At 36.2% G+C, this 68,829-nt stretch overlaps 2 protein-coding genes and 1 pseudogene across 2 annotated transcripts; all 3 read left to right on the plus strand.

Annotated features, from left to right (window-relative positions):
- The first annotated feature begins 19,431 nt into the window (after positions 1 to 19,431).
- On the plus strand, positions 19,432 to 19,550 carry LOC120349530 (annotated as a pseudogene).
- Positions 19,551 to 55,834: 36,284 nt separating this feature from the next.
- Positions 55,835 to 56,263, plus strand: LOC120350960 (DNA-binding protein HEXBP-like). The gene has a single exon (XM_039426762.1). It carries the CDS (start codon positions 55,835 to 55,837, stop codon positions 56,261 to 56,263), a length of 429 nt encoding a protein of 142 aa, XP_039282696.1.
- Positions 56,264 to 56,319: 56 nt separating this feature from the next.
- Positions 56,320 to 57,444, plus strand: LOC120351144. The gene has a single exon (XM_039427614.1). It carries the CDS (start codon positions 56,320 to 56,322, stop codon positions 57,442 to 57,444), a length of 1,125 nt encoding a protein of 374 aa, XP_039283548.1.
- The last annotated feature ends 11,385 nt before the right edge of the window (positions 57,445 to 68,829 follow it).

Genomic DNA, 68,829 nt, shown 5'->3' on the forward strand with positions numbered 1-68,829 from the left:
CAGGCTACATACTCAAACTAACGAGAAAATTTCACTGATCGAATAAGTGTAACGAATCTTGACACTTTTATTAATCACAGAGCGATTCCTCAACCAACATCTACCTAGTCCATCCAGTTTTGGTTGATAGAATTTTATTGTAGGATTTCAATATTGGTGAACTTGATTCGTGGGGAGAACATTAGAGCAGTAGTCTTGCTAATTTTCAAGATATCCTGGAAGAAGCTGATTTGTATTATCTAACTCAATAATTTGGAACCATTGTAAGGAACAGGTAGAGTTGAAGACACGCTGTAGAATACATCATTTCAACTTTGAAATTATTTTATCCCAGGAAAATAGTTTCCAAGCTCATGAGTAAAAATGCGAAGATCCATGTTATTAGAATAGAGAATTTATAAAATCTTCTAGGAAGGTTTTTGTAGAAAGTTTCATATATTTGAACGTAGTCAGAAGTGGATGATAGCGGAACATGATTCATAGCAGTTGATTTGTAACTGTAGTCGAATTCCAAACGTTTTTACTGTCTATTGCAAGGCTGCATCGAATATCGTTGCCAGGATTTCCAGCAATTCTCCCAGCTTTAAGATGAGGTTCATCTTTCATGGAAATAGGAAACGTCTACAATAGCCGTGGAGCATGAAAAGAATGTACTTTTAATGAGGGATCATTCTCAAACCGAGAATACTGAGATATTTCTCCGAAGAAATAAGGAAACATTTCCTATGCGAATAAGGAATATAATTTCAGAAATTCCCTTGGATTTTGTTCATTTCTAAGCGGAATGCCTACATGAGCTTAAGGCTTATGTGTGCGTGATGAGATGGATAATGATGATAGATGAGTGGACCTTCAGCTTAAAATAAGTTTCAAGTCACCAGGAAGCGATTTTGAAACTCATAAAAATGTTATTTAGAGGAGTTGACTATACAAGTGGTCAGCTTCCAAAGGCGCATTTAAACTCAATTTAAATTATTCATCTAATCGATAGTTTATCAGCTCAACCGCTCCTTAATTCTTATGAAGTAGCTCTTCAAACTTTTATTATAGTTTTTCCATTATATATACTAAATGTGGATCAATAATCATGGTAGTCATTCCAGAAGTGATTCAACTTTTTCAAATTGCTCTAATTACTCTAATTTGATGAACTATTCATTCACGTTGGATTTTTAAATTCATAAAAATTTTATTTAGAAGAGCTGGCTCTACAAGTTAGTCATCTTCCAAAGGCGCATTTTAAACTCAATTTATTCAATCGTTGATTTATCGGTATAACTGCTCAATAATTATGAAGCTGCTTTTTCAACCTTTAATTTATATTTCTTTGATTTAATACCAATTTAATACTAAACGTAATGAATAATCATGGAAGTCATTTCATTATTGATTCAACTTTTTATTTTTAATTGAATTACTCAAATTTGATGGACTATTCATTCACATAAATTGGATTAATTCAACTTATTTGACTCAAGAACTTGAGATTCGATCCATGTTCTGAACATTATCCTGGACTACTCCCGTGACTCAGATGGTCATTTCCAGACTGTAGGCTAGATATTCATACTGAATTACAGACATTGGTGCTGAAATAATTGAGGTGCAACTCGAGAAGAATCACCAGATCTAAACCAGCCATTTATATTTTATTTTCATTCAAAGGAAACGCAGTTACGAAGCGAAAGGGGGGTTTTCAGGTTATAACCCTCCCCCCATGGGGCCCAAAAATCCAAGATAACCCCACCACCGCTCATCACATTCCACTGGCGAAATCTATAGGGAGCCCAGAGTTTTTAGGTGCCCCCCCACCACATTTCAATTCAAAACCCTGGCTATGCTACTGGGAAAACGCATATTTTTGAAACTGACAAAAATTTCAGAAATGATCTTGATGGAAGGCAAATATGTACATGCCAAATATCAATTACATTGTAGCTCGAGTTGAAAGAAAATCATTACATTGACTGTCAATTTATTGAATCTCTGTATCTAGTCTAGCCTTATTGTCTAGTACCATTTTCTAGACCACTTCATTCCGATCCAACATCGAATTTTCGCAGTGATTTTCCCGATAATAAGCTCACAGTATTTGGTTAGCAGTATTGTGACTTTCAACAATCAGCATTATGAAGTGAATTAACCTTGTGAAGAACGAGATAAAGCTATGATAATTTATTCTGTGTGGAATAGCGTTGCTCCTTGTATTTGGAAGAGTTATCAGGTGAATGCGTGTTCTTTGGAAGGCGCAGCACATGAGTTGAGGACGAGGAGAGGCGAGAAGCTGCAATTATACAAGGAGGATGAAGCAGCAAAAGGCCTTGTGCTGCGGATGGGAAAGAGATGTAAGTCTCTGGAGGCTGCTCAAAGGATACCTTGTCAAAAGGGAATGGGGAGCCTCACTTCGTCTTTCTCCTGCCGGCCCTGTGCCCAACTGACCTCTCAAAAGCTTGAAAGAAATTTCACAGCTCGCTAAATTTAGCATTGCTCCCGGTTTGTATTTCTCGGCAACTTCGCATCAAACGTTACTTTTTCTCACAGTGCAAGTCTTCCCCCCCCCGTTCAGTCCGATTTAAGCATTTCTCTCCTGCCACACACACCGTTGCAAAAACCAATAGCCTACTTCTCCAGTTACTGTAGTTCTATTGAATCTCCTCGAATTTCTTCTCGTTTGACTCGAGCTCAAAGAATTCCAGCTATGTCTGATTCGCAACATCATTGTTGTAGATGGTGGGGAACCCACCCAGGCTACATACTCAAACTAACGAGAAAATTTCACTGATCGAATAAGTGTAACGAATCTTGACACTTTTATCAATCACAGAGAGACTTCCTCAACCAACATCTACCTAGTCCATCCAGTTTTGGTTGATAGAATTTTATTGTAGGATTTCGATATTGGTGAACTTGATTCGTGGGGAGAACATGAGAGCAGTAGTCTTGCTAATTTTCAAGATATCCTGGAAGAAGCTGATTTGTATTATCTATCTCAATAATTTGGAACCATTGTAAGGAACAGGTAGAATTGAAGACACGCTGTAGAATACATCATTTCAACTTTGAAATTATTTTATCCCAGGAAAATAGTTTCCAAGCTCATGAGTAAAAATGCGAAGATCCATGTTATTAGAATAGAGAATTTATAAAATCTTCTAGGAAGGTTTTGTAGAAAGATTCATATATTTGAACGTAGTCAGAAGTGGATGATAACGAAACATGATTCATAGCAGTTGATTTGTAATTATAGTCTTTGAAATTAATTCACTGTTGACTATATTATTAATAGGTTTTTCTATCAACAAGAAAATTGAGGAAGCACATAATCCACATTGTGATTCAAAGCTATAAATACACAAAAAATATTCCTAGAACTCCGAAACACAATATTCCTGATATTCACATCTCAGAATAAATCCATTGATTTATCATTAATCTATCATCAAGTCCATCAAATTTCCGGTACTGTAATATTGGAGGGGAAGAGACCTTGATCATAAAATACACAAGTCAACAATGACTGGCTCAGTCCCATTTTTAATGCTGTGGTCGATGGGAAAGAAAGTCATAATATCCAGCCATCGGGGCTCTAAGCTTGAACATTATGATGTCAGGTTAGCAGCGTTGCCTGGACTGCGGAAGTCATTCTGATATTACGACGTCAACATTCAGATCACAAATACATAGAATGCTCTTTATAACAGGGGGTTACAACAATGCTCCATCCAGCCCGTCCGCATGTCAGCCATTCACATATTGCTTCTGCGAGGATGAGAAGAAATATGAACGTCTCTCCCATGCCATCACAATAATGTCTCCTGATACTGATATAATTCCACACGAATTGAGAAATATTGATACTTTCCAAACTACACGTAGATAGTTGTTGGATCCAGAACTGGTACCATTCAGCATGCTTTTGAGGTGAGACCAATGACAGAGATTACTTTTTCTACTCGTTATTTTTGAATTATATCCATGCTATGTTATTGAAAATTAGTAATATCAGGCCCGGGTTGAAAAAGTATGTTAAATTTTAACGGTGGTTGTCACGGTTATATATGCCACAACCTAAATGATGAGAAATGCTCTGAAAATGGTCGAAATAAAACGTACAGTGAGGTTTTGAAGACAGCAACCAAAAATATAGCTGAGGGAAATAAAGATAGGAAAGGGAGAGTTCTGCTACTGACGTCCAGTCATTTTTAGTAAATTGGCTCAAAACAGGGAAAGGGAAATAGCTACAAATGCTAGAGATAGAGTAGCACAAGATGGTAAGGTTTTTAGTATTTATCATCAAAATATTCAGTATCTTCGCAACAAAATTGACAGATTAGAAGTATTTCTTAAACAGGAGGATCCTGACATTGTTATTTTCACAGAGCATGGCTTAAAAATAAAGGAAATAAATCAAGTTAGGATTCCAGGCTATTCACTGAGATCAGAATTTTGTAGAATAGCTCATAGAAGTGGTGGTGTATGTATATTCACTAGCAATGCTAAACATACCCAAACCTTTGAACTGGATTTTGTTAAGAGATTTTCTGTTGAGATGGATTTAGAGGTGACGGGACTAAGGTTAAAAATTGATGATCGATTCGAGGTAGCAGTGTTAGGTATCTATAGGTCACCAAATGGAGACTGGCAAAAATTTTGTGAGCTGCTCCATACACTTTTGGAAATTACAACCTCTCGTTTCACAAATGTTATAGTAGTAGGAGATTTCAATACCGATTTTGCCAGGCAGGATAAAATGACAGAGGATATTAGAGATATTATTAATATGAATAATTTAGAAATTAAGGTCCACGAATATACAAGAGTAACTCGAACTTCACAGACAATTATTGATAATATCCTCACAAATATAGAAGGTTGTAAAGTCAGGTTAGGTAGCTCAGATCTATCAGATCATAACTATCAAATTTTAGATGTTAAGTTGCATGGCCAGAATCCAAGCAGAAAAAAAACTTTTGTGAAAGAAATTCAGCAATATGAGCTAGGAAATATAAATTGTTTGAAGCAGGAACTGCTTCAAGAAAATTGGAGTAGTGTTTATAACAGTTGTAACCTAAATTACAAATATAAGCAATTCATTGATACTCTAAGATTTCACATTAGTGTATGCTGTCCAATAAAAAAAGTCAAAGTAAAAAGTAAATTAAACAAAGTAGATGAATGGATAACTGAAGATATTCTTACTCAAAGAAATATTGTTAGGGAAGCTTATGAGGAATTTAAATTAGTGAGGGATGTTCCGAGTGAAGTCAAATACAAATGTCTAAAGAAAAACTATGCAAAAGAAGTGAGGAAAGCTAAGTGTAAGAAAACAGCTGAAATATTAACAACTAGTACCAATTTTAACTCTGCTGTTTGGGAGGTAATTAATAGAAATAGGAGAGCAGCTCAAAAAGATACAGTTACTAATGTCCCTAGGATAATCGATGAACATGGAAATTATATGGATGATAGTATAGACATTTGTAACTTTTTCAATAAGTATTATCAACAGGTTGCATATAATCTCCAAAAGTCACTGAACACTAATACTTATAATACAACTACATTAAATGCTGAGCCAATTGAAAAGGTATTTAAATTTCATCCACTATCAAGAGATGAGTTGTCAAGAATAATAAAAAATTTGAATAACAAAAAAACAGTAGGATTGGATGGGGTCTCAAGCAAAATTTTAAAAGAATGTGAAAATGAATTACTGAACCCTTTATTGCATCTCCTTAATACTTCACTAGAGCAGGGTATTTTCCCTGATGATCTGAAACAAGGAAAAATTTTGCCAATTTTCAAGAGCGGTGATTCTGAAAGCGTTGAAAATTATAGACCCATTAGTATTTAAAATGTAATAAGTAAAATTTTTGAAAGAGTAGTTTTAAATAGACTATTGATGCACCTGGAAGAAATTAATTTCATATGTGATGAACAGCATGGGTTCCAGAAAGGGAAATCTACTAAGACTGCAATAGTATCCCTTGTTGAAAGACTAATAGATATAATAGATTCAGGTGAGAAGGCAGCCGCAATATTTCTTGATTTATCCAAAGCTTTTGATTGTGTGAACCATAGAATATTATTGGAAATACTAAAAACTGTAGGTGTGAATGGTATAGAACTAAAATGGTTTGAATCATATCTCATAGGTAGAAACCAGTGTGTTGAGCTTACCAAGGTGGATGGGAATGAAATAGTAAAAATTAAATCTCAAAAACTGGAGGTCCAGGCTGGAGTACCTCAAGGCTCAATTCTGGGTCCCTTACTGTTTCTGTTCTATGTGAACCAATTACCAAAAGAGTTAAAAGATCACAGAGCTCTGTTGTTTGCTGATGACACATCGCTTATCTTTGAAAATTATTTATTAGATAGTCTAGAAATAAATGCTTTTACTGGAGTACAGTCAATTGTCCAATTCTTGAAGCAAAGACAATTAACAATAAATAGTAAGAAATGTCAATTCCTACAATTCAAAAGTAAATATAATTCAGTAGAGGATAGAGAAATAAATGTGTTTGTAGAGGAAAATGAATCAGACCAAGAAGAGAAAGTAGCATTCTCGGGAATTTTATTGTACAGGGAATTAACATGGCATCCTTACATTGAGAGGATATGTAATAAGATATCATCTGGGGTATTTGTCCTGCGGCAGCTTGCTAGGCTGAATGATAAAAAACTACTGTTAACTGCTTACCATGGACTTATACTATCTCATATTAGGTATGCTATTTTAGTATGGGGTAATTCATCTCAACAAAATATGGACAGGGTGTTCAAGATTCAAAAGAAAGCACTCAGATGTATAGAGAAAGTGAATAGGTTAGACTCTTGTAGGCCTTTATTTAAAAAGCTTGGTCTATTAACTGTGCCATCTTTGTATGTATATGAAGTTGTAATGCATGTGAAAACGAGTGGTGTGATCCAGAATTCAGATGTTCATGAGTATAATACGCGAAACAGAGCAGATTATCATAAAATGGGTCACAATAGTAGGTTATTTGAACAAAAACCAGATTATATTGGTAGGAAATTTTATAACAAGCTACGGTACCTCAAATCTTGAAAAGTAATGATGATTTGAAGATTTTCAAAAAACAAATTAAATTTAATTTAAGTAAAATATATAATTTTAAATTATATATTTAAGTAGCTTTAATTTAAAGTTTAACATTGAAAATATTTAGTTGATAGAGCTTTTTATAGTGTACAAGAATTCCTTTCAAACCTAAACTAGGTTGAACTACTTAGTGTTAGAATCATTATGTAATAACATGTCTTGTCTTATACTCCATGACTGGAGTCTTTAGGACGTAATCTTAAAAAAAAGAAAAAAAAGAAAAAAAAACAAGCACAAAAACATTCAGAGAAGAGGGTGACGTCATTAGTTGCCTACTTAATCACACTTGAAATTTAACAGATCTTATTGAAGTCAAGTTGCCAAGTTGACGGATTTGTTCAATATGATATACAAGAGTGGAAAACATCCGGAAGATTGGCTAAAATCTACATTTATCACACTTCCCAAAAAACATAATGCAAAGAAATGTGAAGAACACCGCACAATCAGCCTTATGAGCCACATTCTCAAATTATTTCTGAAAATAATCAACACGAAACTGGAAGAGAAGCTATCAAACACACAGTTTGGATTCAGAAGTGGATTTGGAACAAGAGAGGCGCTCTTCGCTTATAATGTGATAATTCAACGATGTCTGGATGTGAATAAGAATGTCTATGCATGCTTCATTGATTCCAATAAAGCATTTGACAAAGTACGTCACAACCCACTGATGGAAATTTTGGAAGAAGCATGCATTGATACTAGGGACATTCAGATAATCAAAAATTTATACTTCCATCAAACAGCAGAAGTTCGAGTCCAATCAAAAACTAGTCGAGAACTTGCAATAAAGCGTGGAGTCCGTCAAGGATGAGTACTCTCCCCACTCTTGTTCGATTTATACTCGGAAAATATCATAGCAAAAGCTCTTGAAGAAGAAGCAGCGGGCATTGTCATCAATGGTACCCATATCAACAACATCCGCTATGCAGATGACACTGTACTCCTGGCTGAAAGCATAGAAGACCTGCAAAGAATGCTAAGCAATTTGATAAGGACAAGTGAGGAATATGGGCTCACATTAAATGCCAAAAAAACAAAGTTTATGGTCATTACAAAGCATGAAATTCCACAAGAGCACCTTTTTGCTGGACAGGATATGATAGAACGGGTAGAGGCATATAACTATCTGGGAACCCGCGTCAGCTGCAATGTAAGTCACATGCCAGAAATAAAAATGAGAATTGAAAAGGCCAGAGCTGCCTTTGTAAAAATGAGAACATTTCTTTCGGCTCGTGACTTGTCTATTGAGGTTAGGACCCGTCTCTTGAGGTGCTATGTGTTCCCTGTTCTCTTGTATGGGTTGGAAGCATGGACACTAAATAGGGAATGTGAGACCAGACTTCAAGCATTTGAAATGTGGAGCTACCGGCGGATACTCCGTATATCGTGGACAGATAGAGTCACGAACGTAGAAGTTCTCAGAAGAGTGGGTAAGCAACTAGATATTGTGCGTGACATTAAAATACGAAAGTTGACTTACCTTGGACACATTATGAGAGGACCCAAGTACATGATTCTGCACCTCATAATCCAAGGTAAAATAGTTGGTAAGCGCTCGGTGGGACGCAGGTGAATGTCTTGGTTGAGAAACCTGAGGGAAGCGTTTAATTGCACAACCAATGACCTATTTAGAGCGGCTGTGAACAAGGTAAAAATCGCCATGATGATTGCCAACCTCCGAAATGGAGACGGTACTTAGAGAAGATTGAAGTCAGGTTTTTGAGTTGTTTTTCATTTTTTCATTTCTGCCAACTCTATATATTTATTGACTGTCTGTGATTTTGTATATATTTGATGAATTGAACTATGTTACATTTTGACTGTTCTAATACTCTTGATGTTTTCAAAAGCCTACTACAATAAAATAATTTGGTTATTTTGATTACTCTTTAGCTTACATTCTGTGAACGATTCCATTCCTCCGATATTTCTAGAAAAAAATGTCTTCTTCTTCTTCTTCTTCTTCTTCTTCTTCTTCTTCTTCTTCTTCTTCTTCTTCTCCTTCTTCATATTCTTTTTCTTTTAGTCACTAGTGTCTATCCGTTAACGAATGTTGGCAATTATGATCTTGTTGACAGCTGCTCTGAATATTCCGGGGTTGGACAATCCAAACCATGTTCTCAATTTTCTTAGTCAAGATATATTATCATTTTCGATCAACGCCTCTCCTTCCAGGAGCTTCCTCTTGCAGTCCAGCAACTTGTATTTCGTTTCATTCCTCATGATAGATTTCCTCCAAATACAGCTTATTTCTTAATGAATTTTATCAAATAATGCACCAACATTTGATTTTGGATCCATTCATGGAATTATTGATATCACGAAATCCATAATAATTCTAAGAACAATACAATTTCACAACTTACCAAATACAATATCCCAATTTTTATAATAATTGTCATCTCATTTAGTGTGCACTTGACTCTGGTCATCGAGTGCAAATTTTCTGCACCACTCCAATTTCAGCGTAATGAATTCGAAACGCGAATAATTACAGCCGACGAGACATAATTAAAGTACAATTGATAGAATTTCATCGATCGTCGATGCATATATCACGTGAATTAATCGACTGTGATGGGCGTCGATAAAGAAATGACCGAACAACACGTATAGTGGCATCGCCTTTCATGGACAGCAATTAATTCCATAACGTTGAATCCATTAGGGCGATTGCAATCTGCGATAGACATTGTTTTGTTGTAGTGCGCTGCGCGCTGCGCCCAACTCAACTCCACATCCCTCAGGTGTATAAATCAGATGATGATAGCCTGTCTGCTCGCCGTGTGATAAATTATACACTTCCCGACACCCTTCTCGACACTCGTTTTCCACGCCAAGATAAACTGGATCTATATGGCTACATTCTTTAACTTGTTACGACAGAAAATAAATAAAATATTATGCAGCATCCCGTCAGGCTGTGGTCGCCAAATTTGAAAATTTGCTTGCTTCTCAGAAAAGATCGGTTTGTCTCAAAAGTGAATTCGTGGCAACTAATGAGACTGGAGGAGAAATACGTATAAAACTCAGATCCTCGGATCCAGAATAGTATATTCTTCTAATGGTTGATTTTATTTTGTAAAATTTTCGAAAAATCCTCCGATCTCCTTCCCGTGAGTGTTTATTTCATGTATGATTGTAGCTATTATAACTGGCGATCTCATGAACTATTTCTCTCATTTTGAAACACGCAGCATGTTATTACTTGTGAAACAATAGAACTCTATAGTTTATTTCCTATAAATAAATTAAAATTGAAATCTTGATCTTTATTAGGATCTAATAATATTTGTTTAAGAACTCATAGTCATGCATGGAATAACTCTTTACTACACAGACACTATGTATATTACAGTCACTATACTCATTACAAATTATTCAAGTAGTGCTTGATTGATTTTTCATAACTACTGAACCCAATAACGTCTAATGAATATTCCAGTGGAGGCAAAGCGTCATACATGAATGTTTGAGATAATATTGCATTAAAATGATAAAATTCCATCTAAGAATCTAATCACACCTGATACTATAACACTGTATTAATAGATGAGAAGGTTATTTTTGAACTCATCAGCATATTGGGATACAAGAGCTAAACGTGAATTCCGGGAATTTCTGGAGGAAAATTCAGTTTCTGATGTTGTTATTGTGTAGTCGTAACATGTTTTCTGAATTATAACGGGAATAATTATTTATAATTATGACAGTCTGGTTCACTAATTCCATTGTTTAGAATATGAGAGGAAACATGGAAAGCATCCACATACAAACTTTGAAAATTAATTATTCAGTGTTTTTGTGTACTCTTTAGACGGCTCAAGACTTTATAGCAGCATCGGCACCGAACGCCAGTGAATAAATGATGAGCAGTAGTTCTGTTCTTAACTTTGCACTTCCCACCTCGGCTCGGCCCATCCGATCTTTTACTACACTTTCCTCACTTTATGGTGGTCGCATATTTTTCATTTCTTCACCACACTGCTCACTCATTTGTCGTTCTCCTCATTCACTCTCCACAATTAAGTTATCTTCTTTCTCTCTTCCCGTCAGCCCGGCAGTGTCATAATTTCCGAACATCGGCGTTCAAATTCATTTTAGTATCGGTGGCTCCTGAAAAACAACGCAAACAAGCATTCTCTTCAAAATAGCTTCATTCAAGGATTTCCTTCTGTTTTGCAACAAAACATTGTGAAATTTTCAATCACGGTGGGGGACAGCACGGATGTATGCAGAATCCAATGTATGGGTGGAGCTATTGAATTTTCTGTTGGAACAGAGATTATTGTATGTTGGTTGTATAAGCACAGCTTATTGGAATGAAGCTCTCCTCATAAGAGTGTACTATCTGTTGAAGGAATGAAATTACTCTTATTCATTCCTAACGTTTTCAATTCTGATGAATTGTAGAACAGTTATGTGTATATCTCCAGTGAAAAATACAGCTTTTTCTCCCTGAGGGGAGAGTTTGATGTCCGAGGCGAAGCCGAGTGCAACAATTTCCCTGATGGAGAAATAGAATTTTTCACTCGTGATATACACAACATATTTTTTCCTCTACCTACATTTTTCATAGAAACTGCAAATCAGATAATTTTAATAAATCATGTTATTGATGATAATGTTTTATTTTACAACATAACCCGAAATGTAAGGACTAAAAAGTAAAAACTGGTCGTCTGGCTGGCACTGCCGATTGTGTTAACTAACGGCGAAAGTTTTTACAATATTATCAACTTGAAAAAATGGCCGACTCTATTTCGCACGTTTCAGATTTGAATCTCTGATGAAAAATATTTGTTGGCTGATATTTTGAATAGAATGAATATTTGTTCTTTTTTATCCTATACTAATATCAACTATGTGATATCATACAAACATAATTATATTTCATGAGTTGAATTTCTGGTTGAGGTATTGAATTCCTCATCTGAGCTTCAATCTTCCAACCTATTTCCAATGTAAGTTTCCAAGATGGAGATGCTCTCCATGTTATTTAAATGGAGCTTTTTTCTCCCCATGTAGTTTTTCTGTTTTTTAGTACCGAGGGCGAAAAAGTGACACTTTAGTATTATGTTTCATTAACGTAAGTAGTTTACAGTAAGTGATAAGTGAGTGAAGTAAGTAATAAGTTTCAGGGTGTGAGAGAGTAGGAGGAGTGCAGTGAATTATATCAGAAGCTATTCCAAATTGCCAATCTATACACATGTTTTTTCTACAAGAATAAATCATTTTAACTGAATTCACTGTGAATTGATATGAGAAGTTCTAAGATATGGTACTAACAGGAACATGAGTGATTGTATGCTTGGTGCATTTAGTGCTTCAGCTAATCATGTGAATCTCAAGAGAAAACTCACCGACGATGATGAGGAAAGCTTCCAATCCTGATGAAATTGAATGCGATAAGTATCAGTGGAGATGAGTGACATAGTTACTATGAGAATAATCAAGTCCATTTTGTATTATTAAAACTCTAACCCGAAATACAATGATTGATGTTCGAGGGGAAGACGTGTCCAATTAGTAGGATAATATGATACAAACCAAAAATATTTCTCTTGTAATCAATATTTCCAAGAAATAAGCTCCCAGCTTTCCTTGTTACGACAGAAAATAAATAAAATATTATGCAGCATCCCGTCAGGCTGTGGTCGCCAAATTTGAAAATTTGCTTGCTTCTCAGAAAAGATCGGTTTGTCTCAAAAGTGAATTCGTGGCAACTACAATGAGACTGGAGGAGAAATACGTATAAAGACTCAGATCCTCGGATCCAGAATAATATATTCTTCTAATGGTTGATTTTATTTTGTAAAATTTTCGAAAAATCCTCCGATCTCCTTCCCGTGAGTGTTTATTTCATGTATGATTGTAGCTATTATAACTGGCGATCTCATGAACTATTTCTCTCATTTTGAAACACGCAGCATGTTATTACTTGTGAAACAATAGAACTCTATAGTTTATTTCCTATAAATAAATTAAAATTGAAATCTTGATCTTTATTAGGATCTAATAATATTTGTTTAAGAACTCATAGTCATGCATGGAATAACTCTTTACTACACAGACACTATGTATATTACAGTCACTATACTCATTACAAATTATTCAAGTAGTGCTTGATTGATTTTCATAACTACTGAACCCAATAACGTCTAATGAATATTCCAGTGGAGGCAAAGCGTCATACATGAATGTTTGAGATAATATTGCATTAAAATGATAAAATTCCATCTAAGAATCTAATCACACCTGATACTATAACACTGTATTAATAGATGAGAAGGTTATTTTGAACTCATCAGCATATTGGGATACAAGAGCTAAACGTGAATTCCGGGAATTTCTGGAGGAAAATTCAGTTTCTGATGTTGTTATTGTGTAGTCGTAACATGTTTTCTGAATTATAACGGGAATAATTATTTATAATTATGACAGTCTGGTTCACTAATTCCATTGTTTAGAATATGAGAGGAAACATGGAAAGCATCCACATACAAACTTTGAAAATTAATTATTCAGTGTTTTTGTGTACTCTTTAGACGGCTCAAGACTTTATAGCAGCATCGGCACCGAACGCCAGTGAATAAATGATGAGCAGTAGTTCTGTTCTTAACTTTGCACTTCCCACCTCGGCTCGGCCCATCCGATCTTTTACTACACTTTCCTCACTTTATGGTGGTCGCATATTTTTCATTTCTTCACCACACTGCTCACTCATTTGTCGTTCTCCTCATTCACTCTCCACAATTAAGTTATCTTCTTTCTCTCTTCCCGTCAGCCCGGCAGTGTCATAATTTCCGAACATCGGCGTTCAAATTCATTTTAGTATCGGTGGCTCCTGAAAAACAACGCAAACAAGCATTCTCTTCAAAATAGCTTCATTCAAGGATTTCCTTCTGTTTTGCAACAAAACATTGTGAAATTTTCAATCACGGTGGGGGACAGCACGGATGTATGCAGAATCCAATGTATGGGTGGAGCTATTGAATTTTCTGTTGGAACAGAGATTATTGTATGTTGGTTGTATAAGCACAGCTTATTGGAATGAAGCTCTCCTCATAAGAGTGTACTATCTGTTGAAGGAATGAAATTACTCTTATTCATTCCTAACGTTTTCAATTCTGATGAATTGTAGAACAGTTATGTGTATATCTCCAGTGAAAAATACAGCTTTTTCTCCCTGAGGGGAGAGTTTGATGTCCGAGGCGAAGCCGAGTGCAACAATTTCCCTGATGGAGAAATAGAATTTTTCACTCGTGATATACACAACATATTTTTTCCTCTACCTACATTTTTCATAGAAACTGCAAATCAGATAATTTTAATAAATCATGTTATTGATGATAATGTTTTATTTTACAACATAACCCGAAATGTAAGGACTAAAAAGTAAAAACTGGTCGTCTGGCTGGCACTGCCGATTGTGTTAACTAACGGCGAAAGTTTTTACAATATTATCAACTTGAAAAAATGGCCGACTCTATTTCGCACGTTTCAGATTTGAATCTCTGATGAAAAATATTTGTTGGCTGATATTTTGAATAGAATGAATATTTATTCTTTTTTATCCTATACTAATATCAACTATGGATATCATACAAACATAATTATATTTCATGAGTTGAATTTCTGGTTGAGGTATTGAATCCTCATCTGAGCTTCAATCTTCCAACCTATTTCCAATGTAAGTTTCCAAGATGGAGATGCTCTCCATGTTATTTAAATGGAGCTTTTTTCTCCCCATGTAGTTTTTCTGTTTTTAGTACCAAGGGCGAAAAAGTGACACTTCAGTATTATGTTTCATTAAAGTAAGTAGGTTACAGTAAGTAATAAGTGAGAGAAGTAGGTAATAAGTTTCAGGGTGTGAGAGAGTAGGAGGAGTGCAGTGAATTATATCAGAAGCTATTCCAAATTGCCAATCTATACACATGCTTTTTCTACAAGAATAAATCATTTTAACTGAACTCACTGTGAAGTGATATGAGAAGTTCTAAGAAATAGTACTAACAGGAACATGAGTGATTGTATGCTTGGTGCATTTAGTGCTTCAGCTAATCATGTGAATCTCAAGAGAAAACTCACCGACGATGATGAGGAAAGCTTCCAATCCTGATGAAATTGAATGCGATAAGTATCAGTGGAGATGAGTGACATAGTTACTATGAGAATAATCAAGTCCATTTTGTATTATTAAAACTCTAACCCGAAATACAATGATTGATGTTCGAGGGGAAGACGTGTCCAATTAGTAGGATAATATGATACAAACCAAAAATATTTCTCTTGTAATCAATATTTCCAAGAAATAAGCTCCCAGCTTTCCTTGTTCCCAGCAGAAATAATGACAGAGCCACAATGGGGATGAGCGCTCTCTCGAAAGAAGTTCTACTTCATCGAGTTTTCTAAGTATGCTAGAGAAATCTCTTTGTCTTTCCGTCACTCATAAATACAGCAAATTGAGAAAGAGATCCATTATTAAGCAGTAAGCAGTATACTGCACTACTTGTATTTGTAAAATCTCGAAATATAACCGAACATCTAGATTGAAATTCAGCTGGGATGATGTCTTCTCACTAACTACTCCACTATCCCTGACATGGAAAAGCTCTCACAGAGTGAAATAAAATTTGGAAGCTGCTTGCGCTTCATATTTGTTTGAAATTATTGCTCTGTAAGTATGAATAAATAACACTGTGTTTTGAAGAATCGACAAATCCTGTACAATTGGAATGATTAATCACCTACCGAGAGACATCTAATATTCAAGTTTCTTTGTCAATTTTCTAAAAACATTCTATCTAATCCTCATTTGAATTTATTGTTTAATCACAGAAATCCCAATATTCTAATCCCTACAATCATTTGCAAAAATGTTATTTCCTCGATTATCTATGTAAGATCATAATAGAGTTTGTGCTACTGGAGCTCTCTTAATTTTTTAGAAACATTTCCCGCTTGTTCCTAATCAGCAGTAACGATCAATGTCTGCATCAACTGCAAGAGAAACTTGTCAATTCCGTGAATGCGACCAGAGCTGTCATCATTGAATCTTATTAAAATCTGATTGCAGTTAATTCAACTTCGCTACGGATAGAAGTTGTGAAGTTCGTTAGGAAACTGCAAATTCCTTCAGAAGGAGAAAGTTTTGTTGGATTAGTCTCACGTGGATCCAACTCTCAGACTTTCAGTTTATGAGGTAGGCCTACCTGCCTTATCAACTGTTAAACTCGAAAATCCAACACTGATTATGATTATAGTATTATTTTAATTACAGTCAAATAGAGTGATTTATAGAAGCTGTTATTTGTTATCAACATAACTGTGTGAGTACAATTCTGATCATAAAAAGAGAGATCAGAAGAATGAGCGAGAAACTACAATAAAAAAAACATTTTTCGAATAAAACCATCCTAATGCTCTTAACTATTATTATAGTAACTGTATTTTTCATATTCACTAATACTTATTCCAACGAATGCCGTTATTTCATATCTGCATGGAATTTTCGCCCATATTTATACGTACATTACCTATGTATAAATAATATGAAATCGAATGAATGAAACCTAGAAGTTGGAAATTTTAAATAGGTTTTTGTGCTATTATCAATACACAAATAGCCCTTATCACATAACTTTGAAACAACAGTACAGATATGCACATGATTTTTGTTGTCAAGCATTTATTATACTTCAATTTAAAGTTTTTAAAACAGGTCTTCAACGGGCCAAGTCAACGAGCTTAAGTCGAACTTAAGCCAAGCTAGTCTCAATTCTATTGCAGTTCGAAACATAGTTGGAAAACCCTATTTTTGTCGTTTCTTATATTGTGCATTTCTTTGTGGAATTTAGTTATGTTGAAGTATTAATCAATCCTGTTTAGTTTCGATATAGTTGACATGTAATAGTTGAGCATGGATAACTCTGGTATGTATCTGAAAAGTAATCACCAAGGATAAATGAATATTTATTATCATTGACAGTATTATCAAGTATTCACAAGTATGTAAAACTCTAGATCATAACTGCAAACATATATTGCTGGCACCGTCAATTCAATTGATGCTGGATGAACTCGACAATAGTTGTTTGAACTGTCTCAGTTACGAAAAGTTTTAAGAATGTCGAATTTTGGTAAAATTGGTGTAGGCCCATTACTGTACTTTTAATTTAGATTTGTGAATCGTTTCAAACTTCATTGTCATTGATTAGATTCCACTTGACAGGCTGATGATAGTTTTCTTTATTGCTGGAATTATAGTATTTGATTGACATGTTTTGAGTTTGTTGAATTTCACGTTTTATGAAACCAAATTTTACGTGCATTAGAAATTGTAGTGCTGGTTCTACTCTACAAAATCATAGTTCACCTAATTTTATTCCAATCACCAAGTACAAATGTCAATTTAAACGGTGACAGCAGCCGCAATACATGAAACACAGCATAGGAAACGTGAATGAAGCTCATTACTAATGCATCTGCTGGGAACGATACACTAATGAGTGAACACAAGCAAATCTAATTTTGTCAACTGTAGTTGGAATGAATCAAACACACACGGTGTTCAGGCTCAGCTCCGACCGACAGCAGCCGTTTCAAACAGGCCTCAATCCTTTTACAGCCTGCTTTGAGTCTGATGTTCAACACAGCGCTGATGCTTCAGATCCCGTGCCTCGGATTCAACGTTTGCTGTGCAAACTGCTTGAACTGCATTCAACCAACCAACCAGAACATACAAGATGATGTCATATCCAATTATTATGACACATGAAGATATTGTATCTCAGTCGATTCCGATCCCAGGTGGAATGTTGATGAAGGGTACTTTGTTAATTGTGTTTTACATAAACATGTAAGAAATCTCAAAAACATACATTATTCTAGGGTAACCTTGTAATTTACCGTACGTGAGAGCACATAATAGAGATGAGTAATCTAAGTCGAAAAGACATTGAGAGATGAATACAAAAATCCAATTCCAAGATTATTGTAATGCCATTCTGCTTCAGTCTCTGAATGAATATTTAAAAATCCTTCTTGTGACGGAAAATTCACAAAGAACACTCCTTCTTCTCCCAGTGTAGAGAAACACTCCAATTAAACATATTCGTGGCAAAGACTAATGGGAGCATCATCAAGTCGAAATCAATTCGATCATGTTTGAGACTCAAGCAAAGTGGAATTTGAAATGGAATAAGAATTATTCAGTACTTTTTTTATTTTATATAGGCTAATAACATGTTCCGCCTCATTGCATCCATTTAGACTAATAAAATATCAAGGGGCACTGGATGATTCTAATTTCATTGATATTAGTAGCCATACAAAGAATGTAAAACTTCAATGAATTCAGGTCATGTCAACCACAATCAGTGGTAGCCAATCAAATTTTTCGGATCAAAAATAGTGGATCGTTGAACAACATTGACACTGGAAATTGTTTGCTGATGGCGGAGTAAGAGCAGAGCAGAGTAAACGTTGAATGGTGCTGTATGTGGAAAGAGGTGCACGTAGGTGGAGATGTAGGTTTTATCAAAGGCCCGTCACGTTGCTAGATTGAAAGCAAGCCGACAATTAAGGGAGCGGCAGCGGGTTTTGTTTGTGTGGTTGATACAGAGAAGGCTGGATGCTGCCAAGCCGAGCCGAGCCGAGCCGAGCAGGGTACGGAGAGCCCCTGGCAATAAGTAATGAATAAACGAATATTGAACCCCCGTTATTGTTCAGACCAGCCGTAGTGGCGCATGCGCAGTCGAGCTCCTTCAAAGCCCTTGCCACTATCGCCTCCTGGGGTAAGAGTATGGAGGATTCCTGAATCCACGCTCTAAATCAATTACTTTTCAATGAGAAAAAACATTCCTACTAGAGCGAAATTATGTCTACTCCCATGCGTGTGCTTTTCCCGTCTCCAACTGACCGTTGCACCATTTCCACGAATTTATGTGACTCTCACCGAGGAAAGGCTGCTTTGATGACACACTGTTGTTCTGAACTGTAATTGAATTGCACTAGAGATTGCATCGTTCTAATAGGAAGTGGTTTGTGAATCGTCATTGGCAAGTATTTTTCACAGAGCTCTTCAAACGTCTGCCGTTGACATTTCCACTTCAGAGAGAATAAATTCACCGCTATCTGAAAATAGTCGAATCAAACTGTCGATCAGTCACCTCTCGTTGATTGGTATCTCACGATAGTAAGGGATGTCTCTTGATCTGTAACGTGAAGGAATAAATCATGAACAATCTAAAATTTCTATTGGATCTTGTAAAACGACCGATGTAGAGAACTGACGTAATGACGTTTCTCGGCCTGTTGGCTAAGATCAAAGTGTAGTATCTGTTCTTATCAGCACGTTATCATATTATTGAATTGATAGTTGAAAAATCAAGCTGTATTTGAATTTTCACAATCATATGAGTTGATGCATGTTGCTAGCCATTATACACAATAGTAGACTACATTCATAATTCACTCGGGAATCTGTGACGATGTTGATATGAAGTGATAAATTGATGTGTTAGGATGTGCATACTGTACCAATGTTTGTGAATGTGAGATTGACTGATATGAATACAATGATTTTATGCACTGAACACTCAAACCCAATAAGTATGTATTCCAACAGAGTTAATTAATCTGTTGGAATACATACTTAATTTTTATGAGGTAGTATTTTTAATACTTACTTTTCATTAATTATGAGGAATGGATTTATTCTCATACTTCATTATCAATTTTCCCAGATTTATAATTAAAGTCTGTGTGACTTTTGAATTTCTTAAGAACTTTCCCGATGAAATCAATTCCAGAGTTTGTATAGTAGTTGAATTTATTTAGCAAAATCTACAAACTTTCATGGAACATTCAATAATTATCTACTATCATGTTTGAGCAGAAGTTGGCATTTCTTTGATTCTTTTGATATGAATATGAAAGAATTCTTCCGAGCATTCCTGAATTTCTTTCAGGTGATTTGACAAATATGGACACTCCTCATTCATATTAATATTTCTATTATTCATCTTCCATATTCATTGATTCTTCCTATCTATACTTTGTCATTACAATTCTCAATGATGTTCATATTGATGATGAAGTATCATCAATGTGGATCAATTATTGTATCATTAGTGTATTCTTTCTCTATGAATGAAAGATAAGATAATAACATTTTGACTGCCTAACGTATTTATAAGATTAATGGTAAATTCCAATTCAGAGTCGGAGGGTCTGAAGTTTAAACATTTCCTGTATTAAAGTGAAATCGAGCAAAACGATAGGCTGATAATATTTACGGCCGGTACATTCTAAATGTCTGGCTTGGAGCCAGAGTTATATCTGGTAAATAACTGTGTTTCCTTACCACGTATTTTTTCCACAAAATAAATTCAGTAAAAACTAGCTCCTCTTGAAGATTATTCTTGTTTTGAAATGAAAACTTTTTTCTCTGGAAATAAGTTTTACAGACACATATTCGTTTCCGCTCTCACTTATTAACAGTCCGTTCATGAGTCGGCATCACATGGAATCTGGAGAGCACAACGAATGGACACGACTGTATTCCTAGGAATAAGCCCCGGCGAGTGCGAGTGCACAGGGTGGAGTAAAAACAGCTTTAAAGTATATTTATGAGGTCGGCTTTTTACCAGCTCACTGGTGGTTTTGCTTCACCTAGAGTTGCGCTCTCTCTCGCACCGTACAACGACCAACTCACCCTGTTTGCTTTCTCGCAATAGATTATGCCTGTATGCTAAGGCGCTGCATTTCACTTGCAACACTGGAAGCGTTTTCGCGTCTAACCTGAAAACTACCTGAATTTATCACATCTATTGTATATTTTGCCCTGTATAATATACAGCCTATAGATTATACCATTCACATGGAGTATCGATTCTTTGAACAGACCACTGATACTATCTTATCTGAAATACCATTTGAATACTAGTATAATATACACTAAATCGAATTGGAAAGCTCCTTTATCTGATTTCAAATTCACACTCTGAGTATGATTCTCAACCTTTTCAATCATTCTAAACAGTGCAGTGTGTCCTTCACCATTGTTTATTGTTAATTTGAATACTCGAGAATCTACGTTAAAATATTATCACCAACATAACAGGAAACTAGTGATACTCTGGTATCATCATGCTGTTATAATAGCTCTTTATAACTTATTGAATCAGGGAAATGTCTTCAAACATAACATTCCTAGGATGGAGATCTTTATTTAAATTAGCTTGCAGCTGTAGAATGAGGATGATGAATGGGACTCCACAATCGGATGGATATGATAATAATAGCTTCTGGGGAATATAACGGTAGAATTTTTAAACCATAGTTGAATGTTTGAAATTCTGCCGCTGCCGTCGCTGTCACGCGTTTTCAACGATGCTGAACGCAAGGCTTCGAGGATATAAGTTACATCAAACGAGGCTACGTGATAATGTTTTATCGTAGTATGTTAAAACGGTACGAACACGCCTCTATAAACGGCCTCGATATGTAGATTTCGCTCGCTATCGATTTTTTATATCTATATCAATGATTCTAAATGTTATATCATTGTGCAGCTTGTCTAGTGGCATCGAACTTCACCGCGACTCGTTCTGTTCGTACCTCTTGAGAGTGATTTCAACAAGTTGAAAGCAGCGATGGGCTTTTGGCCTTAGAATAATAGCATGAATATTAATCTTTTAACAGTAATTTATAAATAAATTTCTCCAATAGAACTCTTCAGATGAGATCTAATTCATCCCTTGCTCAAAAATTGAGTATATCTCCCACGTATATTAATCAATACGATGTTTAAGAACAAACGTTGAACCAACAAATTGTTACAACCAGACTTTATTGGGTAGTGTGGGAATGGAATTGCAGTGAGCTATAAATTGTTTGGACGATTGCTAGCTGGATGCACTCTGTTCTATTAGTTCTATTCTTCTGTGAAATTAATCGTTCACCGGTGGCAAACAACTCGAAATCTAATTCACAGGCTGTCAAAAGCATGCAAGTAATCGTGGAAAGGTTCAGCATACTTCCTTTATCCATTCAAATGAATTTGATATTCTAATATTATGAGAAATTTTCGATTATTATGTTCAACCTAAAAGGTCAAAATATGTGGAAAATATTCGGTGGTATTCTCATTAGAGGTGGAGTATTAATGATGAACATTGTGCTATTTTGAGATGTGAGTGGAATCTCGCATTCAATCATCGCATCATATGCTCACAGAATACGTTATTAGGAGTTACATGAGAGAACTACGAAGATGTGCTAAAGTTGAAAAGTGCTGTAAGGATACTTGAGCCGGGTTGTGTTCCTTGAAAGCCTTCCCCTCCCACGTCTTATCTGTTCACCTTATATCTCCCCGAGTCCAATAAAACTGATATGGAGAATTCCATTCACGAAACATTCCCGGGCTTCAAGCCCCGATGTGTACGTAGTGTTATCTTACATCCTTTTCTCCTGGAAAACAGTCTCAGAATGTTCAGACGTTTTTAAAAGCAGAAAATAGAACGTGAATTCTGAAATCCTCCACGTTCTTGAAACTGTTGTTAGCATGATTCAAGAATAGCATTTTTCGAAACTGCATGTTTCACATTCACTGAGGCATGAAATATTTTGTTCGTTGATTCATTCTTCGAATTAATGAATGCGTAATAATTATGAAATAATTGCATCATAATAAATCTATATTGAGATATGATGATGTGAATGAACAAACCAACAATAAATTCTCGGATCATGCGATTTATTCACATCTGAGCCACTCATAATATTCACAATCAAGTTTATCATTGAATAAAATTAGAATCCCAGTTCATTTGGAAATATTATTGGAGACTGGAATGCAAATGTTCCAATTATGACCATAAGAATAGGAATAACATTTGAAGAAATCAAAAGCCCCATGTATAGTGTTCAAACTGATTGAACTATCAAATCAAACAAATTGATTCAAAAACCTGGGGAAAAACAGTTTTGAGATGTGCCTGTAAGTCTTTCACCAGTCATTTCAACTATTTTTCAGGGGAACTATTGTTGGGTAGAATGTTGAATTGTCGTCGAAAGGTTTTTTTGTGTAGTGATCACATAATTTGTTTTCGAAATGACCGCGAACGGCAAAACCAGAATGAATACCCGTCCAAATCATGTTGCCTACTTTAATTTGGTTGAAAAAAGGAAAAAATTGAGCACTGGCAAAATTTTAACTCTGTCTTTTTTCACAGATGATGTGAATATCGAAGCAAACTGCGTAATCAATTCAATTTCAATTTATTCAAAATGTTATACATTACATAGTATCTAAAAACAAAGTAAACGCAATATATTAGATTGTAACATTAATATGAAAAACAAGTAAAAAGTAGATGAATAACTCCATGCTTGAACGATAAGTCTGGAGGAGTCTTCTGACAATCGATAAGAAAAATAATAACAATACTTTATTGACACTAGATACTATATGAAATCTAGTTACTAAGAAAATTACTATAAAATAAGAAATTGAAAATATAAAGCAAAAATAATACTTTAACAAGTGACTTGAACTAAAACAAAGAATTAAATTAATTCAATTTGCGGCATTTAACATATCATACAATCAATGTATAAATAAAATCGATTCTACCGCACTTTGTATAATCTATAAATGGTCATAAATACACGAATTAGCCCACGTATTCCCATTATGGAAGTTGGCAATGTTTCTCTAAGTACAGTATTCACGATATTGAACTTAAGAAAAATGGTATGAAATGTAGATGTGAGTTTTGACTGAACGTCGTGTGAAATTCATGAAAAACTGTGTTATGAAATGAACTATAAAAGTCAATTATGTTAAATTATCATAATAAAATAGTTGGGGTTGATGGAAAAATCATATCTGAAAGCTGATATTGGATTTGAAAGGGAAACATTGAACGGCTATATTGAAAGAATTGAAATAAAATTGGGAGGATTAAAAATATTACAGATATTATGATTTGATATTAGGAATATCACACTGTATATTGCCATTATCAAAGATTTCTCCGGAATGGAAGCAAGGCACATTCTTTTAAGTTCATTAATATAGATAGAGGAATACGAGATCTTATGATGATGGAATCTTATTAGGGGAGCGAGCCCTATTTACCACAGTGCGTACGGACTCGCTTAATGAGAATCTATACTTGCCGAAAGTGTGTGGGACTACTCAGCGTATATTCATGCCAAGAAGGGTGAGCGTTAATAGAGATGAGAATAAGTTATATGACTAAGTGCAAAGTGTTGTTCGAATAGGAAACATTTGAAAAGCAGAGGGATAATCGCTGTGCCGGTATTAGAGTAGCAAAAACGTGGCCGCCATTTTTGAGGGCCCGGTCAAGTCCATTAGAGCGGCCGCTGATTAGGGCTGCCGGATTAGGCGCGAAAAACTGTGAACGTCTTCATTTTCCGGTGGCGACATAAATCGCTTATCCAACAGGAAGGCTGGCAGGTCACACCTGCTGGGTCCCGTCCGCCACCGCCGCAGCAGTCCTAATTATCGGCCCATCCGTCCGTCCGAGTCCAAATCGCCTCCTAATCGACCGAGCTGCTCTCTCGCTCTATCAAGCGTCAACTCAGATTGCTGAACCCTTCCCCCCCTCCCATGACCATTCCCGTAAGCATACATTACTGTGGCAGCGACGACCCTCTGTTTTTACGCTGGCCCTTGCCGTCCGTTGAATTATTTTACCACCTCCCCCGACCAGAATGGCATTTGGCAGAATTACCCGTTGGCTCCGAACCTCCTCAATAATTCACGTCGAACCGCTGACGTCGGAAGTGAAAGGAACAAGTGATTTTATTTTCAACTTTCCCCCCAAGACTCTCATCATTATTACTTGGATGACAGATCTGACTGTGATAAATCTTTTTCATGAACGATTTCTTCCTGAGTTTCTGACCTGAATTTCCCTACATAGATTCCTTATCGATTCACATTTATTGTATGTATTTAATTTATTGAGAAAGCATACGAATAAATAAACACAGATAAATAGTTTGATCGAATCTCATACTTATGATAGTCATTTGATCTCTCTACACTCTTCATTCCACAATAATTATTATATCGTTCAAACATAGACACTAAGCTCTATGATGCATTTTCTTCACTTTAGCAATACTACTTTCAACTTAATTTCAAAGTGCGGACACGTTCAGGGCGCTGGGCCCCATACAAGGTGGAGCAGACAAGGAGTACCTTGATACTGAAACTTGTGAGTCTTGTTGGGGTTAAGGAATTTAAACTTTGAACGAAGCATATTATTCAATGAATAGACGTGTAGTTTCCCGCCCATCATGATAGTAATTTTGTAACATACACATAAGACACAACACTGAAGTTCGATCATCACAATTTGATGATAAGGGAATAAGGAAACGTAAGTTAGGGTAAGCTGAGACTCATTTCCTGCGTTATTGGGACAGCGAATGGGCTACGATTGATCCATCAATATCGATGAATGTGTCAACTATTCCCTCTGAGAGTGAGCATCAATCTTCCTGTCAAAATATTGTGAGTTGACGCATAGTAGGACCAGGAAACACAAAAACAGGAGTAGATCACAGCTACGACAATAGTTTTGTCTGAAAATGGATGTTTGACACGAAGCGGTAGTTCTAGACAGATTAATTATAACGATGAATGCAGAGCGGAGGAGCTTCATGTCAACACAACAGCCACGGCTTCGTTACTTGAACAATGAAATGCTAACTTTTATTATGATGATGATGTTGCACAGCTGACACCTGGTTGGTGGAACATTTTTAGAGAGGAAACTCGCTCAGTGGGAAACTGAAACTCCCGCGTGACTGCCGGCGAAAAACTTTCAATAATATTAGCGTGCACAAGATAATTATTTTCCGTCGGCCCATCCTCATAACCAGAGAAGAGAGAAGAGGTAGAACAGAGAACGAAGCTGTGAATAGTCGAAAACAGACAGTCGACAGGCACCCCGTGACACTATCTCTCCACACGAGATACGGGTGTTGTGGCGGTGCGGTGCGGTGCGGTGCGGTGCGGTAGGCGTGCGAGCTAAGACAGTGTCTCTCTTCCCTGCAGTGATTCATTCTCAGTGAGTTATTTGCCCCTGAAAATGATCTATAGGCTACTACATTCGTATTTTTCTCTACACGAGAGAAAGGTATGGAAGTGGCTATCGAAAAACACCGCTTTCAATATTGGAATTGTCTTTCCAAACACGAGCCATTTTCAGAGGCGAATGATTTTACAGAAGGAAGTCCTCAGACAACAAGGTGATTTTGATACATGAAGTATGTGAACCTATGAAAAAGCTATTTCACATGACTTTCAATTAGAAAATTGTGAAATAAAAAACAAAAACTGTACATTGTGATCATAATACTTTCAACGGCAACTGGCTACGAAGTTTTATAGTCATAATATTGAAAGTGTGACCGGATGGAGATATTTATAACACTACTTCACACCTGACATCATTTATAACGGTGGGAGGCCTGGGGGACTTTGTTAGCACCCCATTTTGTAACAAGGGAATAATATAATAATTGATTTTGAAATCTCCACTCAACTATTAACCTGTTTAAATTATTTAAATCCTCGGTTGGGAGCTTTGGATGCATTCGTTCATGCAAATGCCAAGATCTTCACTACTGTTTAGCAACACCTGTTTCAGCAACTAAGTAACTTATCACGAGCCAGGAACGTCAAATAGAAGATTTTGTTAGAAATGCTTCTGACATCATTATTAGTTGTATTCAATCATAGAATTATCGGTCATGCTTGAAATTATGTTACATCGAATCATAATCTTCACTGTAACCAATCCGGTTATTTATTCAATTACTTGTTTCAAAATTACAACATTATAAAAAGTTCAAATAATATTTCTCAAATTGAGACTTTATCGCAATGATTCATAACTGATATTTAGACAAGAATTAGCTAACTCACTCTTCAATAAATTTAAGGCCTCGGTCAATATTTATCTGGTCAATCTATTCGAGCTCAATAAAATAATTTTGGAACTCACCATGGAATCCAACATTAAACAAATAAATCGGCACTCACAATCACTCACGTTTACATTTCAACTACTATTTTCCAGACTACATGCTTTTAAATTTTTCAAAATAATAAATAATGAGGATATTTTTCATCTAAATAGGCCGAAGCCTAACTTAGAGGCTGAGACTTTTTCTGTGACTACATTTTCTCGTGGTGACGACTCGTTTAGAACTGCCGCTCTTCCACTCAAATTTCCCGATTTGCAAGAAAACACGTGGAGCGCCCAGCCTAATTTCAGGTTAAAACGTAGTGGGGTCACACGGTTCAAAAATATTTCTAAATACGTTTGCATTATACGTTTTCAAGCCAGTACTATGGAAATGCTAGACTGCAATAATTTGAATGAATAAGAAGCAAGTTAGCAAATATTTTATGGCTACACAATATTTAGGTGCTTACTTTGTGCATGATTCTTTAACAATCAAGAACAAGGTTCACTAGAGTTCATATTGGAAAAATTCAGTTCAATTTTGATCAGTTCAACAACCTGAAAGAAAGGCACAAAAAAACTACAATTCAAACATCTCAATATTCCCCATAATTATTACAAAAGCAAGGAGAATAGAAAGAAGGAAATAGATGATCATTCAAATATTATTTTTTCCAATCGGGAATTCAAGTCTGAACAGTAGCAGGAATCTTCTAAGTAGTTGATATATTTAATATAGATTTGGATCCTCATTCAATAATTATATTGCAGTTATTAGCATTGGAGCAATTGCTATATCGTACGGGAAAATTGACAATAATTAATGATCTGGACAATAATACATGAGGCTACTTGGGGGTGAACATTCTATCATTCATTATTTTATGCTTTGAACTCTGATCCAAATAGGAATTTTATATCAAATTTGTGATGAACTAACTTCCAATAATCTAATAACCAGCTTGCACCCAATATCATAAAACTGATTTGCTACTATTTCTACACATTTACACAATATTACTATTTCTACACAATACTTTTAGGCTTCCCAACATCCAAGAAAAGTCAATTACTAGTAGTTCTGTGAACAGTAGACCTCACGCAGTTTTCTTATCCACAAGTACCTGATGTCACGTGTTCTAGTATTCAGTTGAATCACAATTCACAGTTGAAACATAATTTACTCTTAAAAACTGTTATTTGTTTCCTCCAAGATCAAAAACTCACTTATGTTAATATCCTCAGTTCACGTTTGAATTGGTATCCTATATCATAATTCCGTGATAATCTTTCCATCTGATAAAAATATTGCTCAACTATTTTAAAACTAATTGCTTTTAATCAACGATATTAACATTCCTTCAGCATTATTTTAGTTCATTTTTTTCAATCACCTATTGAATTTGTTTTTAAAATGTGTTAGAATATATAGTAAACATAGAATTTGGATACTGATGGGTACGCATCATAAAAATATTGAAACCCTACCTCATAGAAATAGACACTGCGAGACATCTGTGTAATGCGTGCAATGAATAATTCACTTGTCAGCTGATTGATTATGAATAATTCTATAGTCTGATTAATTCTATCTTCAAAGTAGATGATATATATATAGTGATATCAGAGTATGGAGGAGTTCCTTTTCTTTTCATATTATCCTTCAAATGCAAAATTTCAAAAAACCTTGTGTGTACATCGACATTGGAAAAGGAATATTCCTGCAAAATCTCATCGAATTCTATCAACGTGTTTGGCCTTAATCGCGTTACATACAGACTGACAAAAAAAAAATCCGAGTTGAAACATAGACCTCACTACGTTCGGTCAACTATTTGGAAATAAGAATTGTTAACAGTAGAACTGTGTGGAAAAGTGAGTTAGGAAGTATTATAGTACTGTTAGTATTAGTTCAGTATAAGTTTAGTATCAAGCAGAATTAGTAGTAGTATTAAGATTCACATCAATTTTCATATAATGCAAAACGAGTAACACATCTGAAATAAGTGTTCACATAAATAGAGTTTAATAGACCTGTAAATGATGGTTGTTTCACAAGATACTTATTGTTTTGTGCCTCACTAAATATCGTTATTGTGAAACGGTAATTTTCAATTTTGTGAGCGTACACCGGCTTTCATTAGAAGGAGTTTCAGATAGGAGCGAGTGGAAGTCATAAATCGTCTTCATCGATTATTTCCATGTTTACAACCATTAGGAGGGCGCTCATAAATACACGGCAAACTGGAAATGTCAAGACCCAGTGGGAGTTCAGTTGACTCCAAGCCAAGCTCCTGCAACTCATATCGAGAGGAGCAACGTGGTTGGCAAGTTGAAGTCTGGCGAATTTCGTCTTGGGTTTAAAGTACAACATTAGAAGAGTTTTGCAATAACAATTCCAAAAGGGAATAATTCTGGATTAATGTGAACACTTCTTGAAAAGACTTTTGTGCTCACTGAGAGAATATGTAACTGAACTCAATTTATATTGATCAGTGAAACAAATTCCTTTATTTTTCCATGATTCCATGCGATCGTATTGATCGATTTCATTGATAAAAATTCGATTATGATAGTTCGATTCAAGATTAGTATGATTTTTCTAAATGAAACTATTATTTCTCTATTATTTTTCCGACCATAAAATGACAAATCAAGGAGACGAAATGCAGTGAAGTTTTATTCATGAATATGTGCTCTTGAATCTTTGAAGATGGAATAATAATGTACTAATCTTTGCAAAATTTCAAATAAAAATACAATTGTTACATTTTTTGGCACAACTAGCATGTGCTTGTGAGCTACAACAACTAGCATGTGAGTTACAACTTGTGCGCTAGCCGACAATTGCTATGAATAACAAGTTGAAGCTCATGCGCTAGCAGACGATTATTGTAAATAGTAATAAATAACAGAATTTATCTATTGTTTAGTGTGAGTCTAAATGACCATAACAGAGACATCTTTTTCAGACTTACTTATCATATTGTATGAACCGCTCATCACTTCACTACTGTATTCGTTTTTCACATAAGCGTTAACTTCCCGAAACTATTCTATCATTGAAATCTCCATAATAATATAATTATAATAAGGAACCTGCACATTTGCAACAATACACTTCAGGAAGAGATTGATGTGACATATTTGCTCAATCAGCCTGCTAATACTGCAGTCACCATACATAATAATTATATCCGATGTTGATTGTCATAATTTGTCTGAACTAATCCCAGCGCTGGATAAACGGCTTGATGTGTGCAGGGGCTGGATAGGCTACCTGCCCGACATGGCATGTGCATGTGCGTGCGTGCCTGCCTGTCTGCGTCTCTCATTCATGTCCTGACAGTGCCCCTCCACCCTACCCGCCCACACCACCCTACAACAACACCATCACAATGCCAAGTTCGACTATGAACCACCAACAATGCAGCAAAGCCCTTGAAGGAGTTCACGCGTTGTTTGTCATGTAAATTTATTGTTTACAAGATATATTCCATCTGTCAAAGTTGCACTGATTGAGTCAACATTCTCACATATTACCAAGTATTCCCATTCAGAACCGACTCTTGTTATGATATTGAATAATGTTTCTCCAACATGGATGATAATTGAACAAGATTCAATAGAATTCCAGTGAGCACTCACTAGTGATTTCTTGAAATAGCTTCAAGACTCACTTCAGATGAATATGGTAGTATATTTCAATAAAAATTAGTCAAATAGCAAATAAGAGATGATAATGTGGAGATAATTGGGTCATATCATCCATTCGAATCACAAGAGAAGAAAAAAATATAATTGAAATTAATAAAATACTAGCAGGTAACCCGTGCTTCGTAATGGTCCAATTGAAAAATTAAACTAGACCAACTGAGATCTTGAAGAATCTGAAACAGGCCTGTCCATCCTTGGTGAATAGAGAATCTGCGTCATTCGTGAATTTCCTTTCCCGTACGTGTATACGCCAATTCTTCATTTTATTGTATTATAGATAAAAGTTACGAATGTTTGGAGACTAATTATTATTCATTTTCTTATCAATCGAGTGAAAAAATATTAGATAGATTCAAGTTATGGGCGTAGCTATTAATATGTTCCAAGGTTGGAAGCCTTGCTGATCCTCTTTTAGAAATATGGTAACGTATTTGTAATCACTATATTCTTCCCACTTTAGGATCTAGTTTTCTTATAAATAGAACATATTGGTTTGTCATTCCATTCTTGTTTAACTGTTTATCCAGAATTGAGAACTACCCTATAATAAAGCACTCAACCACAAACTTGAAAATGAATTCCTTGAATAGCAATTACTAAGCACCAAGTTTTGTGGGATAACTTTTGTCAGTTTGATGAACTCTTTTATTCAATAACATGATTGATACTGAAAGATGAAACGAAAGTCCTTCACATTAAATTATTGACATTTTTATAAAGAATGGAATTACAATATTACAATTATAAGTACAAGAATATTCATTGCAACAGTTGAATTATTCTGCTTATGATAGAATAATTATGTTATTGAAGTACTCAATCGCTCTATTTTAATTGAAAACTTTATTCATTATATTTTTCAGTTGATGGACTGGTGTGACACATCACTGAATTTCAAAAAATTCTCCACGAACTGACAATTCACATCGCGGAGGATCGTTACTTATTGTCAGACAATTTTATTTAGGAATCATCAAAGTGGAATCAGCAGTGGAATAATTTTTAATTCGTTTGAGTGGTTGCTGATTATTGTGGACTGTGGAGTAGAAAGTACAAAAGCGTCGTTTTCTAATTTCGTCGAGACATGCCTGTGGCACTTTAATTATACGAAGTTACTCTTTCAAAAACCACTAGCTTTTCAGAGAAGCCTCTGATATACATCTTCGTACTATTCATTTTTCCGAATGTTGACTCTAGTAACATCATTCCAGTACCGAATGTTGCCCTGCTTCTGTGTTGTTTCAACTTTTTTCTGTGAATTAATTTGATATAGAGAGAGGAAATATGACCACAAGGATTGTAGCTAGATTTTTTTAGTATACTTCTTCAGTTCTCCTAAGAAATGGTGATGCTCAAAATATATCCAGGTAATTTTAATTAAATTTGTTGCTGCTGTTGCTACCACTTTAATTAGTCAGCTTGGAGACGTATCATTCTCACCAATACTTAACATATTCCTATCAGTTTGAATTTTCAATAAAATAATGTATGGAAGTGAAAGTAATCTATTGCATCGCATTGTGATACATTAACTTCACATTCAACACTAAATTTCCGTACTATGAGACTGTATTTTGAAAAGAAAATCATCATCCCTTATGAAAAGATATTAATCATTTCTCTATTTCTCGATTTATACTTATTCCAACTTGGCATGATTCTTCCAAGTAATTATTATTATGTTTTCAATGAGCAATACTAATACTAATATCGAGTGACCTGGCTGGCTCAGGTCTGGTGTCAGAGTTTTCAGGTCGCAACTGATCAATTTCAGGGCCTCTGACATGACCTAACGACTACTTTTTAGGCAGCCGGGACCGACGGCTTAACGTGTCCATCCGATACACGGGAGTGGCCCGAGATAAATATCTTGCCCGGGCCGGGATTTGAACCCGGGCCTCTGAATCACAAAGCCAGCATCTGATCCACTCGGCTACGGCCACAATGATAATTATGAGCAATGATAATGATGAGAAATTCATTTTGAATAAAGTCGTTTTAACCATTACTTTCTTGATGTATTACAGTTCATTAGAAATTGGTTTTGTTGTAACAACCGAAACCAGTTACTTATCATTGAAAGATGTGTTAATGTCAGCTTTGGGTATTTTTGAAAAAGTTTTTTCGAAAATCGAAACATTTCCTCCAAGAATCGTGATGTTTTTCCCGAAAGTTCATTAAAATAATGATTAACTAGGAATTAGGATTAACATTCATAAATGTTATATAAACTCTATATTGTCTATTATTGATTTAAAATTATTTTCAAAGAATGATTGATACACTTTCAAAATAATGATTGAAATAAATTATTGCTGCCTCTCATCCATCGTACTATTTAAAGCTCTATATTGGGCTTGATGGAGTATAGAGGTACGTACAGATATACGCGCCTCGAACACGCTCCGCACTCGCTCCGATCATGAACATTACGCGAGATGTTATATAAGGGTTTGCTTGAGGTTCGAAATATATGTTTGAAGGATGATCGCTCCTCTCTTTTTTAAAGGTGCGTACGCGCCGCGAACATGAGCAATTCACTTTTAATCAGCTGATTATATCTGTATTTTTACAGAAGCGGTAAGATACATATATAGAAAGCTTGGTATCAGCTGATTAAAAGTGAATTGCTCATGTTCAAGGCGCGTGAATCTGTACGCACCTTTATTGTTGACATCGCTACAACCTAACCTCACAAATGTGATACGTTCAATCCAGCTGATCGGGTGACAAAGCTTAATAAAATATTCTGACCAGGGGATTGCTGAGTAGCCTAATAATTATACATTATGTTTATAAAATAAATTGAATATCGGGGCACCGAGCTTCGCTCGTTATTTTTATTTATTGATAAACAGAACACAATTCGTTAAAATGATCGTGTTTATATTAATGATCGTACAGCTGGCTGTACGTCAGCTTATGAATTTCGGGGATGCGAATTTCATTTTGATTTTCCACAGAATCACTCGATCACTTTTTACTATCTACAGACGACTAAAGCCTCAGCAGTTCAAGCCAAGGATGAATTATTCTTTTAATGTCGTTCAGCGAGTTTTCCCAAGGATGAGACCTAGTGCAATCGAATTTTTATATCATAAACCTACTATGTTCCAAATTTCGTGAAAGTCATTAGAGCCGTTTTCGAGATCCGTTGAACATAAATATATACCTATATAACCATAAAACCACATAACCATATAAATATATGTATTCAGAAATCGCTCGCTTAATAATTATAATAGAATAATAAATAGACTATTATGATTATTGCATTTTTTTAAATGTTTTATTATAAAAGATAATGTCTGTCAATGTTTCAAAAGGTGAAAGGCTTGATTGGGAGTTCGGGTTCTTTTTTCTAAATGCTAATATGCCGGTACCTATTTTTGTAAATGCTTTTATAATTTTATATTATTTAATTTGATAATTAGTTGTTAATTTTGATAATTTTATATGCTAACACATTACAAACAAAAACGTTGACCGCGCATGCAGAACTATTGGTTAGTTCGACCTAGGAACTTTCCAAGCTCGAGCTCTGTTACACGCTTTGCTCGCGTTCCACTCTTGCTCCACCTGCGATCATCAATCGATCTGCTCGAGTGACGTTCGATTGCGGAGCAGAGCGAAAGTCTGTACGCACCTTAGGCCTACTTGCTGTTAAGAAGCCCAAAATGGATGGCAGACAATACAGAGCGGTGAAGTCAAGTTGTTCAATGGTGGATTTATGACATTGTAGAGCTTCTTAGTCTGTATTCAACTGCGAATGTTACCGATGGGCTCGAGATCGAGCCTGTTGGTTGGAGTATCATTTTCCTGGTTCCCATTTACAGATCATGGTCTCATGATGCTACAAAGTGAAGGATCACAATTCAAATAAAGAGCTGAAAGGAAACAAATATGGTTTCTCAGAAACTTATCGAAAGGAGCAGATAGCTCTATCCATTTTCAGGTCCGCACCATGCCAAATTGTAGACTATGGGGAAATATGATATCAAAATATCTCATAAATCTATCATGAGAATGCATTATTCGATTATGGAGAAATAATTATTTCTAGGCAACTATTTGAGAAATAGTTGCCTAAAAATAAATGCCAAATTGTAGACTATGTGGAAATATGATATCAAAATATCTCATATCTATCATGAGAATGCATTATTCGATTATGGAGATATAATTATTTCTAGGTAACTATTTGAGATAGAATCGATCATTATAACAACAATCAACAATATTATTAATATAAATTTTCTGGGATATCATGAATCTCGGCTATCTACTACAAAAGGTGATTTGAAATAATTGAGAATGACGTTCTATAATTTCTACTAACTTGACGTGAATCTCTTTATATAATCTCACAGTCTAGTTTAAGAAGTTTATTCATAAGATCCAATTATTTATATTCAGATAATAGTATCATAACAAATTGTGTTTTCCAATTCTCTCTCGTAGCAGTAGCATATCGGTATGAAATACAAATCAATTCATCACATTCAAATCATATTCCATACATCAATTTTTCAACGAGGTGATTAGAGGCGTAGTTTGTTGAATTCGGGGAAAAAAATAATTTGTTCTTTAAACACCTTACGGAGTCACTGAGAAATGCGTCACGAAATCACTGCTAAGGAAAGTAATTGGAATAAAAGTAATAAAGAAATTGGGAGAGCAGTAATGCAAGAATCAAGCAACTATATTTGGAATATAATTATGGACAATTCTCAGACAATTGATGACATGATTAAAACTTGAAACAGAACAGAAATGAAAGTTTAGTTGTTATAGAGTCACTAGCACCATTAAAAACACTAGCATCATCAAGCTTGGCGCAGTATCACGTTTGAGATTGGAAACAATAAAGATTTCAACTGAGTTTCCAACTGTTAACCCTTTCTCATGTTAATCTCAGGTATCATCTGTGGAAGATGCTTGAGGAAAAAAGCTCACACATTTCATTGCGGTTGACATAGATTCTCAACACCCACCCAACATTCATTCACAAAAAAAGGAGAATTTTTTACTTTCACAAAGTACCATGAGCCAATTAGACAAATTCATACAACCCAACAGCTTCTGCGCTGTATTATCTCTCAAAAATTTCTTTCTTCTTAACCATTGAATGGAGTGCTGATGAATGAAAGGGTGGTAATCGTAGTGTTGAGTTCATTGAGAATTTCTCAATAGCGTTTAATGGAAGCTGTTAAGGCAACGACTAGCGCTTTGAGGTCAGCTGCTGTGAAATGCCTGGATGATTGGAACCTTTCATTTAATTCTTCTCCACGGATAACCGGCGATTATCTACAGAGAAAGTCGTCTGTGGTCCCACAGAGCAAAGCGCTGTCTTCACCGCCTCCTTAATTATACCTAAGCTAACCCCCATCCCCCAACCGCACCCCCCAACCATAGCTATTCGCTTTTCGACCCCTCCACATCCCTTCTGCCTTGGTGGGCCACTGGCACCCTGCTAATTAAACGGAAGGAGACGAACGTTACTTTGAAGACTCCCATACTCCACTGCCAGCCCCCTTCGCCCTTGCACACCTCCCCCCCCCCGCTCACAATACTCACACCCATCAACCATCAGCCATGTTAATTGGATAAATAAGCCACCGCCACTTGCTCCAGCATTGATGTCCTGTCTTTCAAATGAGATGGTTGCACTAATAGATTAAGGCTTCAGGATGATAATTTAATTGTCAGCTCCCTATGACCTAGATCCTCTATGACAAATAGGTTGGATTAAATTTCTGAAGGCAAATGTACATGAACATATCCAACTGTGGTTGGATACTACCTGTTTCAACGGGTTTCGAGGAATATTCTATAATATTGATTTCTATTATTGATTAATAATATTCTATTGTCAGTGAGCTCAATAAATAGCCTACTCAGAGTATAAACTATTGTTATCACAGATGAGTTTCCAACACTGATACCTCTGTTAAATGACAGTTTTGCTTGAAAAATCCAAAACCCAGTGACATGATAGTGGAGTACACAATTTATAATACATCTTAATACTCTACTCAATCATAGGTAATCTTGGATAACTTTGTGTACCCTATAATCAATGAAAATCTATTCAACTAATAAATAAAAAGATAATATTATAGATTATGGACAATCAAAGAAAACCTCTTAAACTAATGTGTAGGCCTCCTTGAAAATGATTATTTGAGTAGAAACGAGCTCATTCCTATACTGGATTACAGAATATGATAGATGTGGTCAATTGAAGCCGGTTGAACATTGTTGGGTTGCGGCCACAGCGGATTATTGAGTGAAAGGAGGTTGCTGCTAGTCTGGAGTATTGCGGTTTACAGAAGAGCGGGATAATCCCCTTTTGTCTGCTGTCAGGTGGCCGGAGTTACTAGTCTAGTAGCTCAGTAGCGACTGCGGCGGCACGATCAAATAAACATGCGACCACGATCACTCACAATGGACGTGGTCAATCCCACTTTGAAGAACATTTCTGACATCACTTTTGTCCCGTCATAACACAGATTAACCTTTAGCTGCTCAGCATCTCATCTCCCTTGTGTCACATGTCACTTTCTAACAACCAACACAAAGTACAGTGAGTTGATATTATAAAACATTCAAATGAATGGCATCGTTTAAGTGATGAGTTCGCTTGCTGAAATAATGTCCATTAATTCTGCTTTACAAGTTTTATCTAATGAGTCTGTATAAATGCACTGAGTAACCCCTACACCCTTGAGAGTTCTCAATTCACTTAAAAGTCCTAACTCCCGTTGGGATATTTTCATTTCCATTCCCACCCACGCTTAGACTATAGATTTCAATCAACTACGACTATATAAATTTGCAGTTCCGAACATGACGATAGAATCTAATCGTCGCATTTGTTGCATTCATTATTTTGAAAATAAATTACAGTTCCAATTCCAAGCACATAATACTTTTTCTTTCAAGCATTCTGGGACATCTTTGTGAGATTTTTCCACATAATTATTTCCAAAATGCTGCTGCACTATTGCACAACATTGATAAAAAGCATTCAGTAGAGCAAATGCAAAATTTTATTTCAATGCAATGTTTGATTGTTGCATCACAATAATGTCTCTCGTTCATCTTATAAGCTGTACAATTATGAAGTTATAGCATTTCTATCTCAATATTCTTAATTATTAACATTATATTCTCCTGTGTACAATGCTCCTGTCATGTTTGAAATACGAGCGATAATACTATTACACTTTTATTAAAATTGTTCTGAAAATTGATTGTCAGTTGCAGACTAAGTAATTGAAAATTGAAGAAAACAAATTACCATGTTGTGGATGAAATGAAAAAAAAAATGTTTTTCATGATAAATAGCCTGTGAAATGACCTCCAAACGGCATTTATGTAGCCATGATGTCTCGTAGCTTGTCAACAGGTTTTTCAGCAATCAAATTAATAATTTTTGTTGTTTGACATAGTTTGTAGCGGTAATGATTGGAAAACTCATGGGTCGGGTTATGAGAGTGGTCAAAAAATTCAGTCATTGGGCGAGTTAGTTATAATAAGTGGTAACATAGCACACAGTGGAGCTAGAATAACTAGCTAATCAACATTTGGGAGAGAAACATTTTCGGCTTTAATCCTGTTTATGCTCTTCCAATCATTGAATTGTTTCAGTCCTCATAAGAAAAAGAAATAAGCTATATGATGGAAGGTAAATTGAACGGCAATACTACAAATGACACATCGGATAGTTTCACATTTTTTCAATCTTCGAACATCGAATTTTGATAATCTTATTTTGGAAATTGGATGATTGCTTACCTAAATAGCCTACGAAATAATGATCCTATATCTCACAATCTACATTATTATTTCATCACAAGCTTTTATTATTGTGATGAGTACTCAGTATATATTTTCTGATGGAGGAATAGTTCAATTACTTTTTGTGAGAACTATTGAATTATTATTACAATCTGAATGATTCATACTCATCATCAATTTACATAACTCGTTTCCACTACCAGTATTCATCATTCCCATATATTATCAAGCGAAAACCATTATCACAACGAAAATTACAAGGAGGGATCAACAAAACATAAATTGTTTTGTAAATCTCCGAGAATGCTGTATTTGGGAGGTCAAGAGCACTGAACATTCTTCTTTATTTATTACTCTTTTAAAGTTTTCAGGCACCCGCTGTTTGAGTGGGAGTTACGGATTCATGAAACTCGGTCTGGCGGATTAACAATTTCATAAAGCTTCTCTGAGAGGCCTGTTATGGAACAAAGTTGAGCCGCTTTCCTTGTAATTCATCACACTCCATTACACTCTCCAAAAATGTTATACAATCCTATGATCTCTCGCCTCGAAGGGAATTAGGAAATTCACTTGTAGTTTCTCATTTTGCCATCAACACTCCATCCATAACTTCATTTCGCCGACAGAATTGCATAAATTCCTCTACTTGTCTTAATTCTCAGTGAATGAGTTGTTTACAAACTGATGAAGAATCTGATACCTTCCGGTTTTGAGAACAGTTCTCTGGAAAATTTCTTCAGGATGAATCTGAAGTATTTCATCTGATTCGAATTGGGAATTCTAATTTTCGAAAAGGAAGATTTAGAATATTGTTCATATTGGACCCAGTGGATTGACTCACATTGTAGATCTTCATAACTCGCTCGCAACAAAAATTAGCCCACTCTTCCCATTTCAACTCACAACTACTTGTTCTCGCAACTTGCTCACCAAGTTACGTTTATTCTATATTGGATTTATCCATACTCAATGATTTCTTTAATCGTGTGGCTCATGAAGCAGACATTGGAAAACTTCATACATATTCTTAGTTGGAGATAGAACAAGAGTTAATACATGAAACAGCGTTGGATGAATGCCACCTCATATCAAGAGTTTAAAATATTTCAATAAGACGCTATTGGATTATTATATTACCAAATCAATATTATCCTATTCAAGAATTTTTCCTCATGCTCGTCGAGCCTCACTTGCAATCAATAGTTTGAAAAACATGCTTGGGTATTTCCTTGAACTCTTCAAGTACTCGTATTGATGTTCATTTTGGGATGAAAAGATTTATTCAGAGCAAGTAGCAAAAACTATTGATTATGAGTCTCCCCAGCGAAATCGTATCGAACTCAATGTCTTCCATCTAACACATCTGCAATCAATGAACTATTCATCAAACATTCAATCATGCTATGGAAGCTTTTCATCGTGGATTGAAAACTCCATCAAATATCTATGAATAGAAAACTAATCAGAATCGAATCATTCAACAATCCCACGCTCTCCAATATCAATGGAGCAGCACAATAATTAAAATTGCGGTTTCTCGGAACGAAATCTTCTATTTGCTCTTTATTCGGAGCATTCATTTTCAGAGCACTGAAAGCACCAGTGGAGCACGTGGTTGCATTCAACTATCGAATAGAAAAGACTGGATTTTACTCCATCATTAAAGGAAGTAGAAGTTCATTGTAGAGAATTGATTTATTATGGTTGAATAAATAAATCTTTCTCACCAGGAATATTAAGCGAATTGCCATAAGTAAGTACCTATGAAATATGATTATAGTATGGTTATAAGGTTATAGTATATTATGGCTATATGGTCATACTATTCATGAAAATATGGTATGGTTTGTATGGTTATAGTATTATCATAGAACAGTGGTGATTCCATCTCCACTGTCACTCACTCTATACTCAACAATCATGAGTCATATCTTTCATAAAAATTCAACACTCCATCATTTATTACTTCAGTTCCTCTTATCCATGTCACAATAGTCTTTTCTAAACAGAATTACCGAAATTTGAAAATTACGAACAAAATCGCACCAAATGATATTGTAGCTGATATTTGATGAGATCAACTAATACATCACGTCTATCACGTTGGAATAATTTCTGATATTGAAGGATAATATATGAATATTATGATATGATACAATCTTACAGTATTAACATAATATGATTATTCCATCTCTACCAATCTCTACTAGTGGCTTGAGATTGATTTTGCGTGAATGATTTATTGTCAAAATTTCATGCCCATTATCGTATCAATCGATCTCGTTTCCGTCAGCGCTACTGGAGATAAACACTTGTTATCGAAGGGAGGTAAACTTGAATATCGGCTCAGTTACGAATCTCAGCATCACATTTGAAGCATATTCTGGTACCGCAACCCGCTATGGTGGAATCTTGCTGCAACAAAACCACATTTCGCTATCTCTTATTTCCCGAACAACATGGAAAATGAGTTTTTGATGAGCCTATCATAGTACTCTACAGGGTCGTTGGAGGGCCCGCTTCAAACTTGCTGAAACATTAGCACGGTTTGTTCACAACCAATGTGCTGCACTGCACTACTAATATTCCAATGCTGCAAGTCTAGCAACAGCATAAAGCTTATTCCGAAAGTACTTTACACAACCTAATGAGATGAATAGGTCAATTGCAAATTTATAGCGTACACTAAATTCTGCTTTATGACGTTTTGATACCAGAGTAGACGATAATGTGTAGATACTTGACTATAAATGTAAGAAAATGCAAGGAGTCACAAGTGTCAAATTGTGGATGAAATTGCTCTAGATGAGTCAATTTCAGTCATAATAACTATAATATTTTTCACTGTGAAATTTTAATTATATAAAAGTTTCCAAACTTTTTCACATTCAATGCTTAATTACAAAAACTGTATAATATATAAATAAAATCTAAAAAAGTTTAAAAAATATTCAAATATTGAGATCACATTTAAACTTGAAAATGGCCAAAGTAGGCCGAAGCTTGCTGTTTGGAATGTTTTTAAAGTTTAAAATGTTTTTATATTGTTTTTAATGGTAGTATAAAAATTTATGTCTGGTTATAATTTCTATTAGTAATTCAATTCATCATTGAAGATGTATCCTATTGATTCCAAACTGCATCGCTATTGTTTTGTGTTCGTATTTGATATCAGATATATGATATGTTATCAGAAAGTACTTTGTAAAAAAAACTAAAAGGGGAGGGATGAATCATTCAAGCAAGAAAAGGATTTGAATAATCATTATTTATTGGTTATATTCACTTATTGAAAAACTTGATTGATTTTCCTAATGACTACAAACACTAAACACTTAACGCTAGTTACATTTACTATTAATGATAGTTTATTTGTATTCCAGGAGTTTAATTCGGCTTTCACACAGGAACATCACTTTATACAACTTTCGCTCTAATGAGCAAGTATTACTCTCGACTCTCCATTGGTCAATTATCAAAGTTTCTATTCAGCTCAAGGCTGATTGGAACTTAGTTGAGCTACACTGTTACTACATGGAATGAGGAGTTCTCGTTTACTCTCAATATTGCAGTTTCGGTTCTTCTAGATAATTTATCATGTTTGTGACCTACTGGTTCAGTTTTAAACATTCCATAATAAGAGGAATTTCCTGTCTAGTTAACAGTTGAGATGAGTACACCTCACATGAAATAGTAGACTCAATAATCAAACAAACTTTCCAATAACTTTTACACCTTCTTTGAAACTTGTGGTTCAATAGAAATGTTTCAAAATGTGTATTTCTTAGAAATTCATAAACTTGTAGACTATCTTCGATGCCAAATTTTTATGTAATCTTATCTATTGTGTAATAATCTTCCAGAGAAAAATCAGCACATAAAACGAATACACTGGGAACAGATCATTTGTTAAAATAAGCAAAATAGCATTCCAATACATTATTGTTCTTTGAGTGAATTGGTTCTGGAGTAAAGTTGTTTGAAATATGCTACAGTGTCCCCTCTCAGCCACATGCTCACTCTGGTAAAGTTGAAAGACCATAAATCACTGCCACAATGTACGTGACGAGAAAATGTTGCATAAACCATGCCATCAAATCATAGAAACAACACTCACAGAAGCAGTGAAGCGCAACCCAACTGTTGTTAGAGTTTCAGAATGGTCTGAATGTTTTTGAATGACTCAAATAGGTTCTGTTGAGTCTCAATATTATTTATTTTCTTCAAACAAAGCAGATATCACCGGATAGAGTCAGGGTGAGCCACCATTCACGAGCCAGAGTCCTCATCTTACGACGAAATTTTTGAGAAATGTGAAGAGAATAATAATTTCCATAGTGGGTTAGAAGCTCTTTCAATAATGTTTTTCACATTTTTCCTGTGGAAACTCATCCCATTTTTTCAAGGGCATTTAGGAGGAAATATCTCACGAACATAACAACAGCAGAATCAAGCAATAACGTATACTGAATTAGACTGTGATCAGGCCGTGAATTCCACACATGAAATATACAAATTATTACACAATATCTTTTAAATCACTGGCGACATTCATCAGTATTACTGAATGCATACTTTGAATTCCCAGCCTTGTCTTTAATAGTGTAATGAATGCTATTTCCAGTGTCAATTGAATTCAAATTCCTGTTTCATAGGTATACAGTACCTTCATTTCGAATTCAGTTAGAGAATCAAATTAAGTAGAATATCAGCAATCTAATATCTCGATCAGTCGATAACTCAATCCCGATATCGAATTGCTCCCGATAGAATAGAACAATTAACATTTTTATTAATGTGGAAATTATTTAAAATGAAAATACATGTGCTCATTCCATATACTAGATGTAGATCGGTGAAAGCATTCATCAGCTTATAGGAAATATATCTTTCTGATCATGCTCCATTTACAAATTGATCAATTGTGAAGATTATAAGCATAATAATATGTAAAGTAGTGAAATTTTCATCAATGAAAGGCTCAAGGAAGAATTCCAATCATCATGGGATAACGATCCAGTAACTCTTTGCCATCTGGGACTATTTTGGAGTACACAAGCCAGAGAACGTACAGATGAGAAATTCACCAGTTGGGAATTAAATGCTCTGTTGGTAACTGATTAAAATTCAATTAATACACACTGATCACAGAGTTTTGTGAATTCCTAAATTGTCCCACAAAGGACGTTCTAATTCATTGTTCGATGGCACGGAAAAGCCCTTCACAATGACTGCGAAATTTTCCGCTGGTCGCATGCGAACAAAACAATGATGTTTCCGACGATATTTGATGCATATGTTACCAGAAACAGGGGACAGTCCCCGTACACAAAACATTATTACAGCACCACTCTTTGCCGCCATTGTTAGCAGCTCTGCTGAAGACTTGGCACGTGGAATTAGCAAACTTTCATCGAAACAAGGTTCATTCCCTCACAAACAAATTTTATTGAATTTATATTATAAACATAATCTCCACATTACAAAAATTTTAAATAGTAATTTAAAGTAATAAAAAATGAATAATTTATATTGAACCAATGAGTATTGATATCTCCACAGAATTAGTATACGGTAACTATTTTCTCAATACACTGTTTTCAAGTTAATAATGATGATAGAATTACAGTTTGCCAGGAGAATTATTTCATTGTAGTAGATTGTTCATAATATATTTCAACTTCAAAATTGCAGGGAAAGAGATTGCATGGTTGAGTTCAATGCCACTGATCAATTCCATCGTGTTTTTTACGTTCAGTAAAAATCCTGATCACAGATTAGTGATCACAGATGAACCACAGAATGGAAAGTTGGCTAGTATCCTGACGTCAAAATCCGCCATCTTGAACGAAAGTGTAGCATTGTCGTAATATAGCGGTAGTTTTAATTTCTAACAAAATTGATACCTTCCATCCTGTATGTATTCTGTGGCTGAACGGTTGCTCATGAGTCATGACTGACAGATGTTTTCTCTGCTGCTTGTTTTGTAAACAAAACTAGAACCTAACCTATCTCATTGTATAATAAATTGAGATGAAAACCATCAAGTGATTGGAGTTGTTAAAAATGCTTTGGATAATATTAGAAATATTATTGAATTTATATAATCATGCATTTCTGTGCTCCCAAATACATTATAATGGAGTAGATTATAAATTGTAAACAACCTTGTACTCAGCCATGTCTGTTTACGTTCAGCTACTCTACGTTCTTTTCCATCAGTTAGAAAATGATGACTTGATCAGTGAACGAACCGGATATGACGTTTTTTTCCTCTTATCAGTTAGACCAAAGACCTTGAAGAGATATAAACTCACAATAAATAGAAGAATAAATGCATATGCCTTCCCATTGCTAGCTCTTACTTGAAATTAAAGGCTGCCATTAAGGTATTTTAGCGCGAGATATGATGTAATATATATATATATATAAATATATAAAAATGTAATATATATATATATGTAATAGAGTGGAAATCATATTGATGAAAAAGTGATGGTGATTTTAACAATGGCTGATGCCTCAGCATTTTAGCGCCTGGCATTAGCAACAGCGCAAGACAGTGTCTCTGTCTAACTCAAGTAGAATTAGTACTCTCTTTCTCTCTCTTGACAGTGGCATGATTTTTATTCTAGTGGGAAAACTTTTCCCAGGCTAGAGAAATATTAGCTCATTGCTAATAGAATTTTAAAAAACGGCGCAGTAGCCGAGAGACAGTGTTAGCGAGCGTATCCAGCCTGGACGGGTTCCACTGGACTATCCTTACAGCATAATGGTGTTATCAGTTCTTTTACTATTGATGGCGATTGGTGAGTGAAAAACTCGAACATTTACCTATTATCGAATTCAGTCCAAAATTAGTTGTTTTTAACTGCAGGCAGACTAGGGCGGGCTCCCTTTGGTTTTGTTTAACAAGTAACAAAAATTTTGAATAATTATTCTGATAGCTTCTAATGGGAAGAGAAAGAGAGTAAATGACCTGTGGATATTGTTATTTTGATTAGGTTATAGAACGATTTTTAAATTTTTATCATTTATTCAATTTTAGATTTTTTCTTTGACTTTTGACAATTTAATTTCGATTTTAAATTGAATCTATATTGGAGAGTTTATGTGTCATCTGTTTAGGCTATTGAACAATTTTAATTTTGTAATCATTAATCCGATTTTAGTTTTTGTCTTTGAGTTGGTTAATTTAATTTCTAATTTCATTTAAATCCTTATTGGAGAATTTATAATTTGAATCTTCTATTGTGTAATTTTAGTTTATTTTCGAATTTTAGTTTTTGTCTTTGAGTTTGTTAATTTAATTTCTAATTTCATTTGAATCCTTATTGGAGAATTTATAATTTGAATCTTTTATTGTGTAATTTTAGTTTATTTTCGATTTTAGTTTTTGTCTTTGAGTTTGTTAATTTAATTTCTAATTTCATTTGAATCCTTATTGGAGAATTTATAATTTGAATCTTTTATTGTGTAATTTTAGTTTATTTCCTTTTTGATATTCCCTGAAGTTAGTAGGGTAATTTTGTCGATTCTGGGACAATTATTGACAGCTTATAGTTCTGTTCTTTAATCCAAGTAACCAATTATTATTGAATGAGAATACGGTGTTAGCTATAGAATCTTGATATTCAATGAAGCTAGTAGGGTAATTTTGTCGATTCTGGGACAATTATTGACAACTTTTAGTTCTGTTCTTTAATTCAATTAACCAATTATTATTGAATGAGAATACTGTGTTAGCTATAGATTTTTGATATTCATTGAAGTTAGTAGAATAGTCTTGTAGATTCTGGGACAAGTATTGACCACTGATAGAATTGTTCTCTTATTTTAATCAACCAAATCTTGTGAATGAAAATATTGTGCTCATTATAGATTTCTGATATTCATCAAGATTAGTAGTATAAATTTTGGAGTTTCAGAACCTGTAGTAATTATATTCTGTTGAGATAGTTTTATTCTTGCAGTTAGTTAATAAGAGAATTTGGCAAGGCCACCCTTGTGCCCCGAAGGAGAAGGGCGTAGAATATAAGCATTTGTTGGACATCTTTGTTTTTCTGCCGCACCACCCCAACCCCTAGTTCGGTTACATAATTTGGTGTCAGGTGTTGGGTGGCTGCAACAATGCCAACGAATCCGCCAGGAACGCCAACAAACTCGGCAGATGCGCCAACAAATGCAGACGAGGTACAGGAGCTTCAACAACATATATCCCGACTGATGGAAGAGCGAAACCAAATGGCTAGTGACATCAGCTCTCTCAGGGAGAGAGTGGAAACAGAAGGAGGTGCCCCACAGCAGCAAGCATCAGGACCAGTCTGAGTCAGAAAGGACCTATCACTACAATCGCTGATAAAACCATTCACAGGCGAAGCTTCAGGGCCATCTGTGGAGGAACTCTTGAGGAATGTAAGGCTAGCTTCAGAAACCGGCCACTGGGAGGAGACAGATAGAAAACTAATTTGCCGACTGAAGGTGACAGGAACAGCAGCAGCATGTCTCGACTCCTATCCAGAACTGTTTGAACCAACTGTTGGATTTGCAGAGGTGGAACGCATCCTGAGAGAAAGATTTGGACAAACCCAAGATCCCCAACAATATCTACTCAAACTGATGATGACAACCCAGCGACCAGATGAGACGGCAAGAGCTTTTGCAGATAGATGTAGGATGCTGGGGCAATGGGCCCTACCACCACAGACCACCCCTGGCCAGCGGGATTGGGCCCGTACACAGATGGACCAGACCATCCTTACATCCTTCATCCGAGGTTTGAAGAGCCAAGCGGCAACAATGCTACAGTTGTACCCATCAGCCAACCTGGAGGCAGCCATCAAGATTGGGGAGCGAATGGAGAGGATTGTCAGTGAACCATCTAAACCATGTCACGTTATTCTTTATATTTAAATAACGATTAGCCTCCTGCTTGGCATCAGTCGGTAAAGCATGAGATTTGATATAATTAGGTCGTGGTTTTCTAATAGTATTCAGTCTTAAAAAATCTTGATAGGCCTAGATATGGGCTTCTCCTATAACTCTTGTAATTCAATAAATAATAAATATATATAAAAATGATACTTATACTATAGTGTTGAGGAATAAAAAATAAATTGCACACCATGAACGTTTCATACATATATTACACAAATAATGCAAAAAATAAATCGAGGCAAGAAATATATAAGAGCGATAAAAATATAATATAAAAATAGAACAATAATTGAAATCAATAAAATATCACAGGCTAACTTTATATTCTAGATTTATGGCACGAATCATTACCATGTGCCTTTATCTTAAAATCATATGCATTCTTTTGCATGTAGCTGCGATATACACTTGCTAATACTTGTCGACTTGGACAATTCAATCAAAAATATGTGCTTTAATATCAGCTTGATAAATTAGCCACTAATAATCCAAATATATATATATTAAAATCTCTAGTACTTAGTAGATTTCTTTGTATCGAATATATATATTTTTATCTCAGGGTGCAAGATTCGGCACCTGACGGAATAGGTAGAGCCATTCATCTAGTGAATTAGAACTATAATAAATTATCGCAAATTGTATTGCAAAAAATTAAATATTATATGCATATGTTTGATAGCCTAGATTTTGTACTTCTTTGATTTAATAGAAATTTCTGAAATATTGATCTATATTTTTCTTTCAAATAAATACCTTTAATACTAATTTTACTTGCGCAAGTATTACTCTTATTAATTTCTCAATTTATAATAAAACCCTTTCGGCGAGTTAGCTTTGATCATTAGATTAATTCGAAGCACTAGGGCGCCCATCACTAATTCAAATTTAATCACTCACGTGTCGAAAATCTTCTTGTAAGCCGCCGATGTCGATCCAACTCCATGTGGTCCGGGAATATGGTAGCCGGAATCGTCTCCTCCAAGGGGTTATAAATTTAATAAAAAATGAAAAATGACTTCTGCTTCACAATAGCATCACGAAGTCTTTTAAGAAATTTAATAATTTACTTTAACTTCAATTTTTACAAAATTATTAATAAGGTACTTCGCTCTAAAATATTTGGGGTCCTCTTATGGTGGCATCTGGCTGGCGAGTGCTGGTTCTTCCTTTTCAAGTTTTACAGATCCTCTTTCCGACTTTCAAATTAGCATAAAATTTAAATATCTCAATCCTCCGCCATTAAATTCAAATAGATCTTACAAAAAATGCCAAAATATTGCTTAGATTATATGATTAATAATTTCTTTGCATTCGAGCCATATTGATAATATAGATTACACAAATTTTTACACAAAATCTAGTACATTTATATAAATATATATAAATATTTTTGAATTGGCCTACAGTTGCCGCCTATTAACTGCCGTTTTACTATTGGTGCATGCAAATTTTTATTAGGTATTCATGCGCCTGGTAACTCTTATTTCCTGAATACATTAAATTATTTTTATTTGGTTTTTTATTTATGCTCTTTGCATGCTAGTTAATATTCTATATATTAATATTAATTCCATGCTACCTAATAATTAGCCACGTGGACGGGTGTTTTTTCACATTGCACACCATCCGAATGCAATAAAGCTCTGCCAAGGGGTTTTGGTCAGATTCTACGTTCTTCGGTTTGATCGATCTCTAGGTCACCGATCCGTGAATACATCCATATAACCTCAATCTTCAAATATTTTATAAATAATCTATTTATGAGTAGTAAACTTCCTTTAAATCCTTTTTAAATTCTTGTACCATTTAGCCAGAACAAGCTGATGCTATCTAATCTTGTTTATTATCTGCTTGGCGATATTAGCCAATTACTTTATTTTTAGACCTATTACTATTTCTGTTAGGGCTTTTTATCTACCCAGATTTAAATATGTTACACGCGCCCCTGGGTTTGAATTCAAAATATTTGAGAATCACAATGTTTTTAATGAAAACCCACCCTTCAATACATTGATATACACTATACTTTATTTATAAATTATACTCTCCTACTTCTATCACATTTCGCAGACATATTTGCTGCATCTCCTTTATACCTTTATCAAAAACAATAACAAATTCTCCTCCTCAACACACATAAAAATATCATAAATATAAACTTCTAAACGCACTCCTCCTGACAACATTTACAACACAGTAATTTTTAAATTCGCCGCTTGCAGGGCCGCCAACTTAACTACACACATTTCATAATTCTCATAAATGATTCCTTTTAGACAATAATTTCGATTCATAAACTTCTGGGCTTATATCTTATAGTATTTCTTAGGTCTTAATATAAATAATTTTCTATACATCAGGTACAATACTTTCTTTTGCTAATGGCTCTTTGGTTTTGGTAACTGGTATTCACTTTAAGTCTTTTCAGGTAACAAACGTGGCATAATTAAAAGTAATAAATATAAAAACATATAAATAAATATATCGACATTAATAAATATAATAAATAACAATAATAAATAACTCTTTGGGTACAGTACTTCTTTTTATAAACATATGTTCAACAGATATTACATTCATTTGATTTGGGTGGCTTTGGTCAGCTGGTCGCTGTTCTACAATTCAGAGTGTTACATGTTACATCAGAATTTGCTATCGACTTTCATAACTAACCTAACTGCTCAATTTTTTCTCTTAAAAAGGTAATTAACAAATTTTAATTTTATTATCCCCGCTTGTGTCCTTTTTTATCTGATGTATATAATTTAATTACATATTTAAAAATTGTTCTTTTCCTTATTGCAGGCTTCTAACGGCTGGAAAGAATTAAAACATTGGATTGTTGCCACAAGGTCCTATACCAATATTAAATTTATTAAGGAAGGTTAGTAATTGGCTTGATAGTGTTGTTTTCCTTTGATTTCTTATCATATTTATTTTAAATTCGACGATATTGCATGTGGAAATGTTGTGATTTACTTGCATCTTCTTGCATTCTGTTTGTAGATTGTTGCTGTAGGCCGTTCGGTTATCTGCTATCCGTTGGTGAGGCTGTCCTAATTGATAATTTTATCTTCATGAATTTAAAGCCCATGTATCTGGTGTATCTTTTAAAACAATTCCTTGATCTGGTTCTGTTTTCTTCCTTATTATTTCTATTTATTCCGTTGAGTCTCGATATTTTCACTTTAGTGGCATTGTTTTATAATTCTAGTTACACCAATAAACGACTTTATAATATAAAGCTTCCAATCATCTTCATCTGATACTTTCCACTTAAATTCATTATTAGGCTTCATCATCATAATAAACAATTCAATAATATAACACTTCCAATCAACACTAATAAATTCTTTCAACAATAACATGGTCTTAATTATAGCATCACTTTTCAATATTATCACAGCCATCATAACAAATATTAAACACCATAACAAAACATTTATCATCTCTTTAATAGTATTATCTCTCATCATATAATATCCAGGTACTTTCACTTTCTTAATATTATTTTTTAATTCTTCCAATCTTATTAGCCACTTTCCATTCTTCATTAGTCCATCTTCCATTTCCTTGTTGCCCATGCACGAATCCATAATTGTTCTTGTAGCTCCATTTTTAATCCATTTCTTTGATCCATTTTGCCGGTCACATAGCTGGTTTGCCCTCTTGAAACGTATGTGCCGCGGATGCATGACGTCGGTGGTCTGTTCTCCAACCTGGTCCCGGTCTGGAATCCTCTTCGGGCGTTTGAACCGTGCATGCGGCCGGTATGCGCGTGCGCGGTTCCTCCGTTTCTTCCGCCTCCGGGCCTTGCGATGCATGCTCCTACGGTCCTTTATGCTGTCCTCCTCGTCCTGATGCCGGTCGGGTGTCCTCGGGCGCCTCCGTCTCCGGGCCTTGCGGTGGTCGCTCCTCTTATCCGGTAGTCCGTCCTCCCTGGTGTCGTCCTCTATCTTGGGGTCCTCTGTCTGTTTCGGTGGTGTCCCTTGATGCGTGGGTGTGACGTTCAAAGCGGGTAGTATGGTGGCGGTCTCCTCCTGGTAACTTTTTATGTTATTTATTAGTGACTCTTCGGCGGCGGGTTTGCTCTTCGGTGGGGAACAGGAAACTTAATAGAGGTTGATGCTTGCGGGTGGTTTTTGGTGGTGGTTTATCTTGTATTAACATCTGTTTTTCTAATATTTTCGGTTCTTCTAATAATGTTTTCGGTAAATCACTTCTGAATGTGGTGTATGACGTTGAAATATCCTGCTTTTCTTGGTTTGTTTCATTTGAGCTTGTGCTTGTTATATCGGGTGTATCATATAGTCCTGGTTTATTAGCTGTAGTTTTCTGTATATCTGGTGGCGGGTCGTTGGGTGCTGGGTTCCGGGTTTTTTGTTGATTCAATCCTATTGCATGTGCTAATGTATAATTTGTGCTTACTTGTTGAGGTGGCGGTTTATAATTTCTGTTGTAATTGTTTTGTGTGTGATTATTATGTGAGTTTAATCGATCACGGCCATCATAGTGATTCTTACGATTGCTCTGCTGGGCGTAGTGGTTAGTTGTGCGATTTTGAAATTTTTCATTATTCCAGTTACCATTTTGCCTGTGCTCATAGCGGCGTTCAAATTGAGGAGCAGATCGGTAGCGATCATATGATACCGGTTCATAAATTTTGGCTGTTATGCTGATTAAATTTTGAATTATGTTGATTTGGTGCGTATCTCTGGTCTGAGCGGTGGTTTGATATTGCCATTGCAGACTGTATGCCATATAAATGATTTATCAGCTGTTTGCAATCAGTAATGGGTTGTGTGGCGAGTGCCATTCTAACTTGATACGGTAGCTTCTTTAAAATAATACTTGCTAATGCCGATTCGTTAATGGGCTCACTCAATTGAGAATTTTTAAACTGTAGGGCAGTGACGAAAGTGGTACATGCACCGTCTAAGTTAGGGTTGAAATCGCATGATATAATGTCCGCTAGCACGTCCAACTGTTTACTTCTGCTCCAATACTGTTCCAGGAAGACAGCTACAAACTCATCCAATGATGTAAATTCATGGGCTCTACTCCGAAAGAACATCAGGGGTTCGCCAATCAATAAACCAGTCAAACGAAGACGCCAAAAATTCCAAGAGGTGGGTGTTAATGATTGAATTAGTTTTATCTGATCTATAAATTCTTTAGGTTGGAGATAGCGGTCTGTATTGTCAAAACGGCCTAATTCATTGAAACTGTGTAGTGAATCAAACGTTGCTATGGGAATAGGCTCTAGATTCTCGTGCGGAAATTGATGTATTTGATTTTCAAGTTGTACTATGTTTTGATTTATATCAGAATTTGGGTGAGCTATTTCATGAATTTGCAAAGTATTTTGTGCTGGTAGGTTATCTATTCTTTCGTTTAACTCACAAGTGACAGTATCTATTTTTGCTGTTAAATCGGTTGTAATTAGTTCTTGATTTTCAGCGGTAGATGCTGATATTGTGTCCGCAGTTTCCTTACCCGTTCTTACCGATGTATCCTTCAATGATTCCCGCATTTCCTTCATTTCCGCCTTCAAGTCCTTCATTGCCATGGTCATTGTTTTTTCTAAACTATTAGAAAATGACTTGATCATCCCCTCTACTATAACCCTTCTTATTGCTTCTTGGGAGACATTTAACGGTTTATTACTGTTCACAGGATTCTTGGCGGTGATTGAAGAGATCTGGGTGTTGGACTCCATCGCGCCCCCCTCAGCGTCGATCTCCGCTACTATCGCCGTCTGCAGTGTGTCTGCTACCTTACTTTGCGTGGACGAAAAGAGACTCATATTTTAAAAATGGATTAAGTGTCAAGTGTTTGTTAAAAAAGTGAAAGTTTTGGCCAACAAGGCATTAATAAGGACACAAATGAGGATAGGCCTATGGACATTACAAGCCAGGTAACCTATTTATTACTTAAGCTCTTATAATATAATAATACTATTCATTGATTTCTGACTAGCAGTTTAGGCCCATAAAATATAATAGCTCTCTCTATAAAATCTATTTTCTACAGTACTAATAATATAAAATTTTCTTTAAAACATATAATTCTCTTTATTTAAAGCTATTGATTCCCCAAAAAGTAATACAAATTCCCTTCGCCAGTTTTCCTCACAACTCGTATAAGTTATCTATAATTTTCACTATGGTTATTGACCTAATTTCAAATAATTATTCAATGAGCTTGGCTCTCATCATCAGTCCCACGTTGGTACGACATGTCTTTCTGTCACGTTATTCTTTATATTTAAATAACGATTAGCCTCCTGCTTGGCATCAGTCGGTAAAGCATGAGATTTGATATAATTAGGTCGTGGTTTTCTAATAGTATTCAGTCTTAAAAAATCTTGATAGGCCTAGATATGGGCTTCTCCTATAACTCTTGTAATTCAATAAATAATAAATATATATAAAAATGATACTTATACTATAGTGTTGAGGAATAAAAAATAAATTGCACACCATGAACGTTTCATACATATATTACACAAATAATGCAAAAAATAAATCGAGGCAAGAAATATATAAAGAGCGATAAAAATATAATATAAAAATAGAACAATAATTGAAATCAATAAAATATCACAGGCTAACTTTATATTCTAGATTTATGGCACGAATCATTACCATGTGCCTTTATCTTAAAATCATATGCATTCTTTTGCATGTAGCTGCGATATACACTTGCTAATACTTGTCGACTTGGACAATTCAATCAAAAATATGTGCTTTAATATCAGCTTGATAAATTAGCCACTAATAATCCAAATATATATATATTAAAATCTCTAGTACTTAGTAGATTTCTTTGTATCGAATATATATATTTTTATCTCAGGGTGCAAGATTCGGCACCTGACGGAATAGGTAGAGCCATTCATCTAGTGAATTAGAACTATAATAAATTATCGCAAATTGTATTGCAAAAAATTAAATATTATATGCATATGTTTGATAGCCTAGATTTTGTACTTCTTTGATTTAATAGAAATTTCTGAAATATTGATCTATATTTTTCTTTCAATAAATACCTTTAATACTAATTTTACTTGCGCAAGTATTACTCTTATTAATTTCTCAATTTATAATAAAACCCTTTCGGCGAGTTAGCTTTGATCATTAGATTAATTCGAAGCACTAGGGCGCCCATCACTAATTCAAATTAATCACTCACGTGTCGAAAATCTTCTTGTAAGCCGCCGATGTCGATCCAACTCCATGTGGTCCGGGAATATGGTAGCCGGAATCGTCTCCTCCAAGGGGTTATAAATTTAATAAAAAATGAAAAATGACTTCTGCTTCACAATAGCATCACGAAGTCTTTTAAGAAATTTAATAATTTACTTTAACTTTAATTTTTACAAAATTATTAATAAGGTACTTCGCTCTAAAATATTTGGGGTCCTCTTATGGTGGCATCTGGCTGGCGAGTGCTGGTTCTTCCTTTTCAAGTTTTACAGATCCTCTTTCCGACTTTCAAATTAGCATAAAATTTAAATATCTCAATCCTCCGCCATTAAATTCAAATAGATCTTACAAAAAATGCCAAAATATTGCTTAGATTATATGATTAATAATTTCTTTGCATTCGAGCCATATTGATAATATAGATTACACAAATTTTTACACAAAATCTAGTACATTTATATAAATATATATAAATATTTTTGAATTGGCCTACAGTTGCCGCCTATTAACTGCCGTTTTACTATTGGTGCATGCAAATTTTTATTAGGTATTCATGCGCCTGGTAACTCTTATTTCCTGAATACATTAAATTATTTTTATTTGGTTTTTTATTTATGCTCTTTGCATGCTAGTTAATATTCTATATATTAATATTAATTCCATGCTACCTAATAATTAGCCACGTGGACGGGTGTTTTTTCACATTGCACACCATCCGAATGCAATAAAGCTCTGCCAAGGGGTTTTGGTCAGATTCTACGTTCTTCGGTTTGATCGATCTCTAGGTCACCGATCCGTGAATACATCCATATAACCTCAATCTTCAAATATTTTATAAATAATCTATTTATGAGTAGTAAACTTCCTTTAAATCCTTTTTAAATTCTTGTACCATTTAGCCAGAACAAGCTGATGCTATCTAATCTTGTTTATTATCTGCTTGGCGATATTAGCCAATTACTTTATTTTTAGACCTATTACTATTTCTGTTAGGGCTTTTTATCTACCCAGATTTAAATATGTTACAACCAAATCACCCAAATCTCTTCATGGTGGAGACTGACCCAGGAGCAACAGGTTGTGCTGCAGCAGTAGCCCGAGTGGAAGCTGGAGTACCACCAGCTAGCAAACAGAATTGTTTTGCCTGCGGGAAACCTGGACACTATGCAAGGGAATGTAGGTCCAACAATTCCAATCATGATGGATGGAGAAGCACCCAACCCAAGGGCCAGTGGCGAACTGGCAATAACCAACTGGCGCAGCGCAACACCAATGCCAGAGGTGGTAGTCGATTCTGCTTTGTTTGTGGAAAAAGGGATCACCTGTCGTTCAACTGCCCACAGAGGCGGACCCAACCCGCAGACCAAGTGGTAGCTGACAAGACCCAACAGCGAACTGGTTCCCCAAACGGGGAGGGGCCGGGAACCACCTTGTTTCCCAGCCAGTAGACTCGGAAACACTATATAAGCGGACTCCCAGCATCAACACCACCAATAGTGGGCTAATGGTGGAGGTGGAAATAATGGGGCTGACCAAAAGCTTGCTGGTAGACACAGGAGCTGAGATTTGTATTTTGAGAGAAGCAATTCCAGGGGTTCCCATCAAGGCTGCAGGTATTCGAGCTAGAGGAGTTACAGGCGCAGCTCTGGGCATCCTGGGCACTCAAGAAGTTACTTGCAATGTGGCAAATTTGCAAGTAACCCATCAATTTGTAATAGCTACAGTGGACATACCAGGAGATGGATTAATTGGCTGGGATGTCTTGAAGAAATTGGGGGCAGTGATTGATGCCAAGAGCCAGATCATTACCTTCACGGGGGTTGCCACCTCAGTTATTGGCACAAATAATATCAAGGGAGCTGCCACTCAAGCTCTGGTTCAGGGACCTAACCCAGTGAGGACAAATATGCAGTCTCCTCAAGTGTCAACAATATGGAGACTAAGGGAGGATACCCAAGACAACATGAACTGGATCTCTGCAAGCAAAAATCACACCATCCCAGCTTATTCAGAAATGGCAGTCCAGGCACAGACAAACTTGGCAGATGGTCAATTATTTGTAACAGAGCCCCTGAATCAACCACAACTTGGAATCCGCATTGGTCGCAGCCTCAATGTATCAAGGGCTGGCAACACTGTTGTGAGAGTGATGAACTTGACAGCTGCTCCCATTCAGATAGATAAACAGCAATATTTGGGGAGAGTAGATTTCCTAGAAATGGAGGATGATCAAGTGGAACCATTCCAAGTACATGCCATCAGCTCCCTAGAAACTAGTGGCAAACTGCAAGAGACCCTTGTTGAAAAGACCAAGCACCTACCAAGAGGAGAAGCAGAACAGATTCAGGTAGTGCTGGAAAAGTATCAACACCTATTTGGAGAGCCAGGTAGAGATGGTTGTCAGGTGAATGTTCAACACTGCATCCCTACAGCTGACTCAGCACCTATAGCCAAACGACCATATCGAGTGCCCTATCATCTCCATCCTGTTGTAGAAGAGCATCTGGCAGACATGCTTGACAAAGGGATCATCTCTCCATCAACCAGCCCGTGGTCGGCACCAGTGGTGCTTGTGAAGAAGAAAACAACGGATGGCAGTGCAAAGTGGCGATTTTGCACTGACTTCTGAGCGCTGAATGAGATAACAAAAGCAGATGCTTACCCTCTTCCATTAATCAACGAAACCTTGGAGAATTTGGGGAGGTGCAAGTACTTCTCCACTATTGACTTACACAGCGGCTATCATCAAATTCCGATTGCACCAGAAGATCGTGAGAAGACTGGGTTCACCACCGTTGGTGGACATTTCCAATATGAGAGGATGGCCTTTGGCCTAACTGGAGCGCCTGCAACATTTCAAAGAATGATGGACCAGTTGCTAGCAAAGATCAAGGGATCAGAATGTCTAGTCTACTTGGATGATGTGGTGATCTTCAGTGACACAATCACCCAACATGCTGAAAGACTGGAGAATGTCTTTGCAATTCTACAAAAAGCCAACCTGAAGGTGAACATTGAGAAGTGTCATTTTGCTCAACCAGAAGTAAACTACTTGGGACATGTGGTGACCTCTGATGGCGTCAAACCTGACCCAGGGAAAATTGAGGCGGTGAAGAAATTTCCAACCCCAAAGAATGTCCGAGAGGTGCGGGGATTCCTGGGCCTTGCAGGCTATTACCGCCGATTTGTCCCCAGTTTTGCTGAGTTAGTTAAACCACTTACTTCTCTCACCAAGTCAGATGTGAAATATCATTGGGATACCGAGCAGGAAAAGGCGTTTCAACAGCTCAAGGATATAATGTGCTCAGACATGGTGTTGGTATACCCAGATTTCAGCCAACCATTCTTACTAGCCACAGATGCATCTGGCACAGCTATTGGAGCTGTTCTTTCTCAAGTGACAGATAAGGGAGAACAGCCGGTAGCCTATGCTAGCCGGCAACTGAATGCAGCTGAAAGAAATTATTCAGTGACAGAACGTGAACTACTGGCAGTGGTGTGGGCTACTCAGCAGTTCCGCTGCTATTTGTTGGGTCGGACATTCACCTTGATAACCAATCACGCAGCACTCCGCTGGATGCTTAGCTTGAAGGATCCATCATCAAGACTCACCCGATGGGCCTTACGACTGGCCGAATATGATTATACGGTGTTACACAAACCTGGAAAGCACCACTCAAATGCAGATGCCTTAAGTAGGAGAATCATGACTACTGTTGTGACACAAGGACTGGATGATGAGTTAGTACAGACCCAGCAGCAGAGTGATGACTGGTGCACAGAGTTGGTAAAGACTCAAAAGGGGACTACTGAGGATGGTATTATTTGGTGGACAAATGGTGATCCTGATAAATCTTCCTGGAGATTGGCCATACCAAGATCCCTCAGGAAGCAAGTGTTGGAGATCAACCATGATGCCCCATGGGCAGGTCATCCTGGGGTGGAACGCATATTGGCACGAGTCAGGCAGCGATGCTATTGGCAAGGAATGGCCAATGAGGTGAAGGCTTACATGAATAGTTGCCACTCTTGTGCCTTGCAAAAAACCCCAAACTCACTGGCAGCACCATTGGTCAAAGCCTACGAGCCAACCAGACCTATGGAAATGGTCAGCCTAGATATTGTTGGCCCATTACCCACTAGTACTTCTGGGAATAGATACTTTCTCAGCTTTATTGACCATTTCACCAGATATGCTGAGGGTATTCCTTTGCCAAATCAGACTGCAGAAACTGTGGCTAGGGCATTCGTAAGAGTCATTATCACCCGACATGGAGTACCAGATCGATTGTTGACTGACCAGGGCAGAAACTTCTTATCAGAACTATTGACATCCACATGTAAGCTTCTAGGAATCAATAAACTGCGCACCACTGCATATCATCCCCAAGCAAATGGGTGCCTAGAAAGACTTCATCGAACCTTGAATGATAGTATTGCACACTTTGTGCAGAAAGATGGGACCGACTGGGACCAGTGGATCCCATATGCCCTCATGGCTTATCGAAGTGTGGCTCATGCATCAACAGGTTATTCACCACATTACATGCAACATGGTAGAGAAATGATTTTACCAGGGGAATTCCTCATTCCAAATGATCTAAAGGGGCTCCCTGTGGAAGAGCATGTAAAACAGTTGAAGCACTGGCTACAAGAAGCATTTAGTGAAGCCTTCAGAAACTCCAGCAAATCTGCTGAGAGGAGACTACAGACAACTAACAAAGACAGAAAACTTAGAAATTTTCGGGAGGGAGAAATGGTCTACTTACATGACCCAGCACTAAGACCAGGAGATGCAAAGAAATGGCATCATCCTTGGGGAGGTCCCTACCAAATAAAGAAGAAAATCTCTGACGTGAACTACATGTTGAACTTGCCAGATGGTCGGCAAGTGATAGTTCTCATCAATCGGATGAAGCCCTGCCTGGAGGGGAAAGCTACTGGAAGAGAGGTGGAGCAAGAAGATCAAATTCAACCAGAAGAAGAATTGACAACTTCCCCAGTACCTCAACCAGAAGACTCTAATGAGGAAGATTATCCACTGCTAGTAGATTCGGAGGAAGAGACAGACAATGAGGAAGATCCAGGACCACAGCCAGAGGAGGTTGAGGGAGAAAATAATGCTGACCCAGAAGAAGAAGAAATCTTTGATCTTCCCAGCCCAGATGTACCAGTAGATGACCCAAATGATGTCACCTATGAACCAGAAGAAGTAGAAGAAGAAAGGGTGACCCAACGATCACCCTACCCATTGAGGAACAGAGTACCCTCCCTAACTTAACTGCCTAAGGAACCAGCAAGCCACTTCTGAACTGAGTAGGGGGTGCTTGTTGGGGATGTGGGCAGAGAAGTGTTGGGAATATTGTAGAAGAAGCCCAGACTGTAATAGCTTGATTGGACAAGAAACTGAAGATAGAAAGTAAAAAGTGAGTAAGTAACAGAAGAATAACTGAGAACCTAGGAGTCATGACAGTTTTATTTTTACAGGACAACCAACCCTTTCTGATCATAAGTCCAAGGACTTAGGGGTGTGGTTCGTGCGACAGGGGAGTGTGCTGTTGACTGGAGACCGTTGGCGAATAATAGTATCAATTAATGCAACCGAGATTTGTCAAGGAATAGGGGAGCTGAGAGCCCAGGTGGAGGCTGCTCAGGCTACATGGATGAAGGCAAGTGTCAGAGTACCAAAGTTAGAAGTGTATAAGGAGTTTTTGAATCGCCTGATTAATTCAGGGCTTCAACTGGAAGAGGCTGGACAAGCCTTGAAGGACTTATTACCATCAGGACGACCTCGTCGAGGCCTGATGAACCTGGGAGGAAAAGTAATGAGAATGCTGTTTGGAACAGCTGAGCAGGAGGATGTGGAGCACCTCGAGAGAACCATAGAGCATCTGAAGGGACAAACCGCAGAGATTGTCCACCTTTAGCATGAACACGTAACTGTAACCCGACAGCTGAGCCGACGAACGCAGGCAAATACCGTACTGATCCGACAACTTGTGGCAAGATTCAGCGAGGAAGCAGAAGCAATTGGTGCATGGGCAAACCAGGTGAATCAGAAAATCTCAAAAGATGACACACTTTTACAGATTACAGTAAACATCACGACTAAGTTACAGGACTTAGAGCTGGCGGTCATGACTGGGTTATTAGAATTAAGAAATTTGTTGTTAGCCATAGAAAAGGTATCTAGGAATAAGTTTAGCGTAGGCTTAATCACTCCTTATGAGTTAGGGAAACTTCTTGTCAAAGTCCAAACTAGTCTGCCAAGGGGGTTAGGGCTGTTAGAGGGGCCGGACCAGTCTTATCACTACTACCGGCTAGCTCAGACTCGGGCAATCTCAGTGGATGGCATCATCAAGATCCTGGTAGACTTACCACTGACGAAAGCAGGAAGGCGATTTGAGTTGTTTCAGGCCCATTCCATCCCGGTTGCAGATCAGACCAACCGCCTGGCAACCCATGTGCATCTACACCAGCATCACCTCCTCATCAGTGAGGATCGGCAACGATATGCAGAACCAACCCAAGAGCTGCTTGCCCAATGTTTACCTGGCGAGGTAATCATCTGCCCAGCTCAGTTGCCTGTGTTCAAGAGTCACCAGTTATCCTGTCTGAGTGTGCTGTTCCTGGAGGATTCAGCCACAGCCCTACAACTTTGCCCTAGAACTGCATTACTGGGCCAACCCCCTGATACCTGGATCTGGGATGGACCCAGAAACGTGTGGATCTACAGCGTGGCCACCTCTGAGCGATTGGTGTCCCACTGCCGGCAAGGAGACAAGACCACCGTCACCCAAGTTGACATCACTGGCCTTGGTGAGGTCAAAGCAACAGCTGGCTGTACCCTCTCCACCAACCTCTATGACCTGCTACCAACTACTAGAGCTGGAGGGGATTTGGAGCTGCCCAAGCGAGTATTGACCATGGCAGCACCCCTGCCCATGGTGCTCCAACTTCCTAGGAACACCCAGGGGCCACCAGAGCTGCAGAAGTTGATGAGCGACATAAAGCAGGAGGGACCCTATTGGAGGGGAACCTCAGGCCTACCCGAGACCACCCTGGACAACATCCACCAGAGATTGGCAGATTTTGACCTTGAGGCAGAGGCTGAGCACACCACCATCATCTTGCTGGCATTTGGTGGAGGCCTCTTGGCGGTCACCACCTGTGCAATCCTGCTGTACTGGAGGGGATCTCTACAGTTGCCATGGAGAAGCCACAAGGTCGTGACTACTCCAACCCCAGGACCATCATCAGCAGCAGAAGACCAACCAGCAGCAGAGTGCATCGAGATGAATCCTGTGCCAGTGACGGAGCAAGGCTCCAGTGCTTGTGAAAGTGACGGAGCAAAGCTCCCCAAGTGAAACCCACCCTCTTATTTGAAGGGGAGGGTAATGTAATAGAGTGGAAATCATATTGATGAAAAAGTGATGGTGATTTTAACAATGGCTGATGCCTCAGCATTTTAGCGCCTGGCATTAGCAATAGCGCAAGACAGTGTCTCTGTCTAACTCAAGTAGAATTAGTACTCTATTTCTGGAAAGTTGGCTAGTATCCTGACGTCAAAATCCGCCATCTTGAACGAAAGTGTAGCATTGTCGTAATATAGCGGTAGTTTTAATTTCTAACAAAATTGATACCTTCCATCCTGTATGTATTCTGTGGCTGAACGGTTGCTCATGAGTCATGACTGACAGATGTTTTCTCTGCTGCTTGTTTTGTAAACAAAACTAGAACCTAACCTATCTCATTGTATAATAAATTGAAATGAAAACCATCAAGTGATTGGAGTTGTTAAAAATGCTTTGGATAATATTAGAAATATTATTGAATTTATATAATCATGCATTTCTGTGCTCCCAAATACATTATAATGGAGTAGATTATAAATTGTAAACAACCTTGTACTCAGCCATGTCTGTTTACGTTCAGCTACTCTACGTTCTTTTCCATCAGTTAGAAAATGATGACTTGATCAGTGAACGAACCGGATATGACGTTTTTTTCCTCTTATCAGTTAGACCAAAGACCTTGAAGAGATATAAACTCACAATAAATAGAAGAATAAATGCATATGCCTTCCCATTGCTAGCTCTTACTTGAAATTAAAGGCTGCCATTAAGGTATTTTAGTGCGAGATATGATGTAATATATATATATATATATAAATATATAAAAATGTAATATATATATATGTAATAGAGTGGAAATCATATTGATGAAAAAGTGATGGTGATTTTAACAATGGCTGATGCCTCAGCATTTTAGCGCCTGGCATTAGCAACAGCGCAAGACAGTGTCTCTGTCTAACTCAAGTAGAATTAGTACTCTCTTTCTCTCTCTTGACAGTGGCATGATTTTTATTCTAGTGGGAAAACTTTTCCCAGGCTAGAGAAATATTAGCTCATTGCTAATAGAATTTTAAAAAACGGTGCAGTAGCCGAGAGACAGTGTTAGCGAGCGTATCCAGCCTGGATGGGTTCCACTGGACTATCCTTACAGCATAATGGTGTTATCAGTTCTTTTACTATTGATGGCGATTGGTGAGTGAAAAACTCGAACATTTACCTATTATCGAATTCAGTCCAAAATTAGTTGTTTTTAACTGCAGGCAGACTAGGGCGGGCTCCCTTTGGTTTTGTTTAACAAGTAACAAAAATTTTGAATAATTATTCTGATAGCTTCTAATGGAAAGAGAAAGAGAGTAGATGACCTGTGGATATTGTTATTTTGATTAGGTTATAGAACGATTTTTAAATTTTTATCATTCATTCAATTTTAGATTTTTTCTTTGACTTTTGACAATTTAATTTCGATTTTAAATTGAATCTATATTGGAGAGTTTATGTGTCATCTGTTTAGGCTATTGAACAATTTTAATTTTGTAATCATTAATCCGATTTTAGTTTTTGTCTTTGAGTTGGTTAATTTAATTTCTAATTTCATTTAAATCCTTATTGGAGAATTTATAATTTGAATCTTTTATTGTGTAATTTTAGTTTATTTTCGAATTTTAGTTTTTGTCTTTGAGTTTGTTAATTTAATTTCTAATTTCATTTGAATCCTTATTGGAGAATTTATAATTTGAATCTTTTATTGTGTAATTTTAGTTTATTTCCTTTTTGATATTCCCTGAAGTTAGTAGGGTAATTTTGTCGATTCTGGGACAATTATTGACAGCTTATAGTTCTGTTCTTTAATCCAAGTAACCAATTATTATTGAATGAGATTACGGTGTTAGCTATAGAATCTTGATATTCAATGAAGCTAGTAGGGTAATTTTGTCGATTCTGGGACAATTATTGACAACTTATAGTTCTGTTCTTTAATTCAATTAACCAATTATCATTGAATGAGAATACTGTGGTAGCTATAGATTTTTGATATTCATTGAAGTTAGTAGAATAGTCTTGTAGATTCTGGGACAAGTATTGACCACTGATAGAATTGTTCTCTTATTTTAATCAACCAAATCTTGTGAATGAAAATATTGTGCTCATTATAGATTTCTGATATTCATCAAGATTAGTAGTATAAATTTTGGAGTTTCAGAACCTGTAGTAATTATATTCTGTTGAGATAGTTTTATTCTTGCAGTTAGTTAATAAGAGAATTTGGCAAGGCCACCCTTGTGCCCCGAAGGAGAAGGGTATAGAATATAAGCATTTGTCGGACATCTTTGTTTTTCTGCCGCACCACCCCAACCCCTAGTTCGGTTACATATATATTGTGACATGGAGTTTTAACACCATAAAATACTTTTGAAGTAAACAACTGAGCTTTAGTAGGATTGTAAAATGAAAAGAATAGATAGCCTTGTCAAGGTACCACTCAAGCAAAATCAAATATTATTTATGATAAAGAGTAATCATATTATCCAAAGCGATAAGAGAACCATACAAAATTGTAATTAAACAATAATGAGAATTCTTTGGCAGTAAATAAAATTATAAAGTGGCTTGTTTATTATTGGAAGATTATAAAAAATAAAAGATTGCATGTACAATTTGAGGTTAGAATCCTTTGTTTTGATTTAATACATCAATCGATCTAGGATCAATCAACAATCTGTTGAATCGATATCTAACAAATCAGCTGATTGTTCGATCAACCAATATGAATTGAATTATAATTTTTACTCATAAAATATTTATTATATATACTAGGGAAGGTTTATGTAAATAAATAACAACGAATATTATTGTTACTCGAGTATTTATTGAAATCTAAAAAAGTATGAAAACCAAGAGTACACAAAACTTACATGAAAAATTAAATGTATATCGTATTATAGCATCATATATCGAGATTTATTTATTGGAATACTCTCAGACTATTATTTAATTTATTTATAAACTTTTATTTACCTTTGTATAACAAAGTTGGAGAAACCCTGAATCTTAAGTAACCAATTACATCATGTCTTACTGAGATTAGAAAGCCAATCAGAGGAAAGCTCATCAATCGTTTAAGGAAGAGATGAAATTTTTCTGAAAATCATTCTCTCTGGCTTGTGATCTCGACCTGTGAGGAGCACATAGAGATTAGGGTTTTTTCTTCCAATTAATTTTTTAAAAAAACATCAAGCCAATCCCCTTTCAAATGTCAAGTATATGTAATTAATGTTTGATTATTTGTAAACTCAGTGTTGTTAAAGAGTTCTTAACTGTAATTTATTCCTGTGAATATATTTTTAATACTGATAGAAATCTATAAGAGATCTGGACCATACACAAGCCCCGCGGAGATGAAAAGGACCTGGCCAATTAATTATCGGAGATAATTAATTATTCCACAAGAACTACAAGAACATCATTATTGTGAGTGTATTAGTTTCTAATGAGCACATTAGCAGGCCTTTATCAGTGAATTGGGGAATTGATCAAAGCGCTATATAAATTTATTCAAGTTTAAGAAATTCGCAACGTGTTGAATACTATCATATAGTTTATAAGAACTCTTTTATGAATTTATTGATATATGTAGGAAGCTTATTTCCATGCATGGCACGAACACACATACCCTGAGATTTTGAATTGTTATTTTTATTAATTATTAGTCATTGACCAAAGTATGTTCTAGTAAATCTATAGACTGAACAGGTTTCAATTTGTCTAATTCTGAACCGAATTGAAGTCCACGTACCAGTATCAAATATACATATATATATATATATATATATATTTTTTTTTTTAAAGCTCACAATACTGTGTGTAAACTCTAAGGTTCAACTTTACGAAATTTATATTGATTTTAAATTGGTAATCAATAATTTTGATGTAAAGTGGACTGTATTGAATAGAAAAGAAACAAGTGATATCTCTACAGAAACAAGTACATGCAATGAATATATAAAAGAACAACTCACCGAAAATCTGCAGAGTACCTAATGTAATATTCATATTATTGAGCTTACAACTCCCAGGTAAGGTATTCAGGTGTCCCCGAGGTAGGAGATGAATCAAGGATGGTGAAAAGGCAAGCTTAATTGTCATCTACTGTTGGTAAATTCGGCTTCCATCATATAACGCTGCACATATATTTCTGACGAGATATTTACAATGTCTTTAAAGACTATAGATCGGTGAACTTTCCAATCGAAAAATAATAGTTTAAAACTTTCAACTAAAGGGAGTTTGGCAAACACTCTTCCAAACGTAGGTTTATGGTGTACGATTTAACATTAACAAAAAAATAATAATTTGAAGAATGATTTTCTTCTGGGAATGATCGACGAATAATATCAATTCCCGACTCGAGGCAAGCTATTACAAAGTGAGACTGAACTGAAAGAAACAGCCTACCGGCTAGTGAGCATGACACACTCAAGTGAAAGAAATACGAACTGAATGAGGAGCGCGCGTCCAATTCAAAAACGAAAAATGAAAACTAGAGCTGGCTCCAACATCCCCCCCGGCTGAAAAGCTATTTTCAGACAAGGCTAGAGAACAAAGAAACGAAAAAACAATGAATAAACAACGAAAGAAATAAAAATAAAACAAAACGAGAATAAAACAAAAAATGCAAAAGGAAAATTATTGAGTAGGCAACAGATACAACTTTGTAGCCGGCCTTTTGAAGCGCCCATTGGCGCACCGCACCATAGCCACTCGAACGACACCGTCAGCACCGGGAAATACTTCCTCAATCACCCCCAGAGGCCATTTCAACGGTGCGACATTTGGTTGATCCACTAGGACGATTGTACCAACCGTGAGAGGGGTGGAATCCTTACACCATTTCACACGGGTTTGTAATTCATGTAAGTATTCTTTGTGCCAACGACTCCAGAAAGACTGAACCATTTGATTGACTAATTCAAACCGATCCAATCGATTCATTGGACGATCTTCCACATTTAACATAGGAAGGTACTTAAGAGGTGTCAAAGTGAGAAAATAAGCCGGTGTGAGGGCGAGGGGTTCACTCGGATCCGCGCTCATTTGACATAACGGGTGTGAGTTAAGTACAGCCTCAATTTGAACTAAGACAGTGTTCAATTCTTCGTAAGTCAACAGCTGGTTACCAATAACTCGAAACAGGTGTGACTTTACTGATTTTATATTCGCCTCCCAAAGACCGCCGAAGTGAGGTGAACCTGGCGGGAAGAAATTCCACTCAATGCTATGATCAGCAAGTTCATTCTGGAGCAGGTTTTGATATTCCTTGGAGTTCAGCATCCGTGACAATTTTATTAGCTCATCATAGGCGCCGACGAAGTTGGTACAATTATCGGAATACATGACCTTACAAGGACCTCATCGAGCAAGGAAATGGCGAAAAGCTGATAAGAACATTTGGGTCGATAAGTCCGAAACTAATTCAATGTGAACTGCTTTAGTTGCCATACAGACAAAAAGACAAATGTACGATTTAAATATGAAAGGATTCCGACGCCTGGCCATGGTGATTCGAATGGGTCCACCATAATCAACTCCACATTGGACGAATGGTTTAGACGACAGAGTTCTACAGGCTGGCAGATTGCCCATTTTCGGCGGTGTAAGAGTGGGACGATAGTGAAAACACTTGTTACATTTTCGTACATGACTCCTTATAAGGACACGGGCTGATAAAATCCAATATTTTTGTCTCAAAATAGACGCCAATAAATGAGGTCCAGCGTGACAGTGCTTTTCATGAAAATAATCAATCAAAAGCTTGACCAATGGATCATTTTTCAGTAATATAATCGGATGACAGCTGTCATAATTCAACTCAGAATTTTGTAAACGTCCACCCACACGAATAATATCATGATCAAGAAAGGGTGACAGTTGTTGAAGATGAGAAGTACATTCTTTCCCAGCTTTCAATCCAGTAATTCTTTTGAAAAATGAATTTTTTGTACGACTTTACACAAATGTTTTTCCACCGAATCGAAATCTAATTCATGAGGTTTAGGCAATAGACGAAGTACTTTCAATATTAACACCATGATACGCAATAGACGTTGGTAGTTCGAACAACGAGCAATTAAAAGATGAATCGAATTAATAGATGAATTTTCCGACTGTACTACAGTGACAATTGAGTGAACCTTGACCTCAGGTAGACACTCTATAGATTCCAGATCGACCTTGACGGGCCAATCACTCTCTTCTAACATTAGCCAAGAGGGGCCAGACCACCACAAATCATGATTAATTATTTCAGAAGGGGATAAACCTCTTGAAATGGGATCAGCTGGGTTTGAATTTCCTGCCACGTGTAACCAGTCGTTGATAGGACAGTCTTGAATTTTCGTAACTCGATTAGCGACGAAAGATTGCCATCTAGATGGACAGCCCCTGATCCAATGTAAGACAACAGTTGAATCCGATAATGCAACAACGCGAGTCACGTGACAACGAAGGCTCAAAACAGAGACAACAACCTGTATTAATTCAGCGAGCAAGAGCGCCGCGCATAATTCAAACCTAGGTATAGATAAAGTCTTAGATGGCGCGACTTTTGATTTAGCGCACAACAATGTGATAGTTGCAGGTTGCATATCCATTTGAGATTTTAT

This window comes from Nilaparvata lugens, chromosome 1 (genome assembly GCF_014356525.2).
Source record: "Nilaparvata lugens isolate BPH chromosome 1, ASM1435652v1, whole genome shotgun sequence".
Lineage (NCBI taxonomy): Eukaryota > Metazoa > Arthropoda > Insecta > Hemiptera > Delphacidae > Nilaparvata > Nilaparvata lugens.

What these genes read in the sequence shown, in the direction of transcription:
- LOC120351144 (XM_039427614.1), top strand. Translation starts at nt 56,320, where the DNA reads ATGGTGGAGGTGGAAATAATGGGGCTGACCAAAAGCTTGCTGGTAGAC.
- LOC120350960 (XM_039426762.1), top strand. Translation starts at nt 55,835, where the DNA reads ATGTTACAACCAAATCACCCAAATCTCTTCATGGTGGAGACTGACCCA.